Consider the following 72,089-nt stretch of genomic DNA (forward strand, 5'->3'; position numbering starts at 1 on the left):
TTTCTTTACAATTTGATCCTTCCACAAAATATCCATCATTTTCACCTAGAATTTCAAGGAATTTTCATAACCACCAAAAGAGAAAAGTGATAAGGAGATTATGGGGGACAAGAATATCACCCTGGATTCAAGAAAATAGAAGTTGGAGGAGACAGAAAATTAAGTTAAAGTTTGAAATCAATAGGACAATGTAAGAATATCAAGATTTCAATATATTTTTAAGTTTGAAATTATTGAAAAGCACGAAAATGATGTTAAAGTAGAGTTTTCTTACATAAATTTTTATTTTCTTAATATGTTAGTAAAAAAAAAGAGGAAGTGATGAGAAATATTGTAGAGAAAGGAAAGAAGGGTGTTACAAACTTGGTTATCAATATTTTGCACTAAAACAATTTTTCTTACAGTTGTAGTAGTCTGAGTTTGAAAATTCACCAAATATTGTAGAAAAATAATTAGAGGATAATTAAAGTATGAAATTAAAGCCTATTTAGTCTAGTTTTACATAAAAGAAATGGTGTAAGCAAAAAAAAAGTTATACTATGAGATCTATGAATTTTTGTGAGACAAGGTCAGATTGATTTCAGGTTCACCTGTTCTGACTTTTGAAAATCATTATAAATTGTACAAAAATGTTTAGGTGACGAAGTTTATATGCCTAAAATATTAACGGTAACATAATACGAGAATTTTACTAAAAGAAATTTAATTTTTAGTGAAGAAGGGTCAAAGTTGCCTAGCAGCAGAATAGGGAAGAATTTAAAGAATTTACTATATTAATTGGACTAAGTACAAATTTCGAAATTATTATGGTAAAAATTTCATCAAGTCTAGTTTCAAGAATAAAAAGCGGATCCAAATTTTGAATCCTTTAGGCTGAGATATAAATAATATAGTGACTATCACTCAAATGGACAGCCTTGATAAGAGTAATGCGTAATTAGAAAAACCTTAATTAATGTCACACATAGGCATGATATGCTAATAGAAAAAGATTTATGTACATATAAAAATATTAAGGATGTGGAATGGAGAGGAGGAGGAGACAAAATAATAGAAGAGTGTTGATACTAAGGAATTGTTGCAAATAATGGACTTGAAAATACATAAAATAAATTCAAATGCTTTGTTGAGGTATTAAGTAAGTGATTCTCATAAAATGAAGTGATGAAGTCCTAATTGATAATTTAATAGGTATATTTATTGTCAATAGTCATGGTATGTAGAAAAAGTAAATTATATTTGTAAGTGTGAGTCCTCTAATAGTCTTATTTGAAAAACTTTGATAATTACGTCAATTTTATAAGCCTTGTATTTGTTATTGAATATCATGTTATATTATGTGGACTTGAAACTATAAATACTTAAATGAGAATGATTTGCTATGTGAAATGAGTTGAATTGATTGAATTTTGAGCTATTGAAAAGGGACTTGGATGTTAAAAACTTGAAATAAGGTAAAACATGGGAAATAGAATTCCCGACGTCGCAACGTCACCTCTAAAATTTGAAAACCTTTCACTCTAGTCCTTATTCCTCTTTAGACTATTTTAAAGGTTACAATAAACCCGTATAAGACTCAAAAATGATACTAAGACATATCAAAAGCTTAAATTGATCAAAGTGATAAAACAAGTGCACAAAATGAAACGAACTTGATTGTCGTTGTTTCCGCAAAAAATGTAACATCCTGATATCTTAACCTGACGATCAGATTGGGTATATAGATGTTACATATAGACTCGATGGAGCAATCCCAAAAGCCCATAAGAATTATCATTGGTGACTCCATGCTTCAAAAGTTCCAAGACCTTCATCGAGAACAAATAAAAGACTGGAACCAACAGAGGAAATAGACATGTCCAAAAATAAAAAAAAAAGTGTTCAATAGTTTACATGCCATATGAAAAATAAATAAAATGCAAAGACATGTAACTGATCCTAATCATCCTCGGGAACCTCAGTTGGTCGTGCGACTCATTTTCCCTTGCCTTGCAGGACTGACTTCTTATAAGGCAGTTTGGATTGTTTGACCGATTCTCTGATGATAAGGCCTCCTATAGATGGTTGCACAGATGTAAATAAATCTTCGCAGTCATTACAGTATGGTGTCGCATCATCATCTTTCGTAGCTTTGTCATCATCATCTTTTTCCTCCTCGTTCACCTTCTCATTAGCTTCCTCCTCCATGTCCTCATCACCAGACCTCATCGGCCATTGAATATTATATTTCCTTTGGCTCTCCATGAATGCATCTGCAAAAATTTTCATTGCATCCAATATGCAATTAGTGTATCGAATCTCCTTAACAACTTTTCAAGTTGTTTTTCGAGACCCCTAGATACGGATTTAGTGGATGTTTTCTTCAAATGAGTAGGTGGTATGTGTAACAGCCCAATTTTGAGGCTAGTCAGAATAGTGGTCTCGAGACCACAAATCTAAAGTTAGAGAAATTATTTTATTATTACTTTGGATTCATAGCATGTTTATAATATTACATGAAAAATTTGGTGAGATTTGTGTGCCCAATTTCGAAAAAGGACTAAATCGCATAAAATGTAAAAGTTATAAATTGATAGCCAAAGGTGTCAATTAGCTAGAGAATATAAAATGGGGGATTTTAAAGGGCAATTAGACCCCTAAATCTTGGCTTGGTCGGCCATAGGAGACAAGGGTGTTGAAAAGTCAATGTTAGGTAATATGATGACCTAAGTGAATAAAATAAAGAAAGAAAAAGATATCATCTTTTTTATAGTTTCTTCTCCACCAATTTTTTCAGCCATTCTTAGGGGTTTTAAGCTTCAAAAATTTCAACAACTTGAAGCACTCACAATTAAGTGATTTCCATGTCCTTTGTTGATGATTTTTGTATTTTTAAGACCCTTGAAGCTTGAGCTTTCAAATGAAGGGTCTATTTTGAAAAATGGTTGAAAGTATAGGGTTTTCCATGAGAGAATTTAGGGTTTTTTCAAAAATTTTATGGAAGAATATGAGTCTTAGTTGTGTAATAGACAACATTTGAGAAAGGTGCCAGCATGAAAACACCTAAAGGGACTATTTTGCATAAGTTGCAAAATAAGTGATAAATGTGTGAAATAGAGAGAATTTACAGTTTCTATAAGATTAAAAAGAGTTCAGCTAGGCCTAAGATGCAAAGAAATTCGATAAAAATCTATTTTCAAGCATAGGGGTAAAATGGTCATTTTGCCAAAGTTTAGGGGCAAAATGGTTATTTTACTGAAGATGTGAATTTTTAATTGCTTAATTTTATTTAGTGATTAAATAAGTGCATTTTTTTATTTTAGATCAAGAATTTCCAAACCCGAACCTAGACCGGGAAAAAGCCAGGCAAATTAACTAAACCGACTAGTCATATACGTTTTGTAATCCGAGGTAAGTTGTATGTAAATAATACAACTACATTACTAATGTATGTGTTGAATTGTATTTGAATTAATATAGCATGAATTGCTTGATTGTGGAATTGAGATGGTATGATGATAATAGAGATAGTAGAGTTCCTGTTTGAACCTAGGAAATAAATCGGATATTCATGCCGTGACATATGGGTTATTGTTGACTAGTGTAAGATATGTCTGGGACATGCATCGGCCTCGAGACGTAAGCCAGTGTAAGACATGTCTGGGACATGCATCGGCTATGAGATGATAGTCAGTGTAAGACCATGTCTGGGACATGGCATCGACTTGAGATGAGAGTCAGTGTAACACCATGTGTAGGACATGGTGTCGGCACTTGACCCACATTTGAGGCTTAATGAATATCCGGTAGTATTCCAAATGGTTCAACGGTGAATGTTATGTTCTTAATCTAATAAGGAAAGTATAACCATGTTGTGAGTGTTATAGGTACCTAATTGGTACTTATGAAATATGAGCTCATTGAACAATATGTGACTAGTATGGATGGTAATGAGTAAGTTATGCCTATGCCTACCTTGGTATCATGAGCATGTGGATCATTGATAAAATTGTTTTGGTGTGTACTTACTTATATGCAACTTACTAAGCTTTTATGCTCACTCCCTTTCCTTTCCATTTCCTTACAGTGATTCCATGCTAATTTCGGGGTTAGAACTTGAAAAACGTAAAGAACTTGAAAAACGGGGTTAGAATGGACTTACTATTGAGCTTGGAAAGCTTGAAAACCCTAGCCATGGCTTCCCCCATGCTAATTTCGGCCTCCATGAGAAAGATGAGTCAATTTTGGCTTTATTTTCCCTTTTTATTTCTTTTAATTACCAAATGACCAAAATGCCCTTCCTTACTAAACTTTCAAAAATTCCATTCATGTCCAATTTTTGTCCATCACTTAGAAATTGGTCAAATATCTATTTAAGACCTCCTAATTAATATTTCAAAGCAATTTCATACTAGAAACTTCTAGAATGCAAGTTTTGCAACTTATTCAATTTAGTCCCTAACTTCAAATTGAGCACTTTATGCATAGAATTTCTTCACGAAATTTTCACACAATCATGAAATCATATCATAGACCTCAAAATAATCATAAAATATTTATTTCTATCTCAGATTTTATGGTCCCGAAACCTCTGTTCCAACTAGACCCAATTTTGGGCTATTACAGTTTCGGACAAGATACGGGCATTATGAGTTCCTCGTCATGCCCTTTGGTTTGACTAATGCCCTGGAGATTTTTATGGATTTGATGAACCACATTTTTCGGTCATATTTGGACAAGTTCGTAGTGGTTTTTATTGATGATATATTGATTTACTCGCAAGATGAGAATGAACACGCAGAGCATTTGAGAACTGTGTCACAGACTTTGAGAGATAAGCAGCTTTACGCCAAGTTCAGTAATAGTGAATTTTGGCTTAAAGAGGTCAGATTTTTAGGGCACATTGTGTCGGGTGATGGGATCAGAGTTGACCCAAGCAAGATCTCGGCTATTGTTGAGTGGAAACCGCCGAGGAATGTAATTGAAGTTAGAAGCTTTTTGGGTTTAGCCAGATATTATAGACAGTTTGTAAACGGATTTTCTATGATAGCTACACCGATGACAAGGCTGCTACAAAAGGATGTCAAGTTTGAATGGACAGAAAAGCGCCAACAGAGTTTTAAGAAATTAAAGGCTTTGTTGACCGAAGCCCTATTGTTAATGCAACTGGAGTCGGGCAAGAAGTTTGTGGTATATAGTGACGCCTCCTTAAATGGTTTGGGGTACGTACTTATGCAAGAAGGTAAGGTCATAGCTTACGCTTCAAGGCAACTGAAGCCACATGAGAGGAATTACCCGACGCATGATTTAGAGTTGGCTGCCATCGTATTCGCGTTGAAAACTTGGAGACACTATCTATATGGTGAGAAGTGTCAAGTGTTCATAGATCACAAGAGCCTTAAGTACTTGATGACTCAAAAAGATTTGAACCTAAGGCAATGACAATGGTTAGAGCTAATAAAGGATTATGAGTTGATTATCAACTACCACTCGGGAAAAGCAAACGTGGTTGTCGATGCATTGAGTAGAAAATTATTATTTGCACTAAAAGTAATGAATGTCAGTATGGCTTTGTCTTATGATGGTTCAGTTCTAGCAGAGTTGGGAGCTAGATCGACGTTTCTTCAAAAGATCCGTGAAGCTCAGAAAGGTGATGAGAAATTGCAGGCCAAGAGAATTTAGTGTGAGTCGGGAATTAAATTAGATTTTTGTATTGGTACCAATGGATGTATAATGTTTAAAGACAGAGTTTGTGTGCCCAAGGACAATGAGCTTATTCAGAAGATTCTTCGAGAGGCACATAGTGGTTATTTGTCCATCTACCCGGGTAGTGTGAAAATGTACCACGACCTTAAGAAAATGTATTGGTGGTCGGGAATGAAAAGAGACATTTTAGAGTTTGTGTCTAAATACTCAATGTCTCAGCATGCAAAGGCTGAACACCAAGTACCTTCGGGTCTATTTCAGCCTATCATGGTCCCCGAGTGGAAGTGGGATCGATCACTATGGATTTTGTGACAGGTTTGCCATTAACCCAAAAAAAAAGGATGCTATTTGGGTTGTTATGGATAGGCTAACAAAGTCAGCACACTTCATACCAGTGCGTACCGACTACTCCCTTAAGAGATTAGTCGACTTGTATATTTCTGAGATTGTGAAACTTCACGAGTGCCCTTATTGATTATTTTAGATAGGGACCCAAGATTTACCTCGAGGTTTTGGAAGAAGTTACAAGAGGCGTTGGGAACAAAGTTGAGTTTTAGCACAGTTTTCCATCCGCAAACTGACGGTCGGTAAGAGAGAGTAATTCAGACTTTAGAGGACATGTTGTGGTGTTGCGTCTTTGAGTTCCAAGGCTGTTGGAAAAAGTATCTACCGTTGGTTGAATTTGCCTATAGTAATAGTTATCAGATAAGTCTAAAGATGGTGCCTTATTAGGCTTTATAAGGGAGTAAGTGTAGAACGCCCTTATACTGGACTGAGTTGAGAGAAAACCAGATTCACAGGGTCGATTTAGTCAAGGATACTGAAGAGAAAGTTAAAGTGATTCATGACTGCTTGAAGGTAGCCTCGGATAGACAGAAACCCTACGCGGACTTGAAACGAAAGGAAATTGAGTTTCAGTTCGGTGATAAGGTATTTTTTAAAGTATCTCCGTGGAGGAAAGTCCTCAAATTTGGTAAAAAAAGGCAAGTTGAGTCCTCGTTTCATAGGAACCCAGTGAGGTTACCGAAAGGGTAGGACCGGTCGCCTATCGATTAGCTTTACCACCAGAGTTGGAAAAGCTTCACGAAGTGTTTCAAGTGTCCATGCTACATCGTTATAGATTAGACCCTTCACATGTGATTGAGCTGCCAAAAGTTCAAATTCATCCGGACATGACTTATGGCGAAGAACCGGTCAAGATTTTGGCTCGGGAAGTCAAACAGTTAAGGAATAAAAGTATAGAACTTGTGAAAGTTTTATGGCATAGACATGGGGTCAAGGAAGCCACATGGGAACCTGAGAAGACTATGAGAGATTAGAACCCGAACTTATTCACCAGTAAGATTTTCGAAGACGAAAATCCCTAAGAGGGGAGAAATGTAACAGCCCGATTTTGGGGCTAGTAAGAATAGTAGTCTCAGGACCACAAATCTGAAGTCAGAGAAATTATTTTATTATTAATTTGGAGTCATAGCATGTTTATAATAGTACATGAAAATTTTGGTGAGCTAATTTTGACGTTTGTGAGCCCAATTTTGAAAAAGGACTAAATCGCATAAAATGTAAAAGTCATAAATTGATAGCCAAAGGTGTCAATTTGCTAGAAAATCTAAATTTGGGGATCTTAAATGGAAATTAGACCCCCTAAATCTTGGCTTGGCCGGCCATAGGAGACAAGGGTGTTAAAAAGTCAATGTTAGGTAATATGATGACCTAAGTGAATAAAATAAAGAAAGAAAAAGATATCATCTTTTTTATAGTTTCTTCTCCACCAATTTTTCAGCCATTTTTAGGGGTTTTAAGCTTCAAAAATTTCAGCAACTTGAAGCACTCACAAGTAAGTGATTTCCATGTCCTTTGTTGATGATTTTTGTATTTTTGAGACCCTTGAAGCTTGAGCTTTCAAATGAGGAATCTATTTTGCAAAATGGTTGAAAGTCTAGGGTTTTTTCATGAGAGAATTTAGGGTTTTTTCAAAAATTTTATGGAAGAATATGAGTCTTAGTTGTGTAATAGACAACATTTGAGAAAGGTGCTAGCATGAAAACACCTAAACGGACTATTTTGCATAAGTTGCAAATAAGTGATAAATATGTGAAATAGAGAGAATTTAGGGTTTCTATAAGAGTAAAAAGAGTTCATCTAGGCCTAAGATGCGAAGAAATTCGATAAAAATCTATTTTTGAGTATAGGGGTAAAATGGTCATTTTGTCAAAGTTTAGGGGCAAAATGGTCATTTTACTAAAGATGTGAATTTTTAATTGCTTAATTTTATTTAGTGATTAAATGAGTGCATTTTTCTATTTTAGATCAAGAATTTCCACATCCGGACCTAGACCGGGGAAAAGCCAAGCAAATCAACTAAACTGACTAGTCGTATACGTTTTGTAATCCGAGGTAAGTTGTATGTAAATAATACAACTACATTACTAATGTATGTGTTGAATTGTATTTGAATTAATATAGCATGAAGTGCTTGATTGTGGAATTGGGATGGTATGATGATAATAGAGATAGTAGAGTTCCTGTTTGAACCTAGGAAATAAATCAAATATTCATGCCGTGATATATGGGTTATTGTCGGCTAGTGTAAGACATGTCTAGGACATGCATCGGCCTCGAGACGTAAGCCAGTGTAAGACATGTCTAGGACATGCATCGGCTACGAGTTGATAGTCAGTGTAAGACCATGTCTAGGACATGGCATCGACTTAAGATGTGAGCCAGTGTAAGACCATGTCTAGGACATGGCATCGGTACTTTACCCACGTTTGAGGCTTAATGAATATCTGGTAGTGTTCCAAATGGTTCAAAGGTGAACGTTATGTTCTTAAGCTAATGAGGAAAGTATAATCGTGTTGCGAGTGGTACAGGTACCTAATTGGTACGTATGAAATATGAGCTCATTGAACAATATGTGACTAGTATGGATGGTAATGAGTAAGTTATGCCTATGCCTACCTTGGTATCATGAGCATGTGGATCATTGATAAAATTTTGTTGGTGTGTACTTACTTATATGCAACTTACTAAGCTTTTATGCTTACTCCCTTTCCTTTCCATTTCCTTACAGTGCCGTCTAACTAGCTAAAGGATTCCAAAAGTCAGAGATATCGATCACACTATCGACCAAAGCTTTCGGTATAGTTGGATTTATATTTTTAAACATGGCATGTATAGGACTTAGACTTTATTATTTTGTGTCTTTGAGTGTTAGCCAAATATGTTGGCTTGGGATTGGAAATCCTTCAATTTGTATTAAGCTTTGAATGATGGCTAACATTCATTTTGAAGTTACAAATGATGCATTATTATGGTTGAATGAATGTCTAATGTGGTTGTTTGGATTATAGAAATTGTACTCGTTTCGGTATTGGTGGTTGTTTGTATGAATATAGGTAGATAAGGGTGACATTGTGGCTTGGTAAATAGCTTTATATTGTCCACACAAGTAGGCACACGGGCGTGTGTCTAGGCCGTGTGTGACATATGATCTTCCCCATGGACGTGTGGTCCAGCCGTGTGTCCCCTGCACGTAAAAATTTCAAGTCAGTATGCATGGTAATAAACACATTGGCAGAGACACGGCCGTGTGTCTCAGCTGTGTGGAGGAATGATAAACCATAATTTATACATATTTTTACCCCATGCCTAACGCATTTATGGATGGTTTCTCCTTAGATTTGGTGAATTCGATGCTCCTAATCCTTTAATTTCATGTTTTATACTTAGAGGAGCATAGGAGAGTAAAAAGAGTGAGAAACGGGCCGAAAACAGATAAAATAGACCCACATGGGAAAACAACACGGCCTAGACATCCTCACACGGGCGTGTCACACGGCCGTGTCAATTTGGCAAGATCAAAGCACGACTTACACGGGTGGATCACACGTCCGTGCCCATTTAACAACCTTGACCACGGCCTTCAGTAATTGCACACGGGCGTGTCCCTGTCGAACCCAAGTTTAGTCCAATTCGGAAAAGGCCAAATTTGAGGGCTCTTAGGCATTCCAAAGCCTATTTAAACACTTGAGGAAGCACTTAGGAAAGGGGATGCATAGGAGGAAGTAAGGAATTACTCAAGGAAAGCCGATTGATCCATCTCAAGAGCCGGATTCATCATCAAGACTAGAGATCTCCCTTCAAGTTCCTTCAGGAGTTTTGGGTTTTCTTATGTTTTGTTATCTTTATGCTTCTGAGATTTTTCCTTTCATAAGTATGAACAAAACTCCTAAATACCTAAGGGGAATGAAACCTAAGATAGATCTTGTTATTATTATCTAAATTGTATGATAAATATTTGACTTTTTCTTAATTATGCGTTCTTAATTCTTGTTTTGATATTCCAGGATATTGATTCAAGTTAAGCTCTTATTCAGAGGAGGAATAGACCTTGTCTAAGAGTAAATTTGTCACAATTAAGTGGAGTTGATTGCGCGCCTAGAGATAGGGTGACAAGATTTTGCCGGATTAGGGTGAAACCTAATAAGGGAATCCATAGATCGAGTTAATGCAATTCTAGGGTGTTAATTAGAAAGAGATTTCAGTTATTCAACCTAAGGTTAGACGTTATTAGTCTCGAGAGAGATAATAATATAACTTAGGGATTTTTACGGATTAAGTCAAATGAATAAATCGTCTGATTCAGAGTCAAATAACAAGTGATGTCTAGGTGGATTTGTCCTTAGGTATTGTCTCAATCAATCAAATTTTCCCAAAAGTATTTTCCCAAGTTCTTCTTTCTGTGCATTCTTAGTAAGTAATTAGTTTAGACAACCAAACCTCTTAAATTTAGGCTAGAAAATAAAGAGGAATTAAATACTAGTACTCGTAGTTCCTTTGGGTTCGACAATCCAGCCTTGTTGAACTATACTACTATTCGATAGGTACACTTGCCTTAATCGTGATAATAAGTTAGTCTCAAGAACGTTTCATTTATAAATCTTTAAAACCTATTACGAATATAACGCATCAAGTTTTTGGCGCCGTTGCCGGGGAACTAGTATATTAGGAAAACTTAATTTTTATTACTTTAGCCACTTTACTTTTATTACAATTTAAATTTTTATTTTCTTTTCTAATTTTTCTCTTATTTCCTTCTGACAGGTTTTTCTAGTTTATGACCAAAAGAAACCCGTCAGGACCACTACTTTTTGACGATGAGATTGACCGCACAGTTCGCAGAAACCAAAAAGAAATAAGGCGAAGCTTAAGATACAAAGAGGACGAGCAAGAGGACGATTCTTCAACCACAACTGAAGAGATGGCTGAAAACCAAGAAAATCTGCTACCTCCTGCGATTGTTGTTAATCAGAATCCTACTCCGTGCACTATGTATGATTATGCTAAACCTTCTTTTACAGGAACTGAATTGAGCATAGTTAGATCGGCTATAGCCGTAAATACTTTTGAACTAAAACCTAACACAATTCAAATGATACAATAGTTTGTTCAGTTTGATGGTTTGCAGGATGAGGATCCCAACACTCGCTTGGCAAACTTTTTGGAATTATGTGATACATTTAAAATTAATGGCGTTTCTGATGATACCATTCATCTTCGGTTATTCATTTTTTCATTGAGAAACAAAGCTAAACAGTGGTTGAACTCGTTGCCACGGGGGTTAATCACTACTTGGGAACAAATGACCAAAAACTTTTTATTAAAATATTTTTCGCCGGCTAAAACGGCTAAATTACGTAATGATATTTCTTCCTTTGTGTAGATGGATTTAGAAACACTCTACGATGCATGGGATAGATGCAAGGACCTCTTGAGAAGATGCCCTCACCATGGGTTACCGCTTTGGCTACAAGTTCAAACCTTTCATAATAGCCTGAATCTTTTGACTCGACAAATGGTTGATGTAATATCCTGAATTAGGGCTTAATCGAAATAGTGGTTTCGTGACCACAAATCCGAGATAGAAATAATTATTTTATAATTATTTTGATGATTATGATATGATTGCATGATTTGAAGTTCTTAATTTGATAAATTATGTTCGGTAACCCCTCAATCTCGACTCCGGCGACGGTTTCTGGCGTGGGGCCGTTACATTTTGTGGTATCAGAGCAGGTTTAGTCGGTTCTCGGACTACGTGTTGTATGTACGGATTTTGCTATACATGCCATATGTATGAATTGTGATAGTGTGACGACTTCTGACCTTTTTAAATGAATTTTTATATAGTAAATGGATCCCGATCCAGCTGTGGCAGATGAAGTAGAGAGTAATGCGCCAGCTCCGGTTGAAGGGGCAGCGCCGACTGAAAACCCACCTCCTACTGTTGGTCAGGGAGGAGGAGAAAGGGATCGGGAAGCCTTTCTCCAAATGATGAGTGCCTGGTACACTGAGTTCGTTCGTACGAACCCAAATGTACGACCTCCCCCACCTCCCCCAATTCCTCAACCTGTACCCCCGATGCCTCAAGGTATGGATATGATAAAATTTCACAGAACCCCCGTTGACAGAATTCGTAAACAAGGGGCTGAAGAATTTAGAGCAAATATTGATGATGATGCAAAGAAAGCAGAGTTCTGGCTTGAAAATTCTATCCGGGTATTTGATGAATTATCTTGTACACCTAAAGAATGTTTGAAATGTGCTACATCTTTGTTGAGAGATTCAGCCTATAATTGGTGGAAGACTTTGATTTCGGTGGTACCGAAAGAGAGGGTAACCTGGGAATTCTTTCAAGAAGAATTTCGGAAGAAATATATTAGTGAAAGGTTTATTGATCAGAAATGTAAAGAGTTTCTTGAGCTGAAGCAAGGTAATATGACAGTCTTAGAATATGAAAGAGAGTTTGTTCGATTGAGTAAGTATGCCAGGGAATATGTTCCTACAGAAGCCAAGATGTGCCGACGATTTGAAGACGGGCTCAACGAAGACATTAAAGTATTTGTCGGGATCCTTGAACTAAAAGAAATGGTAGTACTGGTTGATCGAGCTTGCAAGGCTGAAGAACTACTTCAAGAAAAGAAAAAGGTAGAGGCTGAGACTAGAAATTGGAAGAAAAGACCGATGAGTAGTTCATTTTCACAGCAACCTAGAAAGTCAAGGAATATGAATCCTCGTTCCCAAGCTTCAGCTGGACAATCATATGGGAATTATAAGAAGCAAAATGTGGGTCCTAAATCTCAGAATACTTCTGCAGCCAGTGTAGGGAACTCGAGATTTGTTAAACCTGAGTGCCAGCGGTGTGGTAGAAATCATTTTGGTCCGTGCAGAGCAAATGAATGTTTTCAATGTGGTTCTCCGAATCATTTTATTAGAGACTGCCCAAAGAGAGCTGAAAAAGAAAAATTTCAGAGTGTAAAAGCTAGTGGTGCAAACTCGAGGGGAAGGTATCCGAGAAAAGCTGGAAGTGAAACAAGCAGTAAGAATGTAGCCAGGGATGCACCGGTTAGACCTGAAGGAAGGGCTCCGGCTAGAACTTATGCTATTAAAGCGCGTGAAGATGCTTCCTCACCTGATGTGAATACCGGTACATTTTCTCTCTATAATGTTAATGTTATTGCTTTGATTGATCCCGGTTCTACTCATTCATATGTGTGCATGAAATTGGTGTCTAGTATGAATATACCTGTTGAGAACACAGAATTTATGATTAGAGTGTCGAATCCGTTAGGCAAATGTGTGACTGTTGATAAAGTATGTAAGAAATGTCCTTTAATGATTCGGGATCATTACTTTTCGGCCGACTTGATGTTGTTGCCGTTTGATGAGTTTGATGTTATTTTGGGTATGGATTGGTTGACATTGCATGATGCTAAAATAAATTGCAAAGAAAAGGTTATAGAATTAAAGTGTGAAAATGGTGAAACTCTGCGGGTTGAATCAGATAAATCAGAGGCATTGCCTAGTGTGATTTCTTCAATGTCGGCTCAAAGATATCTGAGAAAGGGTTATGAAGCTTATTTGGCGTATGTAATTAATACAAAAGAAGTTGAAAAGAAAGTTGAATCAGTGCCGGTTGTGTGTGAATTTGCGGACGTATTTCCAGAAGAATTGCCGGGTTTGCCTCCAGTCAGGGAAGTAGAATTTGGTATTGATTTGATACCGGGAACAGCTCCGATTTCGATTGCTCCGTATAGAATGGCACCAGCAGAGTTGAAGGAATTAAAGTCGCAGTTGCAAGAGTTGACTGATAAAGGTTTTGTGAGACTGAGTTTTTCACCTTGGGGTGCTCCCGTGTTATTTGTGAAAAAGAAGGATGGTTCTATGAGGTTGTGTGTTGATTATCGGCAGTTAAAAAAGGTGACAATCAAAAACAAGTATCCGTTGCCAAGAATTGATTATTTGTTTGATCAGCTAAAAGGAGCGACATGGTTTTCAAAGATTGACTTGAGATCTGGGTATTACCAACTGTGGGTAAAGGAGTCGGATGTGCCTAAAACTGCTTTTAGAACAAGGTACGGTCATTATGAATTTTTAGTTATGCCATTCGGGTTGACAAATGCTCCTGCTGTGTTTATGGATTTAATGAATCGTATATTTCGGCCATACTTGGACAGATTTGTTGTGGTGTTTATAGATGATATTTTAATTTATTCAAAAGATGAGACAGAGCATGCTGAGCATTTGAGGATAGTTTTGCAAACTTTGAGAGATAAGCAGCTGTATGCTAAGTTTAGTAAAAGTGAATTTTGGCTCCGGGAAGTTGGATTTTGGGTCATATTGTTTCAGGTGATGGTATACGGGTTGATCCTAGTAAAATTTCAGCCATTGTTGATTGGAAACCACCGAAAAATGTAACTGAAGTTAGGAGTTTCTTGGGGCTAGCTGGGTATTATCGGCGGTTCGTAAATGAATTTTCTATAATTGTTGCTCCTATGACTAGACTACTCCGAAAGGACGTTAAATTTGAATGGACGGAAGAATGTCAACAGAGTCGAAGAATTGAAAAAGTTATTAACTGAAGCACCAGTGTTGATACAACCCGAATCAGGTAAGGAATTTGTGGTGTATAGTGATGCTTCTCTAAATGGTTTGGGGTGTGTCCTCATGCAAGAAGAAAAAGTGGTGGCTTATGCTTCGAGGCAGTTAAAACCTCATGAGAGGAATTATCCTACTCACGATTTGGAATTGGCTGCAGTGGTGTTTGCTTTGAGGATTTGGCGACATTATTTGTATGGTGAAAAGTGCCGAGGATATACCGATCACAAAAGTCTTAAATACTTGATGTCACAAAAAGACTTGAATTTGAGACAGCGAAGATGGTTGGAGTTATTGAAAGATTATGAGCTTGTTATTGATTATCATCCGGGAAAAGCGAATGTGGTTGCCGATGCTTTAAGTAGAAAGTTGTTGTTTGCTTTGAGAGTTATGAACACTCAATTGAAAATGTCAGATGACGGTTCGATTCTAGCAGAGTTAAGAGCAAGACCGATGTTTTTACAAGAGATTTCTGAAACTCAGAAAAATGATCAAGATTTGCTAGCCAAAAGAAAACAGTGTGAAGCTGATACGGGATCAGATTTCAGAATTGGTTCTGATGGGTGCTTAATGTTTAAAGATCAGATTTTTATACCGAAGAATGAGGAATTGATTCAAAAGATCCTACAGGAAGCACATAGTGGTTATTTCTCGATTCATCCGGGTAGTACGAAAATGTATAATGACTTGAAGAAAATGTATTGGTGGAATGGAATGAAAAGAGATATATCAGAGTTTGTGTCCAAATGCTTAATTTGTCAACAGGTGAAAGCTAAACACCAAGTACCTTCAGGATTACTCCAGCCTATTATGGTTCCTGAATGGAAATGGGATCGGTTTACTATGGATTTTGTTTCAGGATTGCCATTGACTCTGGGAAAGAAAGATGCCATCTGGGTAATAGTTGACAGATTAACTAAGTCGGCTCATTTTATCCCGGTACATACGGATTATTCTCTTAACAAGTTGGCTGAACTGTATATTAGAGAAATTGTTAGATTACACGGAATACCATTATCGATTATTTCAGATAGAGATCCAAGGTTTACCTCGCGGTTTTGGCAAAAGTTGCAAGACGCGTTAGGTACGAAGTTAAATTTCAGTACTGCTTTTCATCCACAAACTGATGGACAATCAGAAAGAATAATTCAGATTCTTGAAGATATGCTTAGATGTTGTGTATTGGAATTTCAAGATAGTTGGGAAAGGTACTTACCATTGGTAGAATTTGCTTATAATAATAGTTATCAGACAAGTTTGAAGATGGCACCTTATGAAGCATTATATGGTCGTAAATGTCGGACGCCATTGTATTGGACTAAACTCAAGGAAAATCAGATTTATGGAGTTGATTTAATAAAAGAAACCGAAGAAAAGGTGAAAGTGATTCGAGATTGTTTGAAAGCTGCTTCAGATAGACAGAAATCTTATGCGGATTTGAAACGAAAAGAAATGGAGTTTCAAGTTGGTGATAAGGTATTTTTGAAAGTGTCTCCATGGAAGAAAGTCCTTAGATTTGGACGAAAGGGAAAGTTAAGTCCGTGTTTTATTGGACCGTATGAAATAATTGAAAAAGTTGGACCGGTAGCATATCGGCTAGCGTTACCACCCGAATTAGAGAAGATTCATGATGTGTTTCACGTATCTATGTTACATCGGTATTGTTCGGATCCTTCACATATAATTTCACCGACAGAAGTTAAACTACGACCGGATATGACTTATGAAGAAGAACCGATTAAGATTTTAGCTCGAGAAGTCAAACAACTAAGAAATAAAAGTGTTGCACTTGTGAAAGTGTTGTGGCAAAAGCATGGGGTAGAAGAGACTACATGGGAACCTGAAGAAACTATGAGAAACCAATAACCACACCTGTTTACCGGTAAGATTTTCGAGGACGAAAATCCTTAAAAGGGGGGAGAGTTGTAATATCCTGAATTAGGGCTTAATCGGAGTAGTGGTTTCGTGACCACAAATCCGAGATAGAAATAATTATTTTATAATTATTTTGATGATTATGATATGATTGCATGATTGTGTGAAAATTTCGTGATGAAATTCTATGCCTAAAGTGCTTAAATTGAAAGTAGGGACTAAATCGAATAAGTTGCAAAATTTGCATTCTAGAAGTTTTTAGTATGAAATTGTTTTGGAATATTAATGAGGAGGTCTTAAATAGCAATTTGACCAATTTTAAGTTCATGGACAAAATTAGGACATGGAAGGAATTTTTGGAAAGTTTAGTAGTAAGGGTATTTTGGTCATTTAGTTATTAAAATGAATTAAAAACAAAATTAAAAGCCAATTTTTGTCCATCTTCTTCATTAGGCCGAAATTTCAAGGGTTCTCCATAGCTAGGGTTTGTTTCAAGCTTCCAAGCTCCATAATCAAGAAAGACGTGGAATCGACCTCAATCGAGGAAAAGAAAAGATTGTGGACTAAATTGCAAAATCTTTGTATTTTGGTACCAAGGTAAGTTCATGTGTAAATAATGTAGCATAATGGTTATTTTTAAGTTATTGATCTTAATTATATGTTATGCTGAATTTTATTATGAAATGTATGCTTTGTGGTTAATTTCAAATAATATGTAAATTATGTGAACTACTTGTTAAATATAATTGTTACCGAGTATTGATTTCGGCATTCTACAGAAGACGGCAAGGATAAGTGTTCGAGGAAAAAGCCCGTTTGAACCTTAGGAATAGATTAGGATACAAGTGACATGTCACTAGGATGGTTGAGCATCCGAACTCGTTGAGTTGAGTCCAAGTTCACTTATGGATGCGAATGTCCGAACTCGTTGAGTTGAGTCCGAGTTCGTGAGATCTAACTAGGCATCCGAACTCGTTGAGTTGAGTCCGAGTTCACTTATGGATGCGAATGCCCGAGCTCGTTGATTTGAGTCCGAGTTCGCTTATGGGCGGGTTACATGATTGCTTGATTGCATATATGGCACTTACGTGCAAGTTATCCATGTATCCGAATTATATTCCGATGTGTTCAACAGGTAAAGTTCTACTCAAATGGAGGAATATTTGAGATGTAAAGAGACGTATTGGTAAGTGATGTGAAATGGATATTTTGGACAGGTATGTATTTAACCCTCGGGTTGAGTATTGATACAACCACGATAAGGTAATAAGATGATGAAAAATGATTAAAAATGTGATATGTGTTTTAGTAATACATGCTAATGTTGATTGGTATGACTGTTTGTTATGTTACTTGTTATTTACATATGAACTTACTAAGCATTTATGCTTACTCCCTCCTCTTTATTTACTGTAGTTTTGAATAAGCCAGCTCGGGAATCAGGACGGGTCGAAGGTTCGATCACACTATCCAAAGGACTTTCATCTGGGTAAATGGCTTGTAAAACTTAAGTATGGCATGTATAGCAATATACTTGTTTTGTGTAAATAATTTTATGATATGGCCATGTTTGGTTGAGAAAATGTTTGATATTGATAAGTCATGGTGATGGCTAATTCAGATCATGTTTGATATTATGGAAGTTTAATAGATTATCTAGTTCATAAAAATTCATGGAAAGATGAAACTTGCCTTAAAACAGAATATTGCTGCAGCAATGACGTGAATTTTAAAAATCACTAAAAATAGTATAAATGGAACTAAATAATGAGTAAGTTATGAAATTGAAGCTTAATGAGTCTATTTTCATGTGGATTGAACAAAACAGGCATATAAATTATATTTTATGAGATATTTAAACTTTTGTGAAACAGGGCTAGAGTGATTTCTGGATCCCCTGTTCTGACTTTAAAAATTCATAATAAATTTTAAAAAAATAATTAGAAGTTTTTATTTATATTTACAGATTCCTTATTGAGTCTAGTTTTAAGAAAAACAAACCTCGTAGTCATTTAAATTCTGTATAGAAAGATATCTAATTCGTAATACACAGATGTTAGAGCAGTCAAACCCTGAAACAGGGGAGACTTTAACTAATAAACTGTACTAATTGGCCCAACCAAAAATTCTAGAAAAAAATTAGTAAATAGATATATGAGTCTAGATTTAGGAAAAATTTACAGATTTGATTTTGAGTTTTTTAACTTGATATATGATTTTTCTTGTAACTATGATGCGGGTAGTTAGAAAGCTGTGAATGTAGAAACAAATGATTTGAAGTTCTTAATTTGATAAATTATGTTCGGTAACCCCTCAAGCTCGACTCCGGCGACGGTTTCGGGCGTGGGGGCATTACAGTTGACGTAGCTACTGGCGGAACCATCAATAATAGGACACCTGAAGATGCCTATGGATTTATAGAGGAAATGTCACTGAATAATTATCAGTGGCAAGTCATGAGGATAAAGCCAACGAAAACAGCCGACGTTTATAACGTCGATACGATCACCATGCTCTCTAATCAGGTAGAACTCTTAAATAAAAAAATTGATGGTTTCCTTAGCTCTTCACAGGTTTACCCAGTAATGCAATGTGAAGCAAGTGAAGGCGGATCAAGAAGTTTAGAATACCCACCTTACGGCCACAACATGGAAAACGAACGGTTAAATTACATGGGTAACAATCCTCGATCTCAAAAAAATCCCTATAGCAATACTTAGAATGAAGGTTGGAGGAACCACCCTAATTTTTCATGGGGAGGCCAAGGGAATTAGAGACCACCACCTCCAGGCTTCCAACAACCACCTTACGAACAAGAGAAAAAATCGAACCTTGAGGAGATGCTAACAAAATTCATCTCAGTGTCAGAAAGTCGTTTTCAGAATACTGAGACAGCACTCAAAAATCAACAAGCATCAATCCAGGGGCTCAAAACTCAAATTGCACAGCTCGCCAAGTTGATTTCCGAACGACCACAAGGTAGCCTGCCAAGCAACACCAAATCTAACCCAATGGAGCAACTCAACGCGATTGTCATTCAAGATGAGGAAGGGCTAATTGCAGAACCAAGGCCAGAAACGGAGGTAAGCATAGGTAAGGATGAGGTCGGCCACAATGAGCCAAAGTCGGTGATTACAGAATATAAACCTCGTGTGCCATACCCCAATACGATAAGGAAAAACCACTTAGACAAACAATTTGGTAAATTCCTTAAACTTCTAAAGAAACTGTATATTAACTTACCGTTTATTGAAGCCCTTTCGCAGATGCCAAACGCAGTCAAGTTTTTAAAGGAGCTTCTGGAAAATAATCGAAAGTTAGATGAAGCATCGCATGTGGAGCCGAATGCGATCTGCTCAACCATTCTACAGAATAAGCTGCCTAACAAACTAAAAGATCCAAGGAGTTTTACAATTCCTTGTTTAGTTGGTACTTTAGATTTTAATAATGCGTTGGCTGATTTAGAGGCTAGTATCAATGTTATGCCTTATAAATTATTTAAGCAACTAGGTCTAGGGAAACCCAAACAAACTAGGATGAGCATTCAATTAGTAGATAAAACTATCAGATTTCCTAGGGGTATTATTGAAGATGTACTCGTTAAAATCGAAAAATTTTTATTCCCAGTTGATTTGGTTATTCTAGACATAAAGGAAGATAGCAATATCCCCTTAATTTTAGGAAGGCCTTTTTTAGCAACCGCTAGAACAATTATTGACGTTGGCACAGGTGGACTCACAATTCGTGTGGGAGACGAAACAATCACCCTTCAAGCCCGTAATTCGAATAACACATCAAAAATTGAAGGTGACTGTACAAATCATTTGGCTAAAACTAACCATATAGTGCAACCTTCTTTGTAGAAAACAGGTTCGAAGAACATACATAAGCCAAGCAACAACAAAGAACCTATCTATGAAGAACGAAGGTTACAAATCGATGAGCTAGATGAATGGAGGACACATAAATCGAGAAAACACGATAAGCCAAAACCATGCCATGAAGAGCTTAATTCCTGTAAAAATCAACTTAAAGTTGGAGACAAAGTACTACTCGATGCAATAGATCCTCGAATTGCCACTTCTGAACCAAATGAAGAAACCCCTCTTACGGTAATTAGTATTTTTCCATACGGTATGATCGAGGTAAACCACTTCAAATTTGGCATGTTCAAGGTAAATGGTACTCGCCTTAAACCTTATGTTGATAAAATTAATAGCAGGGATGAAGAGTGGAAACTCCTCGATTCACCATGATCACGCACCAGAAAAGTAAGTTGAGCTTAGACTATAAATAAGCGCTTCTCGGGAGGCAACCCAAGAACTAACAGTAGTAATTTCTTCAAATTTAAGTTTTTAACATCTAACATACTAACTGAATCATTGTACACAAACTCTTTAAATACCACACAGCCAAAAACACGGGCGTTCCTTAGGCCGTACAAAAATAGGGCAAAATTTTTTCCAACACGGGAAGCGATAAAGTTGCCACGGTTGTGTGACATGGTCGAACTGCCAAAACAACACGGGCGTTCGACACGCTCGTGCCTCGAAACTGTGGGTGAACCTGTCAAACTAGCACGGGCATGCGACACGCTCGTGCCCATCATCTGTGGGTGAATCTGTCAAGTTAACACGGCCGTGGACCTATGTACATGGGCGTGGGAGAAGCGAACGAAGTGAGACACGGTCGTGAGACACGACCATGTGCACTCACACGTTCGAGCAACACGAGAGTGGGCCGAATGTCAGACACGCCCAAATTCAAAATTCGCGAACCACACGGGCAAAAATTAGGGCACACGGGCGTGTCCCAAGGCCGTGTGCCCGTGTGACCCAAAAATCTATAAAAACCCCTCACTATTCATCATCTCCCTCCCCAAAAATCCCTAACCCTAGCTGCTGCAACTCCACACGTCCTACCCCCATGTCCGTGCGCCGCCTACAACACCGATTTCGATACCCCAAGTTCCTTCTTTTTGCATTTGTTTACTCTTTTCTCTCTATCTCCTTTGCATATTTTGTTTATTTCATGATTTCTCTGCTCTATTTGCCTATTTTAAATGAATTCTCATAGTTAGAACAATAGAATACTTTTGCTTGTTTATAAGAATTTTGTCATTTTAGTTACTCCATTATGCTTTACTTTTTCATTTTTCCTAGTTTCATGAAATTTATGCTTCCCATATACATTCATTCATATTCCTGTTACATTATTCCAATAATACTATAACTTGATACATTTAGTAGTTTTGTTTACTTCATCCACTACGTAAGTCTCATGAAATCTTCATATTTAGTTTTGTGCTTCTATGCTATTTTTGGGATGTATTGGTTGAGTTTCGATTTTTCAATGCAAGTACAATGTCATCATCACGTGGTAAGAAGATTATTGTTCCCACCTCAAAGCAGCAGAAAGGAGCAGCGTCATCCTCGGGTCCCATCTCGGAAAACCGACACCCCTTCCTCTAGTTTCCACCAAGAAATCAGGAGGAACCTTTTTAGATACTTCGGGTCCAACCTTTAGGTATGGGCTACTGCATTGACTGGACCGCGCTTGAACAAGTTCAGTTGGCTGACGATGTCCGAGCCCTCCTGACAACCGATCCATGGGAAATCTTCTTTGCGATCATCGAGCCAATGTACCTTAAGCTTACACTTGAAGTTTGCTCGACCTTCCATGTTCAAGATGTCATGACCAACTTCGATGACCCTAGAATGGTCCAGTTCCGTCTCAGCGGTTTAGTCCGCCAGTTAAGTGTGCCTGAGTTCGGTATCGCTTTGGGCCTTTATACGGAGGAGTTCATGGAAGACAACGAGCTCAACACCCTCCATCGCCACATCCACTACTCCCCTTCGAAGTGTTGGGATGCTTTGGTCCCCAGCTCGGCTTCTTACCATCCAAGCCGCTCTAAGGCATCGCCTCTTTCTCCCTCCTCGAGGTACCTACACGCCATCTTGGCACACACTCTGACAGGCCAGCGAGAGAGCACCGACGTCATCAACACTCACGACGCCTACTTTCTATGGAGTATGGTGAATGGGCACATCTTCGACCTCGCCTGCTTCATTTCCCGTGCCATTCGCCACTAGACGGAGCAGCATCGGAGAGGGGTCATCTCTATTGGCCTTTACGTAACTCGGTTGGCTCAAAACTTCAGGCTCCTCAACACAGCGGCCCAATCATCCTCCCTCACTCTCATCGACCAAATGTCTCTACAGGACATCTCGAGCATGTTACATATAAGGATGATCGAGAAACACCAAGGAACCCACCCTCCTCAGTACCGCCTCGCCTAGTCCACCGAGAAGGAAAACCCCAAAGACATTACTTATGATGTCCTTCCACGTCACGAGGACCCACCGTCTCAGCCACCACCTCCTCATTGTCCAGTTCATGCGGCAGCTTTATACACTGACATCTCTGAGTGCCTTACTCGATTCGAGCAGCAGTGTTTTCGGCGCTTCGATAACATTGATTGTAGCACCCCGTACCCGAGACCGTTGCCGGAGTCGAACACGAGGTGCTAACAGACATAATACATTTATTTTCACAGTCCATTTAAAAAATTTCCAGACAAGCTGGTTAACTGCGTCACTGTCGCCTTAAAAATCATATCTTGAGTTTCAAAACTCGAAAACCAGTTTCATAAATTTTTCCTGAAACTAGACTCATATATCCATCTAAAAAAATTTTTCTAGAATTTTTGGTCGAGCCAATTAGTACAGTTTATTAGTTAAAGTCTCCCCTGATTCAGGGTTCGACTCCTCTGACCTTCATGCATTACGACTTAGATATCTCCTTGTACAGGGATTCAATACTTATGCCGTTTGTTTCTAAAGAAACTAGACTCAAAAAGGAATCTGTACATATAAGGCATGACTTCTAATTATCTCTTTTTGATTTATAGTGAATTTCCAAAGTCGGAACAGAGGATCCAGAAACCGTTCTGGCCCTATATCACGAAAACTTTAACATCTCATAATATACTATTCATATGATCGTTCCGTTACTTTCCTATGAAAATAGATTCATCAAGGTTCGATTTCATAATTCATTCACTATTTAATTCCATTACTAATAATTTTAGTGATTTTTCACATCCACATCACTGCTGCTATTAGCATCTATTTTTAAGGTAAACTTTACCCATTTCATGATCCTCCATGGATCAACTAGAGTTTGTCATACATAGCACCAAAATGATCATGAATAACCATTCCAATGGCTAATCGTTACCAACATTTCCATACCTCTCAACGAACAACATACAAAACGATTATAATGCTATGATCAAAGTATATTTAAGCCATTTTCGCATGGCTGTCCAAATTTACACAAAACCAAGGGTACATGACCAACAACAAAAAGGGTAGTCCTATACATGCCATTTTCAGAGTTCAACCAAAAGTGTACCAAAAGGGCTTTGATAGTGTGGGCGACTTCGACTTCAATAATCCCGAGTCCGATAGCTGACGAACCAAAATCTATAAAACAGAGATTCAAAGAACGGAGTAAGCATTTAATGCTTAGTAAGTTTTAAGCAAAACAAAGTGTTCTCAATCACTATCATTGGTCATTCATTTCAACTGTTCGATGAAGTTAATCTAGAGCTTCATCTCGAACTATAATATCATTAAATGCAACACTTGGCTGTCACATATATACTTTCGAATAATAATGACCTAGATGGTCAAATATTTCCAAAGCACATTCTTCATCAATTTTCAGCTTTCAATAATCCTTTCCACTTGTTCATAATCACATCCATATTTTTAAATATTTCAACTTGACAAGTACTAAATTACCATAGGCACATAAAGAACCAAACATATTCCTTATCACATATACGTAAGCTTACAAATCATAATCCTTACCTTGTACTGGCACATCTAGCTCAACCCAACCCATACTCAAATCATAAGGCTTTTGGGCAGAATATGCACTGATACATAAGAATATTTCATCACGTACTTTATTATACAAACATACCATTACCAATTAGATCATTCTCATATTTGGAGTTATAATATTAGTCACATTTACCTACCTCTTTGATACTGATAATTCACCTCGAAATCACTCCACCGATGAGTAAGTAATACGTACCTGAACATCTTAAATACATAATACTTATTTGATGGTAACTTAATGCAGATACTCAATATCAAAGTCTTACTTGAATCCTAGCATTTAGCCGTCGGGTCTTTAAAGCTCGGATATAGTACGAGCACGAAGCCTACGGACATTAATCAGGATAATATTCTCGCATAAAGCCTGCGGGGTTTTAACCCGGATATAGTACTGACACAAATGTCCTTCGGGACTTATCACATTTATACACTTTCACATCCATCACATTGGTCATTCGGCCTTATCACATATATACACTTTCACATTCATCACATTGGCCATTCGGCCTTATCACACATATATACACTTTCACATTCATCACATTGGCCACTCGGCCTTATCACATATATGTACTTTCACATTCATCACATTGGCCACTCGGCCTTATCACATATATACACTTTCACATTCATCACATTGGCCATTCGGTCTTATCTCATATATACACTTTCACATTCATCACATTGGCCATTCGGCCTTATCACATATACATATCTTGTACATCAATTTCATCATAACAAAATTGACTAGGTATACTAGTCATTTGTGGCTTATAGCTTCACTTTAATACGGATTTGGTACTTTGATTACTAATGTTTAATCGATAGCTTATAAGCAACTCAAATAGTTTTATTAAGGTTTACAACAAAATCCCAAATTCAGCACAAGCTATTTTTTCCTGAGCAACAGTCATTAAATTTTTCGTAAATGGAGCTACGAAACTCCAAATGAAGTGCCGTTAATTTTCCCTGAAAATAGACTCATACATATTTTATCCAAAAAAGTTTCAGAATTTTTGGTTTGGCCAATCACTACCAGATTTTTCTTAAAGTTTCCCCTGTTTCACTGTTTGACTAATCTAACCACTCTTCACTACGAATCAAATTTCTCATTGTACAGAATTCAAAATGTGTTCTATTTGATTTCATTTGAAACTAGACTCATTAAGGAGTCTAATCATATAAATTTTATCTTATAACCATTTTTTTACAAATTATAATGATTTTCTAAATACAGAACAGGGGATTTCGGAGTCATTCTGACACAGTCCCGCACAACTTTAAATATCTCTTTATAGGAAATTTCTTTGCTTACACGGTCTCTTTTATAAGAAACTAGACTAACTAAGCTTTGATTACATATTTTATTCAGCCTATAATTCCACACCAACAATTTATAGTGATTTTCTAAAATCACGTTACTGCTGCTGTCCAAAGCAAATTATTACAATTTGCTCTTAAATTTCCAAGTCCAAACACTTATAAACTTACCATTTGAGTTTAAGACATATCATGGCCACATCATATCTTATTAAATCAACTCATTATGTCCTATTATGATTGAATTTACTCAACGTTTAATCACTTAAAACTTACCTCGGAAGTGGTCGACGATTAGATATCCACGGCTATTCGTTTACTTTCTCTTTTCTCCTATCCGACTTTGATCCTCTAAGCTCTTGAGCTAAATCAAACAAATTTAGCTTATTAGAGTCTCATTATGCTAGCTTATGGCTGAATATGACAAGGAGTTTGATAGGTCATGTGGCCACCTTTAGCTCGAATACAAAATGGTCATACGCATTTTAATCACATTGAGCAATTTAATACACTTACTCTAACATTTCCATGTGCACTTTTATGACCGAATACACACATCACTGACTTAATATCAATTAACTAAGCACTTAACAAATTCTCCTTGAGCCGATTATCTAAGTCAAGATGAAAGCATCAATATGCTTGCCTCTAACCGATTACATGCAACACCAATCTATCTCATGTGGCCGAATATGCATGTCTATGTTGAGGCCAATATATGCTTAATACTTCCTACAAATATGGTTACTTGTATTGACTACATACCATTTCGTTTCAAATTCAAAATTTGGCTAAAACACATATATGCATTAGAAATCAAATACTAACATTTGCACTTCATCTTACTACCATTTCTCATCCAAATAACATGAGCAACAACCATTTTTCTCTTCTACTTCCTACCATGGCCGAATGCATCAAGACACCATACCATTTCAATTTTGGTCATGGTTCAAACAAAGAACTTAATGTCTCACTCAAAAAAATGCTAAAAGAATATCCAAGAGTCATCAATCCACCATCACATGTATCATTACAAAGCTTCACATTTAGCATGCAAATGACATCAACACAAATCCACCTTAGCCGAAACTTAGCTCGTCTTTATTACATAGCAAAGATTTAAACCATGGGCTAGGTAGAACTCAAGCCAACAACTAAAAACATGCATCAATCTCATGGAACAACATCAAACATACCTCCTCCTAAACACCAACCAACCGAACTTGAAGCATGAAAACTCCTTCCTTCCTCCTTTGATTTTTTTTCGGTTAAGAAGAACAAAGAGGATGAAGCCTTCTTCTTTTTTTCTTCTAGGTACGGTACAATGGGGGGGAACAACCACACACATTTTTTTTTCTCTTCCTACTAACACTAATACTTTATTGCCCATGTTCTTTATTTTATTATTCCTAGCATAAAGCATTAACCCAACATGTTTATGACATATTGTTTTAGCCATAACATTTTGTCCACTCTCATGCTCATGGCCGGCCACTACTAATTAGGGGGGGAAATTGACATGCAAGTCCACCCTTTTGATTACATGCACTAATAGATCCTTATAGATTAACCTATCACATTTCAAAAGTGTCATACATAAGTCCTATTAGCTGAATTCACATGCAATCGACTAAATCGAAGCTTAAAACTTTCACACATTCATATTCACATATTCTAGACAATAAATATCACATTCAAATACTTCGGTGACTCGGTTTAGCGGTCCCGAAACCACTCCCGACTAGGGTCAATTTAGGGCTGTCACATTGATGCTACTCTACAACAGATTTGTCAACACTTCCACATCTCATCGCCACCCCCACCTCGCGAGCCATCTGGCAATGAAGATGTTTAAAAACTTTTATTTATTAGTTTATATTGTTCCTTTTATTTTCATTTAAGACTACTTTTTATTTTTCTTTCACCTTGTTTTTATTAGGTTTTATAATTATTATTTTACAATTTTTAATTTCGGCTAATTCATTACGAGTACTTATTCGTCCTTATATATTTCCTAAAAGAGTTCCAGATTCTATCACAGTTATAAAGAGCTCCGGAGCTCACTATTACTCGGGAATTTGAAACTCCACTAAGAAAGGTTCTCCACGACTGCCATGCCTTGCTCGACCACGACCATAGCCAACTTGAGATATAATATTATTTTGGCATAGCATTTGTGGAACCCAACCTCTACCACCACTGGAGTATCCTCCTTCACCCTCATCATTGTTTTGACCGGTTATTCTCCATAACCCCAATTCAAGGAGTTCATTCATCATTCAGGAAGTTTCACTTCTCTCCCTATCTTATGATTATCAATCTATCTTTTTCAATATATCTATCTTTGTACATTGAGGGCAATGTACATCTTAAGTGTGGGGGGGTCTTTCATATCATCATTAGAAATCCTTGAATTGTGTCTTATTCTCATGTGATCTCCTCATGCCATGATTAGAATGAATTTTGATTAATTTATGATTTTTATTGATATGTCTTGAATTAAAACTTAGGCATTCATGCATTGATTGTTTAAACTTTAAGATATTAAAGAATCAAGCATGATAAGTTGACTTTTGAATTTAAAATTTTATAGGTTGTTTCTCCCAAGTTTAGGTATTATCTTGAGTTGAAATTCACAGGTTTAAACATCAAAAAGCCATAATTTTTGTGAGATTTTGAGCCTTTAGAGCACCTACTATTTCTTTCATGCTCACCTTTATTGTTACTTTGAGTGCGTCAGTATTGAATTGTTATTCTAGAACTTGCTTGACTATGCATGTCAAAACCACACCATTTGATTTGATATGTCAAAATGATAAAGGCACTTAGGTTTAACCCACTAACTCTACAAAAGCCTACCTTCATAATTAACCCTTAGTAAACCCCTTTGAGCCTAACAAGCCATTAATTGATTTACTCTCAATATTAACCCATAAACCATTATTGCTGAAATCCCCTAATTTGATCCCTATTTTTGTTGAGATTTGATTTGAACTAATTGCTTAGCTATGCTTTTCTCTTCTATGTATTTGACTTGCTCTTAAAAAAATTCATACTTACATATTAGTAGTAATTCGGTAGTGTTGAGCCGCAGTATCTAAATTCTATCTTCTGAGAAGAAGCTCACTTGTCCTCAATTGATGTTTAATTACTTTTTCTAGTTGGGAAATTTTTCAATTCAATCTTGATTCTAACCTTTTCTTTCAGCTTGTGACCACACCCCCTAACCAAAGCCACGTTACAACCCTTTAAAATCCTTTTGATTGATGTTCATTTCAATATATAGTGGTGGAGATTTGATTTTCATACAAGCCTATGGTAATGACTTTTCATTATTGACTATTGAATGCTTTATGTATTGTCCTTAAACACCTTGAGTGATTTGAGTGAATCTTTAGTGAGGATGTGAAACTCTGTGATATTTTGAGTTGAAGGTAATTACTTAGATGAGGGGAGACACCTATGCTTTCATGATAAAATACTCAACTTGGAATGTTTTGGAACTTTGATGTTCTTTCAGTCAAATTCTCAATGTATGATTACTTATGGATTATTTTGAGATATTATTAATAGAAATTATAAGTTAAGAAGAATTTATTTTGATTGTGAGTTGAGGGTTTTGCTTGAGGATAAGCAAATGCTTAAGTGTGGGGGTATTTGATAAACCGTAATTTTTACATATTTTTACCTCATGCCTAACGCATTTATGGATGGTTTCTCCTTGGATTTGGTGAATTTGATGCTCCTAATCCTTTAATTTCATGTTTTATACTTAAGAGAGCATAGGAGAGTAAAAAGAGCGAGAAACGGGCCAAAAACGGAGAAAATGAACCCACATCAAAAAACAACACGACCTAGACTTCCTCACACGGCCGTGTGACACGGCCGTGTCAATTTGGCAGGATCGAAGCATGACTTACAAGGGTATATCACACGCCCATGCCCATTTAACAGCCTTGACCACGGCCTTCAGTAATCGCACACGGGCGTGTCCCTGCCGAACCCAAGTTTAGTCCAATTCAAAAAAGGTCAATTTTGAGGGCTCTTAGGCATTCCAAGGCCTATTTAAACACTTGATGAGGCACTTAGGAAAAGGGATGCAGAGGAGGAAGCAAGGAATTACTCAAGAAAAGCCAATTGATCCATCTCAAGAGCCGGATTCATCATCAAGACTGGAGATCTCCCTTCAAGTTCCTTCAGGAGTTTTGGGTTTTCTTATGTTTTGTTATCTTTATGCTTTTGAGATGTTTCCTTTCATAAGTATGAACTAAACTCCTAAATACCTAAGGGGAATAAAACCTAAGACAGATCTTGTTATTATTATCTGAATTGTATGATAAATATTTGACTTGTTTTTAATTATGTGTTCTTAATTCTTGTTTTGATATTCCAGGATATTGATTCTAGTTAAGCTCTTATTCAGAGGAAGAATAGACTCTGTCTAAAAGTAAATTTGTCATAATTAAGTGGAGTTGATTGCGCGCCTAGAGGTAGGGTGACAAGATTTTGCCGGATTAGGGTGAAACCTAATAGGGGAATCCATAGATCGAGTTAATGCAATTCTAGGGTGTTAATTAGAAAGAGATTTCAATTATTCTGTAATGGCCTAAATTCAAGGTTATCGGAACAATGGTTTCGTAACCATAGATCCGATTTAAAGAGAAATTTATTTCAATATTTTTGCTTGAAAATTGATATCATAGGCAAATCGTATGAAAATATTGATAGAAAAATTTTACCAATTTAGTGATTAGATAGAAAAAGAAATTATTGAAGAAATTGGGTAAAAACAAGGTATCGAGTCCTCTATCTCGTAAAACCGAGTCAAAAATAATTTTATAAATATTTATGAAATGTTATTAATGTGGTATTAAAATTTCGTTAAGAAATTTTAATGTTTGGGTAGTCAATTAAATGAAAAGGACTAAATTGTAATAGGTGTAAAAGTTGCTAGAGTGATTAAATAGCTTAAGAGTCTAATGAGAAAGGATTTAAAAGGAAATTAGACCCAAAAGTTATTTGGGCTGGACGGCAAGGGTATGAAATCAGCAGAAAAATTGATAAATTAAGGGTAAAATTGGAATATTGCAAAATTAACTAAATAAAGCTAGGACTAAATAGGAAATATCTAGATTTCTCTTCATTTCTCTTCAATTCCAACAGCTAAAAATGCCATAGGAGGGTTCTCTAAGCTGGTATTTCATAATTTTTGCACCAAGTGAATTAATCCTTGCCTTTTTCTTGTAATTTTTGTGTTTCTAAGACTTTGACAACTAGGTCCTACTATTAAATTCATTAGTTTTTGATTTCATGGATGAAATTGAAAGTCACCATGGCTGAGTGCTGTAAGTTTATGATGAAATATAATGAAATTAAAGCTTTAATTTGTTTATGAGATGACTTTATTAGGTAATTTCAATAGAAATTGATTTTTAGGACCTAATTGTGAAAATGCTTGGAATTAAAGTCTATTGCTGAAATTTTGATCCCTAAAGGTTGTAAACTAGTTTAAGGTGATAGAATAAAATGTTAATTGAGAAAAATCAGCTCAATTGAGAGGCTAATTAAGTAGGGACGAAATTATCATTTATTAAAAGCTTAGGGGAAAAATGGTAATAAACAGCTTGCACAAAAACAGTTTGGACAGCAGCAGTAGATTAACTTTGAAAAATCACCATAAATTTTAGAAATATAATTAGAATATGAAAAAAATATGAAATTAAATCTTATTGAGTCTAGTTTCTCATAGAAGAAATAGTGTAAGAAATGGATTTGTAAATTTTGAGATATAATGAATTTTGTGAGACAATGTCAGAATGAATTCGGGTTCCCCTGTTATGACTTTGAAAAATCATAAAAAATTTAATAAAAACAATTATAGGCTTAAATTTATATTTCTAGAATACTTAATGAGTCTATTTTTAAGAGAAACAAACGAGAACATTATTTGAATTCTGTACGAAGAGATAATTAATTTTTAGTGAAGAAGGGTCAGAACTGTCGACAGCAGAACAGGGGTGACTTTAAAGAATAAACTGTACTTATTGGCTAAACCAAAAATTCTTAAAATTTTATGGTAAAAATATATATGAGTCTAGTTTCAGGGAAAATTAACGGATCTTAATTTGGAGTTCCTTAGATCAAGTTATAAATAATTTAGTGACTATGACTCAAGTAGATAGCTTTGAATGAACTATAAATAATAGTTGAATTATAGAGAATGTTGCATATGAACATGAAATGTATTAAATTGATAATTAAATTTATTTATTTAGATCCAGAAGATTCAAATACGAAGCTTGATCGAGGAAAGGAAAAAGTTCGGGATTAGTAGATTTTTATTGTTTACAAACAAGTATCAAGGTAAGTTCGTGTAACTTGAATTATATTCTTAAATGCTTGAAATGCATGTTTTTGATATGAATATGATTTGAATGTTCATTATATGGAAATTTATGAAACATTGATATATTTGATAAAATGGGAAGAAATCCCGTTTGAATGAAAGGAAAATTCGATGGATCTCTGAAAAGGAATTGACGGTAAAAAGGATCTAGCCCGGACGGGTGATCCTATCCTGATATAGCCCTCCCGAAGAATATGTGTAAAATGGATTTAGCCCGGACGGGTAATTCGAATTAGGGTCTGAATTTAGCTTGGACTGGTAATTCAGATCCAAGCTCATTAGAGTAATTGTCGTTGCAGGGGATTTAGCCTGGACTGGTAATCCTGACAATACTCTATGAGTTTATACTGCAGGGGATTTAGCCTGGACTGGTAATCCCGCTGCAAGGTTGAGGTTCGCGGGAGTGTGCTCTCTGAAATGGATATGTGCGCACATGAATATGAATTGACGGACCCGGAATTATACAATAAATGTGTACCTCTGAAAATCCATCGAAATTCCGATAAATTCAACGGGATAAATATGGAAAAATAACAAGGAAATGGAAATCATGGTATTAACGAGCTCATCAATCATGGTATATATATTATTGATACATGGAAATTATTGTACTAACTTGAATGTTGAGTTTGTGCAATAATGCATTGAATGGATATATGAATGTTTATTATATTGTATTGAAAATATTAGGTAAGTATAATTCTTGTTACATGAGCTTACTAAGCACAAAGTGCTTACCCCGTTTCCTTTTTCCCTGTTTTGTAGTGTTAAGAGCTCGGAGGTCGGATTTGGTCGGAGACACATCACACTGTCAACCTCAGGATTTCGGTATATAAAGAAACTTTATTTGGAAATCAATGGCATGTATAAGCTAACAAAGTAAATGTTAACGTGAAATGAATGTAAAGTTAGCCATTAGTATGGTTAACAAACCTGGTTTTAGATATGTGATGACGTTATCTTATAAATATGCATGAATTTATCTTGAAAATATGTTGAATTGATTTGGTTGATGTGGATTGGTCTCGATTTAATATTGTAGGGAAGGTTAGATATTTATAAAGGGGCTATATTGAATATAAAAAAAAATTAATTCGTAAACTCCGGTAATGCCTCGTACCCTATTCCGGCAATGAATACGGGTAGGGGTATTACATATTCAACCTAGGGTTAGATGTTATTAGTCTCGAGAGAGATAATAATATAACTTAGGGATTTCTACGGATCAAGTCAAATGAATAAATCGTCTGATTCAGAGTCAAATAACAAGTGAAGTTTAGGTGGATTTGTCCTTAGGTATTGTCTCAGTCCACCGAATTTTCCCAAAAATATTTTCCCAAGTTTTTCTTTCTGTGCATTCTTAGTTAGTAATTAGTTTAGACAACCAAACCTCTTAAATTTATGCTAGATAATAAAAAGGAAGTAAATTCTAGTACTCGTATTTCTTTTGGGTTCGACAATCCGGTCTTGCTAAACTATACTATTGTTCGATAGGTACACTTGCCTTAATCATGATAATAAGTTAGTCTCAAGAACATTTCATTTATAAATCTTTAAAACCTGTTACGAATATCATGCATCAAGGACACGACCCAGCACATGGGCATATGCCTTAGCGGTGTGACATTATGAGCATGCTGACGTCAGAAACAGAATGTCCATGTTTTTGTACACGGGCTAGAACACGAGCGTATCGTGGTCGTGTGAGGGACACGGGCCATTGACACGACATGTGTCCAGCCGTGTGAAAACCCCTGTAGCTGTGAATTAGAAATTAATTCCACACGGATAAGGGACACGGGTGTGTCCCTAAGTGCCTAGGCCATACGAGACACACGGGCCATCAGCATGACCATGTCGAAATGGTTACACAGGTGTGTTACTCTTCCACACGGGTGTATGCCTGTTTTAATGGGAAATTTCTTAAGGTTGATTAAGGATCCGGAATGGTTCCAAATAGTTACCAATGGTCGATTTGGGGCTCGTAGGCCCATAATAAGAAGTTTAAAGTAGATATTGAAAAAGTTTTAAGTTGGATCAAGTCTTAGTGACTTGAGATTGGTTGTATGCATGAGATCAAGTTAGGTAATGCCTTGTATTCCTCCCAGCGTGTGTTACGGGTATAGGGTGTTACAATATGTCCATCTTATGCTTTCGTCATTGATTCTAATATTTGATTTGTTCTCAGTGAAGAGCTTGGAACTGATGAAACATCGAGTCGCCAAGTATGTTACGGACCGATTTGTGTGATTGCTCTATTAGATCTATAATCACCTTCGTCTTATGGCATAAATCTGTAATCAAGTGAGGAAAATAGATCCCAACTTTACCTCCTGCCACCCACTTTTTCATTTCTCGATTAATCTAGTAGCCTAAGTAGATATGCTTACTCTGTAAAATGGAGAAAAGAAGCACAGCTCGAAAGACATTAACAATGTAAATGTTGAGTAAAGGGCTAACACGTGTGCAAATGAATTGCATCCACAACTTAGCTATGGGAACATAATTGCTTATTTAAAAGAAAGCGAAAATTCAGTGCCCCCATCATGTTTCCACACACCTAGGTCCCCTATTAAAAATTTTAAAATGATATCCATATTTATGTTTGTAAATTTATCGAGGTCTATGTTTGGAATATATTCGCTGTGATAAAAAGGGATGTTGTAATGTTCGTAAAAACGTTCAGGGGCAATGTCTATCCACTTACGCCTTATGTATACCCGATTATCTCTTGCAATTTCTAAATTAGCGTAAAACTCTAAACTACATGTATTACTACAAGTGTGGTCGGTAAAATCACGAATTGTTTCCACCGATGGTGGCGAACCAAGTTCCAAATTTCACGACAATCCGAGGTGGTCGCACGATTATTCCACCTATTCAAATAATGTGTTATTTCAAAATTACAATAATGAAATAAATATTAGGATAATGATATTATCAAATGAATTTTACCATATTACAAATGGGAATTCATAAGGGGGTCCGCTTGGGGCCATAAAAATGGTAGTCGGTACCATGCCCACGATTGAAGAATGAGCATGCAATCGCTGTAACTTTTTTCTCGTTTCATATCCTAACATATCTCTCAGTACAATGTCGCCAACACCGTTGATCCCCAATTGAGTCATCCTGCTTCTTTCAAGTTGACTACTAGTAGTAGCCACCTTAAATGTACCACATTTCGAGATTTATCTGGCATAAACAGACCTTCGATCAACCTCAAGATGAATGTGTGTGCGAAGTGTTCTTTGTCAACGTCACTCATGGAGACGTTGATACTTTTGAAGTTGTCTTCCAACCATCTCATCTCGATTCAACTACCCCCAAACTTGTTCAACACCTTCCCTAATAGTAGCTTGCATGTTGCACTTCAATCGGCACTTATTACTACCCCCGTAACGACTTCACCATCGACTGGTAGACCGAGTTGTAAACTAACATCCTCGAGTGTAATTATACACTCATCGTAGGGAAGATAGAATGTGTGTATCTTGGGTCTACATCTTTCTACCAAAGAAGCACTGATAAGTGAGGGACCCAATTTAGTCCCCTGAGAATACAAACCATGTACAAGAATCTCGCGTCTCGCAAATGTCCATGAATGGCAACCAGTGCACTCACACTTAAATTGTGTATGTATGTCTCCAAAATTTTATCTTTGGCTTGAATATATGAACAAAAAATTATAAATTTAATAATGTCAACAATATAATAATTAACTAATTATAATTTAATAATTTAATACTATTTTCTTATCTTTTGTAATTGGACACTAGAGAAGTGTTTGTCATCCAAATGAATAAGATGATTTGTCATTTTACAAATTATAAAGAATAAAATAAAACCAAAAAGAATAAACAAAATTATTGAGAGAATTAAGAATTGAATGAATAAGTTTGAATGAAAAAGAATGGAGTTTAGAATGGTTTATATAAGAAAAAATATGACTATTGGAGATGTAGCCGTTGGAATTATGATCATTGAGGTTGCCATTGCCTGAAAATACACCCTATAAAACATATTTATTTTCTCTCTAAAAATTATCTATTTTCATAAATATATAAAAAAAACCTAATTTCTTAAAGTTTATAAAAAAAAGCGCATATATGCATAATTTAATCAAGGGGTGTTGCACAGAACCGTTTAGAAAAAAAAAAGTTGAACCGTGAGGGTGTCAATGTCTTAGACACATGTTTTATAAAGTCATAGCAAGTCATAGTGTAATCAAAATTAATAATTAATATATATATTGTAGCTGTGCTGGCCATCCAGCCAAGTCCAACCATGTAAAAGGTTCTTTCTTTGTAGGAAAAACTGCAACCCCGAGTCCCATGAAAACAAAACAGTAGCCATTTATGTCCTGCCTTCCCATTATCCAAACATCCTTCCTTTCTCTGTCTAAAATGGTCCAGCCAGCTTTTACCATTGTACTAAACAAACCCCTAAATATTCAAAAAAAAAAAGAAATATGAAAAGCTAAGACAGATAAAGAAGGAGATATGTCTTCAATTGTCCTCCAACCACAGAGCTCTCTCTCTCTATTCCCCAAAAATTAAAAATATGAACTTTCTTAATTCCCGCATTTACCCTTCTCTGTACCGCTATCTTCCCATCACTCCTTCAACTCAAAGTCTTTCCATGTTCTTCTTCATGGGCTTTTTCGGGTTCTCACATTCTCCATCCAGTTTCAGAGAAAGTTGTCTTTTCTCTCCCCATCTTCCTTATTATTTCCTTTTTCTTTATCTTTCAATAAAAATTCCGCCTTGAACGGCGTCTTGCTTTTTCTTCAAGTTTTGATTTTTCAATTTGAACAAGTTAATAAAAACAAGTGCTTTTTTGGGTTCTTTGGATTTTCTTTTTTATTTCTCCTAATTGGAATGGGATACGGTTTTCTGGGCTATAAATTTTAGGGCAAAAGATCATCTCTTTTTGCCTATATATATTCTTGAGAAAGGTTTATTTAAAAAAAAGATAATTGGGTTTCAATTTTAATAATTAAAGATGAAAAGGGTTTCTGTGAACTCGGTTGATGAAGGAACTAGGGCTAGATTGAAGCATCAAACCCTACTACAGGAATTCTTGCAATTGCAAAAGGTTAGTCCTTTGCCTCAATTACTTATTTTGTAGTCCTTCTATATGACAAAAACTAGGCCGCATTCTTTTTTATCATCAAACAGTTCTTTTATTACATCAATTCATTAGTTTTAGATTCTTGTTTTGATTCTGCAGCATATAGGATGTTGATTTGAGTTTGTTTCTTCCTAAAATTTTAGTTTCTGCCTAAAATTTTAGTTTTTTCTTTGATTATTACACCTGTTTTATGCACTTTAGTTGGCATAGGTTAGGCGTTGTTGTTGATGGTATAGAATATAAGGATCTAAACTTTCATATGTTTATGTGTCCAGTTATAATCTACCTGTTTTATGTACTTGAGTTGGCATAGTTTAAGTGTTGTTGATGATATAGAATATAAAGATCCAATTTTTTTTATGTGTTTATATCTCCAGTCTTAATGAATCTACCTGTTTTTGTGCACTAGGAATTTGTTTCAAAGAAGAAAAAATTGCAGACAGTGAACCAGAGGCGAGAAACCCTTTTGGCCGAAGTTCGGTACTGTATCTATTTCACGAATTTGTATGGATTTTTGCATGATTTAGATAGTGATCAAGACGGATACTTGATAACCTATTAAGATTATGTTGTTTTTCGTCTCACTTCTAGATTCTTACGACAGAGGTACAGCTATTTATCAACGATCAAGTCTCGACAACCTGAACTAGAGCAAGATTCTGTTCAATCACAAAATCCCTACCTGCAAAGCAAAACGGTTAAGCCTAAGAATTTCAGTATCAATGAAGCCGGTGAAAGAAGACCATCTTCTCTTCCTGGTATCGATCCTTATGTGGTAATCAACTCGAAGCATTAAGCATTCGTTGTGCTATTATCTGATGTCATATTGGAATTCATTCAACTATCTTTCCAATTAGGCTCACGAGGAAAAGGGCGGGAGAAATCGAGTTGATGTTCAGGCCCTGTTGAGAAACGAGAAGTCGAAAAATTGCTCCATTAATGGCAAAAGAGTTGGGAAGAAAAAAATATCATGGCAAGATCCAGTGGCTTTGAAGGTCTGAAATCTAATTGATAATAATCTTTTCACACACAGTTTAGCAGTAAAAAAAAAAATTGATTGGCATTGCTACAGATTATTACCATCAACCGTCTTAATATTTCTTTTAGAATTAATTGTAAATCAGTGGAAATTTGCTCAGTTTATAGCATATATGAATATAGTGATTGTTTCTCATTTTGACAACCTTTCTATGTGGTCTGTTAACTGTCAAAACCTTGAATGTCACAGAATCTCATTGTCAAAACTCTAGTTTATGGTGAGGAATATGTTTTGTATTAAAACTCTGTATTCTACAATGTACATCAAAGGATTTTGAGATGCTCCAACTTCCTTGATTGCCTGTGTTGCTTTTGGCATGAATTTTATGACATTAATATAATTTGTAGTCTCTCTCAACTTGTACAATTCGGTGCACTTTAGTTTCCATTGTGGTTCCTGAACTTGATAATTTTTCATTTTGCCATTATCACATGAAATTTTTTAAAAAATATCATAATATCACATCATCAAATTTTTAATTGAATTCAAGTTTTAATTAAAATGGACCTATTTACTAAGTGTAAGTTTAAGTGCTAAAGTAGGGACAAAATTTCAGTGAACCTAAATGTTAGGGACCTAACATGAACTGGTAGTGGCACTAACTTTAAGATGGAACCAATAACCCAAAGCATTGGATAGTTACAAACTGTACATGTTATTACTGAAATTGTCATGTGTTATTTTCATAAAAAAAAACATCACAATTTAATGATTCAAATACAAGAAACAAAAAAGGACATATATTCTTTCTTAATGTGTCATCAATTGCATTCCTTCTAAAAGCCATCTACATATGCATATCGGAATATTCAAGGAAAACAAGCAGGTCATCTGATCCTTCCGACAACGGTTGCAGCTACTAGTCTTGAGTTCCCTCTATCTCCAATTCATTGTCGGCTGATTTGGATTGGGAGGATTGCTCCTCCGAAGATGAGGCACACTTGATTGGTTTCTTGAACTGTACCAGGACCATGGTCATATTGTCGCAACCCTCACCGGTGGCTGTCGATGGTGCTAAGCACCTGTCGAGTACTCTCTCACAGACAACAGAAAGCTTGCTTTCCTGCATTTCGTTTGATAGTTCATACAAGCGTATGATAATTAGGAAAAAAAGGGTTAGAATGACCTTTTTACTCAAATTGACCTATCAAATTTGCATAAACAAGTAAGGGCTTATGTACATATTGTAGTTGTTCATGGATGAAATCTACTAGCGTCTGACTTGACATGCAATCCCTGAAATATAAAATCAAAATCGAGATGGGATTAAAGGCTAAATTCAATATCAATATCGAGTCTGAGTGAACCAATAAGGCATTGGAAACATATACCAGATTCCATCACATGCCAGCACAAGGAAGTCATCATCATCACAGAGCTCAATCTAATTGAAAATTTTAAGATTTTTAAGTTAGATGCCACAAGCTCCAAAGGTTTTTAGGATCGATAGTCACATATCAAAGCCAAGATGGTATAGTTAATAGTATAGCAATTCAGCGACCTTGCTGACACAACTTACGGTGTTTATATCAGGATTAGCGGTTACAATTTGCTTTTCAGCGGGTAAAAACTTGTTCTGCTTGAATTCAACATCACCTGTGGGAAAAAAGGAATCAATAATAGATGTGCATGGATACATACACTTGATTGGAGATTATGGATGTATAAAAATGTTATTCGATTTAGGCAAAGCGATAGCACTTTGTGCCAAGTGGCATACTGCATATGTCTCTATCTTTAGAAAATTGCAATGACTGAAATGGTGAGTTCAATTAGTACCCTTTTTGTTTTTGGATATCAAAGAGGGAGGTAAATTACCTATAGCTCTTGCAAGATTCAAACAGCCATTGACACGTCCTGCATGTATAAAACCACCGGCTTTTAAAATCCTTTCTTTCTCCACCTCAAGATCTGGTTTGTGATCTCTAGAGAGATTGTATGCCTACAAAAGAAACAAGCCACATAATAAGAAAAAAAAAATAAAGATAATTTATTCAGAAAGAGAGAAAATTCCCCGTGGCTCAAAGTACAATAGCCCGTCCATCCACATATATATTGAAATTGATTAACACAAATAATCTCCATTTTAGTACCATTCAGAAGAAACTAGCTAACGACATCTGATTAATAGAACATTACCTGACCCTTTCTAGATATTACGCAACGAGAATCACCGGCATTTGCAACAAAAAGTTGATTGTTTCTTAGAACTGCAACACAGGCTGTGCTCCCAGATGTTGGTCCAGAAAAGTCAGAGTGAGGGCCCTGTTTACAATTTTAAGGAACACTTGCAAATTATACATACAAATTGTTGCAAAATAAAATTGTCTTAAGTTGCTCATTTAAATCACTGCCCCGACCAAAAAGTAAGTGAAGAGTACAACGTTAAATTTCAAGACAGAAGTATACTGTCCACCATCTGGGCTTGCATAGACACATTACACAAGCTAAGAGTCAGCATACGTTAATGCAAGTTCTATTCTTCTTCCTCGATCTTGGTTTCCATCATAGCTTCCGGCTAACACCAAATTTCTGTTAGTTAGGGACAATAACATGGGTATATTTTCGTAAGTACCTCCTCGAAGGCCCAGTTATCAACTTGGTCATTACTGTTACCACTCCTAGGAGACCATATCAAACCTTCTATCATGCCAGAAAACTTGTTGAATTTATCACCCAAAATGGCTAATTCTCTCCATCCTCTTTGTCCACGCATCATCTCATCCATTCTGCAGTAAAACGTAATTCAAGTTGGAAACACACAAAATAAACAATGGGAGGAGTCATTTGAACTACAAAAAGGAAAGGGGGGCAAGATGGGAATAGATGCCCCATCGTATCTATTAAGTTTCCCCTTTCAAAATTTTCTGAAAGATTGAAAAAAGCATTTCGACTGCGCTGGAACAGTACGAGATCTATAATCTAGATGAGATATAAATTTTGAAATAAAAAGTTTTAAAAAACATATTAAGATTATATAAGAAAAGAAAAGCACACTTAAATCACTGACACCATTTGTGTCAATTTACTTTTCAAGTTACTAAAACTGTAATAACAGCATAGAGATAGCATTTCGACATGTATGGAGAACATGTGAATACAATGTTTCTAGGAGAATTGAACATTGTGAAATTCATGGCAAATATTAGCAGACCTAAACAAATGGAAGGAAAAAGAAAAGTTACTCTCGCACTTCAAGTATCAAAAAATTAATAAAGATACAATATCACAAGCAGGAACTGAACACCAACTCTCCAAGTCATTCATGCATCAGATTGTTGATTCCTATAATAAGGCAAATATGGTGAACAACAATGATAAACTCAAGTTATCAACCTGAAAAATGCTCTCTGAACTGATGTTCCTATGTCCCCAGCAGCATATGCTTCATTCTTGAGAACCTGCTGGTGAAGGTATTTGGCACAGAACTTGGCAACCACCTTACCTACAAGTTATGAACTTGGATAAGTTGAAGAAAAATGAACAGAAGCCATCAGTAAGACACTTAATTCATATTATGATCAAAATTGAGCAAACTAGGAGGAGCAATTATGAGGACCTTTAAAGAGAAAAAGTTATGCATTCACTGACACCAAATCTAAACATGATTCAGAATCATTTCAGAAGGTAAAAGATTTCAACATCCTTCAGTCAGTTCAAGTTCTAAAAGGGAAAATAGACAAAGTACACGAATGAGAAGCAACAAAAACCTCAAGTTCAGATGGTGTACAACAAATGAAACCTATAAATGGAACTGAAATAATCATATGAAGTACCCGAACCATCAAATTCTTACCTCCATGACCGTCATAGACACCAAAGAATGAAGTAGATGCATCGAGATCAGGATATGCAGCGTGCTAACAAAAAAAAATATAAGACATGAAATGGGAATTTGCAAGAGATAAAAAGATGATATAAGCTACAATTATAACATAAGGAAGAGACAAGACAGACAATAGAATGACCCACATTATAGATCAACAAGAACGTAAACTTTAAACTCTCTTAAAAACTCATTGATAGAAACTTAAAATACCACCCCACATCACCCCAATCTAGTTTCAATTTAGCAGGGTCCAAATGCTTAGGAAATTTGAAAATTAAAGGTGTCATTTGTACTTACAGCATCTTCCATAGTTGAACGCCATCCTTGCATTGATGCTAGACCATATCTAACTCTATCATTCTCACCATCTTCTGAGAATTTTTCAGTTTTGGGAGTGCTGAGATATACACCCATCTATCTCTGCAATTGCATGAATAATGTTAACTCAGCTTCTAAAACTCAAATGGCACTCAAAACAAAGCATGATTTATTTGACCTCCCCAAGTTTTGCAGCTAAAAATTTTTAGAATCAACAGTTTTATTGCTGAAATATACGTGGAAAATTGATCTATTAATCCAGACATTGTCAAACCAAGAAACAGCAATCAGATAAGATAGTCTCTAATCACAGAAATACAGAACCTCCCATGCTAATTCAAAATTGAATCTTGAAAGCAATAAAAAAGTAGGTTGAAAGAAGACAAATAAGTTAAAATAAATAAATCCCAGGCCAAGATCCTAGATTGAATGCTAAAATTTAAAATATATATATAAATATATAACTCGCAAGTAAAATCCCAGCAACAAACAAAAATATCACTGCTTGCAAAGATCCAATTAAGGTAAAGCAACTAAAATACTCTTAAGATGTGTTTGGTTGGGTGGAAAAGTGGAGGGAGGGGAGGAAGGAAAGGAAAAGTGTAAAGAAAATAAATTTTGTGTGTGCTTGGTTGGGAAGAAAAGTGAGAGGAAAGAAAATAGGAGGGGAGATCATTTTGCATCCTAAGGCATAAAAAGCAATCCTTCCAAATTGGAATGATTGAAGGAGAGAAAATGAGAGAGATATGCATGTTACTTCAAAATTATGCACTTTTTTTTCAAATGTTTTATTTTCTTTCCTTCCATTTTTCACCTCTACCAAGCAATGGATGAAAATAAAATGCAATTTTCTTTCCAATTTTCCATCTCTTACCAAGCACAATTATGGAAAGAAAAATTATGTTTTCCATCTTCTAGTTTTCTATTCCTTCAATTTTCCATCCTTCCAATTTTCTTTTCACTCTACCAAGTAAAGCCTATGCTAATTCAAAAGTGAATCTTGAACAGCTAGAAAAAGAAAAGTAGGTTGGAAGAAGACAAATAAGTAGAAAAAACTCAAAGCCCAGATCCTAGATTGAATGCTAGTATTTAAAGAACATAAGCATAATTCACAACTAACAAGATCCTAAACTAAATTTTGGTGCATGCAAAGATCAAATTAAGGTAAAGCAACTAAAATACTCTTAAACAACAACTAAAATATTCTTAATATAGTCTTTAATCAAAGTCACACAGAAACTCCTATGCTAATTCAAAAGTGAATCTTAAACAGCTAGAAAAAAATAGGTTGAAAGAAGACAAATAAGTAGAGAAAACCCCAGACCCAGATCCTAGATTGAATGCTAGGATTTAAAAAAACACACATGTATATAACTCACAAGTAAGATCCTAAACTAAATATCAGTGCTTAAAAAGATCAAATTGAGGTAAAGCAACTAAAATACTCTAAAAACTACTGAAAAGGATGCTAATTTGATACATCAAGATTAAAGAACACAAGTTCCAAAAACAAAAGGGGACTGATGGTGTTATTGTAGAGTTGTAAGTGAGTCTCCTTACATGTCCAGCTAAGAAATCAATTTAGGAAGAAAAGGGAGGAAAACTAACAGAAACCCAAGCGAATATCTTGGGAAGTCAAGCAGGAAAACAAGGAATTATTGGGTGATAGAAGCGGAAACATTCAAAGATAAAAAGGATAGGCACATAGAAAGAAAGAGAGAGACTTTTTTGAATAAAGTTAAATCTTTTGAATAAAAAGGGCGTTTGCTGTGACTAACAGTGGACTTTGGTGGGCAGTTTCAAGTTTTCCACCATTTCTTTCTCTCTATCTATCTATCTGCTAGATTTATTTCAAGGTAGTTTGAGACGGTCATCTAAGTTCAAAGCATTAGCAACAACGTCAGTTGCTTAAAAAATAAAGGTAGAAATATCATTTTATTTATATATATATATGTTTAATTTTGTTTTCAGCTCTTGTACTTTTTTGAAATTTAAAATTAGTGTCTTTACTTTTAATTTCGAAAATTTAGTCCTGTTTGTTTTCAACAAAAATTAAATAACAATGTATCAAGCAAGTAAAGATATAATTTTTTTGAAATCAAAAGGATTTGATATGAGAAAAATACTCACTTTTCTCCATTTTTGAAAATTGAAATGTGATTTCAACATTCCTCTTCTTTTATTCGCGGTCTAAGGTATTCATTTGTTCGTGGTATTTAAGGAATATTTCTTCTCTCACGTTTATTACTGTTTAAAAATAATAAAAGTATGATAAAAAATTTATTAATGTGTTTATAATTAATTTTAAATAAAATACTTTTTTATTCTGGAAAAACAAACATAGTTTCTATGCTATTAATATCAATTTTTTTATAGGTGAAATGGAAAAGTCCTAAGATGATATAAAATTGATTTATCCATTTAAAAATTAAAAAATAGTAAATTATTAAAATGATGAAATTGTACTTTTATTATTATACAAATATATAATTTAATTTCGATTTTTTAAAAAAATTTCTAATTTCACCTCTGCCATAATTTTAATTCTGTCACTATTAATAATAATATCTATATCAATTTAATTAAAACTCAATTCACTAATTGTTATATTTTTCTTCAAACATGTTCTGCACTTATCTGAGGGGGATATCATTAAAATATTTTTTATGTTCTGATAATTCTTCAAAATATTTATTTTAATTTTGTATTGTATGTAGATCATGGAGAGACATAACTCCGAGGTTCTATTGTGCCATTGGTCCAAACAAATGCAACTACTAAACCCACGATTAGAGAAAATTAATATTAATATCGAGATTTTAGTTTAAAAGTAAAGTACACATATGGAAAATTAAAAGATGTATGGTTTCAGTTTTATGTATGTTTAGTTTTTTTTATATATATAAAAGATATAAAATGATAAAAATATTTTTTAAATAATATAATTTATTTTACAAAATAAGGGTAGTTTATTTTTTTTAAATTGAATTGGTACTTGATTAACTTGTAATACCAATTTAGCCATGAGTTTTATAATAAGTATAGATTACAGATATGAAGTTGACAGTTTTTTTTTATTTTGACCCCTGAATTTTTTATCCATATTAGTTAAAGAATTTTGTAGTTTTTTATTTTAATTTGGTCTTTATACTTGAATACTATCAAATACAATGATGTGGCATTTTAAGATTGTATCATGTTATCAGTTATAGATTTTAATTCTTTAAATAATTTATTTATTTTTTATTTTTTAAAATTTTATATAATATTTTTTAAAAATTTTAAGTGATGACACCATCCCACCTTAAGGAGTCAAAGTTTAAATATCAAATAACAATAAATTGCCAACCTTAAAAACTGAAGTGGAAAAAAAACTTAACAACTAAATTTAAAAAAATTATCCAATTCAAGTAGTTAACGATGTTTTCATCCTTATCTATTATTATTCATCATTTGTAGCTGCTAAAGATTCCCCAAAGTTGTACAGGCTCTGGGAAACCTTAGAGTTGACAAACAAAATTTTTGTCCAAATATGACAAAACACATAGTGGAATTAATTAGCATAAATACCACAAATATTCAAAGAAAATCAATAATGCTTTATAATCAAGGACTAAATTGCCATAAAAAACCATTTTTTTCAAAAATACAAGAATATGCCACTTTTTTTAACATTGATGTAAATGGGCTGTTTTTACTATAATACGCTTAGTTGGTGTTGTTTTTAGGAGAAACTCAAAAAAGTACATCTAGGTCAATGCGTTTTCTCCTGTATTTTTTAGGATTTTTATGACTTTTAGGGTTTTGAGTGTTTAATTAAGATTTAAGGTTTATTAAATTAGGGTTTTAAATATTATTATTTTCAAGTATTTATTAATTAGGGTTTTAGGATTTGTTAAATTAGGGTTAAGGAACTTATTATTATGGCCATTAGTGTTTGTTAATTAGGGTTTATGGGTTGTTAAATTAGGGTTAAAGATTTTATTATTAGGGTTTTAAGGGTTATTAATTTAAGACTATGGATTTTTATTATTAGGGTTTTAATTGATTAAAATTTTAACGTAATAATTGTAATAATAGAATTTGATATTTAAAACATTTGTATTTATACTAATCAAATATTATTTTTGATTAAAAATCGAAACTCAGATAATTGAAAAAATAATTTTAACGAGATGGGTTCTAAAAAAATATCTTGGAATTCCCAGGATATCTAAAACGTTTCTGAAAAATGCCCCGAATAATGGGGGTTGAAATTTGTAGAGGAAAAAAATGCTCTAAGCAAGATGTACTGTAAGCAAAAGTATTGAAAACACTTCTAGTTGGACGCCCTTTCTGGTACTGCTGCTGATAGTAAGTCCCGCCTGGAACGTTTTTTCTCTACAAAGTTCAACCCCCACTATCTAGGACATTTTTTTAGAAACAAGTAGGATGTTATCCATTGGGTTATAAATTACTCATATTTCAACCTCTGGTGGCATAAACCATGGAAATAAAATTTGAAGAAGTTAAGAAGAATAGAAGTTCATAGACAAGGCATAACTTGGAGCAACGATACTATTTCTATAAAAAGTAAGCATAAACATTGATTTTTCGTGTTAATATTTTTTTGAAGCATTATATTTTTTGCATAATGTTTTTGTTTCGAACTTTTCTTGACAAATAATTTGGCTAAAAATGAGTGGACGGATTACTGTTATTATTTATTACGATGGTGAGGTCCGTGACACCCAGAACAGGATGGTTTTTTTATTGGAGAACATAATGCAACTGGCTTTTAACCAGAACATAGAGTTGTCAGAACTTTGAAAAAAAATTCGGCAAAAAATAGATGGATCTACAACAATGAGAGTATCGTCTATTAAGTTGTGCTTCGATTAATCCCGTGAGATATGATGCATTCGATATTAAAAGTGCTTGAGGCTTGGAGGCGATGGTGCAGATGCACATCGACAGTAGATCACCATTTCTTGAGTTATATGTGGAATTTTCAATGCCATATGAAGGCATTCGGTTGTCAATATCTCTTCCTATTTGAGAGGCGAGAATGGTTGAAAATGTCGATAGTCCAACCATTTTGTTAGAAAGTTCCCATTATGATATCCTGGAATCATCAATAAAAAGACACTCATCTGTCTCGGCCTTAGATTTCAATCATGGGAGGAAAAACACCGAACTATCGGGTTTTGGTGGTAGAACAAAATACACGACCCTTGCACGACACTTAGTTAGTGGATGGGCCATGAACCTCAGTGGGTCGATGTTCAGTGTTGGGAATACTTACTTGGGAATGGCAAAAACTTCTATCAGTTGGCAATTGACATGTGATTTTGGACATTCCAACACATATACAAGAAGGGATGATGTACTCCTTACAACGTCCTCCGATGAGGGACCTCCAACAGGCAGATGTTGATAGGTCTGAAAATGAAGATGGCAATGAGTCCGATGTTGATCCAATCCAGGAGCTCGGTGCCGATGGTCCAGAAGTTGCATTATTTTTTGAACCATAACCTGTTTCAACTGGACCGAAAGATAGTGAATGGGGTGAAGATGAAGAAGAAGAAGATCCACAATTCAAGGTGTACTCGCCTCCAACCGACATGCATAATGTTGATCTATCGATAGAAAATGCGTTGGAGTTTGCAGAACTACCACACAAGAGGCTTGGTCACTCAAGTTCTTCGTTGAATTCAAGTAAATTAGAAGTGGGCAGGGATTTTTCTAATAAAGATGGTTTTCTCACTATAGTGAAGTGATATAGCATCAAGAACGGGGTTAATTTCCACGTGGTTAAATCCAAATTTGAGAAGTTCGAGGCTAAGTGTGCAATGCGAGACAGTAGATTCGTATAGAAAATCATGGCTTCTATTGAAAAGAAGATAGGGTTTTGAGCGATAAAAAAGTTCACTCGTGTAACACCCCTTACTCGTATTCCGAGCCTAGAATAGGGTACGAGGAATTACCGAACTTAATATGATCAATTATGTAAAAATCAGCCATAAAACTTCTTCTAAATTAAAAACTTTCATACATATGTTTAACGTCCCTTATATGGGTCTACGGGGCCCAAAACATACATTCAGGGTGGTTCGGGACCAAACCGTAAACATATGAAACTTTTGCAACACTTAGAAAATTTTCACACTTTGGAGAGTCACACGCTCGTGTTTTCAATCCGTGTAACTCTCTGTTTATAACTTCATCATCCTTGTCAGTCGTATACCTCATATAAATAACAAGAAACGTGTATGGGCTCAATTCTCATTAAATTTCTCATATATATACACAATTTCACGTTATGTAATCATACAACATATATCAGCCATATCTCCGTAATCTAAATATATTTTCATAACAACTTATCTTGACTTCATACTATTTCATATTTAAGCTTAAATAACCAAAGTATTTGAAATATCATCTTTATGCAAATAGTACACATGAGGTATATAATTCCATAATTATGAATTAACACATTTATCAAACATTTTCCATATTCATATATCAATGTCTCATGTCTCCATATATCAATAACCATCATTTTCATGAATTCCGAATTCAATTTCATAATTATTTTCCTCGTGTTCAATTTATTCCATGTCGGAACTTTATTCATTAAAACATTTGACTTATCAATACATATGGACATTACATTCAATATGAACAATTATATAATCACAAATGAATTCATTTATCAACCAAGTTCTATGCCCATATCTTATCAACTCGTACTTCATTGTATCATATAATTCCATGTAACACTTACCAAACTTTGTCAAATTAGTGAACGTCTTACGGAATCGAGCACTTCGTTTTCTCGATGCCATAGTTCAATAGTCTTATACATCTTCACATAATGATGCCATAGCCCAGCTATGGTCTTACACATATTCATATATCGATGCCATAGCCCAACTATGGTCTTACACGTAATCACATATCACATATCGATGCCATAGCCCAGCTATGGTCTTACACGTAATCACATATCACATATTGATGCCATAGCCCAGCTATGGTCTTACACGAATCACATATCTCACTGATGCCATATCCCAAATATGGTCTTATACAATAGCATATATCACACCGATGCCATATCCCAGATTTGGTCTTATACGGAAATCACTTGTCACTTGTAGCCGTAGCTACCACTATTCACTGATCAGGTAGCCGGATCTACCACTTTTCACTGATTAGGTAGCCGGAGCTACCACTTTTCACTGATCAGGTAGCAGAAGCTACCACTTTTCACTTGTCATTTGTCCTTGATCAGATAAGTGTAGCCGAAGCTATCACTTATCACTTGTTGCCATGGTCCAACCATGGTATTTTCCTTCAATTCATATTGTCACTGAACTGAAATGCTCAACTTGATCATTTATTCAATTTTCATGCTTTTACATTATTCACGATTTTATCATCAATACATATGAAATAACACATCATGAAATTCATAAAATTAACAAATAATCACTAAAATTTAGCCATACAAACTCACAAGTTCAATTTTTGTATTATACCGATAATCACAATTTTATAATAAATATTCCAAAAAAAACATTATATCATTTCTAATCCAACACTTATCGATTATAATCGGGCATATGACCAATTTATACACGAGTCATTCATATATTTTTCCTCCTCCTACTCCTCCTCTCCATCCACATCCTTAGTATAAATAACACACTTGTAAGTAACCTTATCCATAATTTTCACTAATTACTTATGAGAATATTCAGACTATCCACCCGTGTCGTAGTCACTAAATCATTTATATCTGGAGCTACGGAACTCAAAATTAATATCTGCTAATTTTCCTTAAAACTATACTCACATATCTTCTTACCATAAAAATTTCTAAATTTTTGGTTAGGCCAATTAATACAGTTTATTCATTGAAGTCTCCCCTATTCTGCTGTCTAACAGTTCCGACCCTTCTTCACTAAAAAGTAATTATCTCCTCGTACAAGATTCGAATGATGTTCCTGTTTGTTTATCTTGAAAAGAGACTCATTAAGAATTCTAAACATATAAATTTAAGCCCCTAATTATTTTATCCAATTTTTTATGATTTTACAAATTTAGAATAGGGGAACCCAAAATCATTCTGACCTTGTCTCACAAAATTTATCATATCTCATGATTTACAATTCCATTGCTTACATCATTTCTTCTATAAGAAACTAGACTAAATAATATTTAATTTCATATTTTATTCATCCTCTAATTCAATTTCTACAATTTTTGGTGATTTTTCAAAGTTAGACTACTGCTGCTGTCTAAAACAGTTTTAGTGCAAAATGTTGATTTCCATTTTGCCCCAAATTTCACAATTCATACAATTCAGTCCTTGCTCAATTAACCCCTCAATTAAGATAATTTTCTCAATTAATACTTTTCATAACTATTGAAATTCATAATTTCTACATAAAACTCTAAATCCAAACTCTTTTACAATTACGTCCCAAACATTCACTTCCTATTCAATTCTTTCAATAAAATCAGCATATAAACAATTTAAATCTCTAATTCCATTCCAAATCATCATATACTTCTAGAAAATATTCATATCAACTTTCAATTTCTTTCATAGAATCAAAAACTAATGAATTTAACAAGTGGACCTAGTTGTAAAAGTCACAAAAATAGAAAAAATTCAAGAAATAATCAAGAATTGAACTTACTTGAAGTAAAAATATGAAAAACCAGCTTAAGGGAACTCTTCGATGGTGTTTTTGCTGATGAGAATGTAGAAAAATAAAGAGAAATCTAGATAATTCCACTTTAGTCCTAGCTTTATTAAGTAAATTTTGCAATTTTCCAATTTTGCCCTTAATTCTACTTATTTTCTTGCTGATTTCATGCCATTGCCGTCCAGCCGAAAGAGACCTTGGGTCTATTTTAAGATAGTCCACTATTTTACAACACTTGGCTGGTCACCCTAGGAGCATCATCATCTTAGCCACCCACTTCTAGCGGGAAGGTACTCACTTCTAAGAAGGGACCACTGAAGGACCACTAGAACGTAATAACCTTGTACTATTTTAGCCAAGGGAATGTCATAGCGGAACCATACATAAAGATAATCGGCCTACCACTTAGCTGCCCACATAAGTGGGCCACCACTCATACTGTCAATGACGTGACACTACCAACCAAGGGGTTCTTCCCTTTATAAATACCTTCCAAGATGATGAAGAAGGGATTTTTAACTTTTCAGCAACCCAAAGTCTTCACCTGCATGCAGTCTCCTTTGCTCGCGTAATCCTCTCTGACTTATCTCATTTTCTTGCTCTTTGCCTACTCAGGTGAACCAACCCTCCTTAGCACAATTACTTTCTCTTCCTTATCTCCTCTTTTGTACAATTATATCAATAATAACTTTTTTTTATAATTACATTAAAAACATAAAAATGTCTATTTTTGAATTTTATCCATTTATTTTACGAAAAATGAGAAGCCAACCATTCTTCTTTAATTTGTCAAAATTTAGTACTTCTACTTTACTAAAACTAAGAATTTGATCTAATTTGTTGGTAAACACATGGATATGAACTATCATTTTTTACTAATATCTTATATATAAATTGTTAAACTTTTAGTTTTTTTGCTAATTTCTTACATATAAATTGCTAAATTGTTAATTTTCATGATAATGTTTGAAAACAAGGTTTACAATATTACTGTAACATCCTGATTTTTGGGCCTAGTCGGAACAGTGGTTTTGGGACCATAAATCCGATGAGAAAAAATTTATTTTTATTATATTTTTATGTTCTACGATTTCACGGAATGATTTTGTGAAAATTTCGTTCAAAAATTTTGACGTTTGGGCACTCAATTTGGTTAAAAGGACTAAATTGTAAAAAGTGTAAAAGTTGAGTTCTACATGTTAAAAGTGTCTAATTAATATGATTTTTTAAATTAAAGGTCCTTAAATGGTAATTAGACCATTTTGAAGTTTGTGGACAAAAATGGACATGGTATGATAGGTTTTTCAAAAGTTTTTCATTAAGGGCATTTTAGTAAATTGGTAATTAAAATGAATTAAAAATGCCAAAATAAGCCAAATTTGCTCATCTTCTTCCTCATGGCTGAATTTTTCATGAAAAACACCATGGATAGGGTTTTCAAGCTTTCCAAGCTCATTTGTAAGTGATCCCGAGCCCCGTTTTTAATGTTCTTTACATTTTTGAAGTCCCGGTAACATGTTCTAGCTATTTCTACCATTATTTTGAGCTAGGGTTTGTGTTTAAAAATTTACCCATGAATGATATGCATGTATTTTGATGTTTAATGGTAGAATATAAAGCTTGAAATTCTGTTAAACAACTTTTGTTAAGTGATTTTACGTGAAAACGAGTAAAACGACATAATCGGTAAAAATACCTAATGTTCATAAGTACATGTTAGAGTGAGAATTTGATGTTTCCATAGAAGGTAAAATGGTCAGCATGTCATAAACATAAGAAAATAGGATGAAGTTTAATTTCCGAACTTTGGGGCAAAAGTGCAAATATGCAAAAGTTTAGGGGTCAAAATGAAAATTTGTAAAAATATGATTTTTGGACCCGTATGAATAATGTGACTAGTTATTAGGCTAAATGTGATATTATAGATGAAGGAAATCGAGATTCGGGCTTAAATCGGGAAAATAAAAGGTTATGGACTAAAATGGTATATTGCCGTTTCTGGATCGAGGTAAGTTCGTGTGTAAATAATAATGCAATACCATGCATGAATTTTAGTTCTCTATTGATATGGCATAAATTGTATGAGTTAATATGTTTAAGAGAAGTTGATGGATGGTATGTATGATATGGAAAAATGTAATGCTTGTTGTGACATGTGAAATTGAATGGCAAATTATTGTTGCATGAATTGAGTGTTAAATTACTATTACCTGGGTTGTATGAATTGCAACACGGTTGTACCTGATGAGATTTCAACAAGTTTGTACGTAAATAATTTATCGATTCTTTTTATTTTATTATATTTTGTTATCATATGAAATGTGGCTGCCTATAGAATGACTATTTGTTGTAAATTGCAAATTGAAAAATGACTATGAATAAATTTGTAACATGTTGGAAAGTGAGGAATTTCCTGGTTGAGCCTTCGGAATAGAAACGATACGAATGATCTATTGTGAGGTCGCATGTGTAGTACTAAGTGCAGGCTACTATGCGTACCCGATAACTTCGATCACGTGTGTAGTACTAAGTGCAGGCTACTACGTATACTGGATAATTGGTCGCATGTGTAGTACTAAGTGCAGGCTACTATGCGTACCAGATAGCTTTGGCTATAAGTGTGAAAATATGTGTAGGCATCTGAGTATCAGTTATTATTCCGAAGAGTTCAACGGGAAAATCGATTAAGTAAAAAATACATGTGAACATGATTATATGATGAATAAGTGCAGGTATATGTTTAAGAAAATTTTGAGCAATATGATCAATATTTGAGTGAACTTCGATAAGACAAAATGGATAAAGTGAAATTATGTAAGAGTGAATTTTAGTAGTAAAACAGTGTTGGACATCAGCAGTTGTGTAAATTTGAAAATTTACCAAAAATTATATAAGTTGAATTAAGTTTCAAACAAATTATGGAATTAAATCTTAATGAGTCTATTTTCATAAATAGAAACAGGGGGAGCAAAAGAGTTGTATATTATGTGATATTCTAATTTTTGTGAGACAGTGTTAGAATGAATTCAAGATCCCCTATTCTGACTTGGAAAAATTGTTAAAAATTGTAGAAAGCTAATTATTGGTTATAATCTATATTCTTATAATCTTTGGTGAGTCTACTTTTAATAAAAACAAACAGGAACATTATCCGAGTCTCGTACTATGAGATAAATGAATTTTAGTGAAGAAAGGTCGAAGCTGTTAAACAGCAAAACAGGGGAGACTTTGAATAATAAACTATACTTATTGGCTAGACCAAAAATTCTGAAAAATTTATGGTGGAAAGATACATGAGTCTAGTTTCTGAAAAAATTTACGAATCTTAATTTTGAGTTCCGTAACTCTAGATATAAATGATTTAGTGACTGTTACTCAAGAAAGCAGCTTAACCAGAACATGTGTAAATGTACAATTGGGTTAGTTTTACTGAGGAAAGCATGTTACGAAATTGCTTATTATTATTTCATGTGAGCTTACTAAGCATAAAGCTTACCCCCTCCTTTCCATTTCTTTTAGTGTTGTCAGGTTAGCTCAGGGTTGGAGATCGTCGGAGGCAGCATCACACTATCAAGCCAACACCTTGACAGTATAAACACATATGTTAGAATTGTCAAGTGAGTGGCATGTATAGGGACCTAGTTTTATAACATGTATTATTATAATTTGGCCAAATATATTGGTCTTTAGTGAGCTAATGATTTTGACTTATAAATCTAGCTATTTATGTTATGTTTGATATTGGTGATGTGCATATGCATGGTTGGTAATAAGTTGTTTAAGTTGTTTAATTAATGAATTAAGTCCGTTAACACCTCGTGTTCGACTCCGGCGACGGTCTTGGGTACGGGGTGTTACATTTAGTGGTATCAGAGCTATGGTTTAGTTGGTTCTCGGGCTAACCTAGCATCTGTAGAAGTCCAACTATACATGTCACTGATCCGTGATAGTGTGATGTCTCCCGACGTGTATGAGAGCCATTTTGTTTAGACAAAGGTACTCTCCAACCGAACTACACCGACCATGTTGAATGTGATGCTAAAATATTCGAGTAAAGTATAGTCATGACGAATTGAAACTTGGAAAGGTATGAAAGAGGATTCATGAAATGTGTACATGGTGAAATGAGTTTATCTATGGTTAATAGATAATTCCATGATGTATATGATCGATTTATTTGAACAAATGCATGTGTTTGAGTAACTTACCAAAAATATTGATAAGATGAATATTCATGCATATTGGTTGGGGTGATTATGATTGGTAAGCTCGTATAACTTGAGTAAATGTATTAAATTGCTTGGACTGATATATATGACTGTAATAATATGTATATGATGATGTAAGATGAAAGTTTAGACTGTGATATACTTATCCATGTTTGTTTGGCCCTTATATGATATTATGTGCTTGACTTGTCTGATTTAATGAATACATAAGTAATATTATCTAGGAAACATTGAAATACATGTATAAGTACACTTGTTTAAATGAGATAACTAAAAAAGTGAGTGTAAAATCCATATGAATGTTAGTTACTCGAAATGAATGACACGATTGAAATATGATTGCTATGATGAAAACTGTGTTACATTTGTATATGAGAGTTGAGTCAGAGGCCCTACGACCCCTCCCCCTTACCAAAGTGGTGATTTATAAAGGAAATTCTCGAGATTTATGTTGAATGAGTTTTCAGGTGAGAAACCAAAGAGTTCAATGATGGAATGGTTATAAGCATGATTAGAGATTGAGAATGGGATGATAAGTACAGACATGAGCTAGAAAGATATCGGATTGACCGAAAGATTGTTTAACTTTCGCAACATCGTAGTTAGCGAAAAAGTTAATTTTGGTAAAACGATCTATCTTGGTATGATGTCGAGAAATGTATTGATTGTAATTCCCCCATGAAATAGTTAAAGGAATAATGTTTGAAATAAGGAAATGTTCCCTGATCTTAACGTTAGACGAATGTGTTGTTAGTCTAATTGGATTATAATCTGCATGGTTCTGTTTTTCTCTGGTATTTTGTTATATTTCGCCTGTTGGGAATCAATGAGAAATTGTGTATGGTGTCAAGATTCTATTTCTACCGATCATTGCTCTGATTGATTTTATATATATATGAGAAGCATATAGTTCCGGTCGTATTTGTTGTCAGTGGTTTGGAATGATGTTATTCTGGATTTTTTTTTCATTGAAAAACCATTGGGGTCTTTCATAATTTTATAAGCCTGGTTCTCGGTCTTCTGATGTAGTGCTGTAAATTAGATTCTCGTATCTTGGATTTCTTTATTCTTGGCTTCTCTGTTTCAGATTTCTCTATCTTGGTTTTTCTGGATATTTTATCTTGTAACTTGTTGGTCATGGCTTGCATTTAGAGCATGACCTTCAGCTTGTGATTGATGTATATAAAGAACAAATATAACTATACCTCTGAATTGATTCTGATAATGTGGTGAAATTTCAAGTCCCAATGTGTATGGTGGATTTCTTTTCTCAAGTAAGTTAATCAGAGTTAATGTATTCAGTTGAGGTATCAGTATTACTTATGCTAATGCATTTGTTATGGTCTTCGATTGGCATGATGAGTGAATTTGGAATTATGCATGTTGAATCATTCTGTTGACTAGAAGAGAGAATTTCTTGAAATATCAATTACAGATGAATAAGGTCGACTTGATTGTTCAACCTGTATGGAGTATATGTCTAGAATTTAATGAGATGTGCATACTTGAGAATAAGATTTTATTTCTTCACGAGTAGAAAGACGAATAGTGTAATTAAGAAGTGTATGTTTCCTAGAAGAATCGTATACAATAAGAAGATCTGATATTGATAATGTGAAGATAATCTGGGTATTAAAAAAAATGTTGAAACGATCATTGTTTATCTTTGAGTACAAATTCTTGAAATGTTGTAAGTTTAAAGATGTATAGCAAGAATCATCAGAATTATTTTTGCCGTTTTAGAATTAGAATGGAAATAGAAAAGATTAATATGGATTTTCTTGTCTGGATCATTCCTGTCCTTGAAAGAGGAAAATGATATGTAGCATTGTTAAACGTATTAAGATGTGTAAATTATGCTGGTATACCCGAATGTCTGCTCACCATATTTATAGAATTTCATGTCTTTATGAATGTTGGATGTCATGGAATTTTAATATCCACAAATCGGATTGAGATCTGGGATTCATATCATGATTTTTTTGTGAAAGCTAGATGAGGCTTTGAAATGAAAGGTAACTAAGAGTTGAATTGGACTGTGTGGAATTATAAAGAGTATGAGGCCGAGATGAACTGACTAGTTTCACTATTTGAATCCGAAAAGATTCTGGTGCGAATGTATATGTAACATGATGGTTTGGATCAGAATTTTGAGTACATGAGCTTTCTAGTATAGATTAAGTTTTGGTGAAAGTATTGTAAAGTGAATACCACTTACGATTTTTGTATGTGAAATTTAAAGAGATAGGCAGTAAAAGCACAGCTTGAGTGAAAGTTCTTTGATATCGATTATAGGATTGAAGAATCCAAGTGAAAAACCAAAACCACTTTCCTGGTAAGATTTTCGAGGACGAAAATCCCTAAGGAGGGGAGAAATGTAACATCCTGATTTTTGGGCCAATTGGAACAGTGGTTTTGGGACCACAAATACGATGAGGAAAAATTTATTTTTATTATATTTTTATGGTCTACAATTTCACGGAATGATTTCGTGAAAATTTCGTTAAAAAATTTCGACGTTTGGGCACTCAATTTGGTCAAAAGGACTAAATTGTAAAAAGTGCAAAAGTTGAGTTCTACATGTTAGAAGTGTCTAATTGTTATGAGTTTTTAAATTAAAGGTCCTTAAATGGTAATTAGACCATTTTGAAGTTTGTGGACAAAAATGGACATGGTATGATAAGTTTTTTAAAAGTTTTTCATTAAGGGTATTTTAGTAAATTGGTAATTAAAATGAATTAAAAATGCCAAAATAAGCCAAATTTGCTCGTCTTCTTCATCATGGCCGAATTTTTCATGAAAAACATCATGGCTAGGGTTTTCAAGCTTTCCAAGTAAGTGATCCCGAGCCCCGTTTTTAATGTTCTTTACATTTTTGAAGTCCGGGTAACATGTTCTAGCTATTTCTACCATTATTTTCAGCTAGGGTTTGTGTTTAAAAATTTACCCATGAATGATATTCATGTATTTTGATGTTTAATGGTAGAATATGAAGCTTGAAATTATGTTAAACAACTTTTGCTAAGTGATTTTACGTGAAAACGAGTAAAACGGCATAATCGGTAAAAATACCTAATGTTCATAACTACATGTTAGAGTGAGAATTTGATGTTGCCATAGAAGGGGAAAATGGTCAGCATGTCATAAAACATAAGAAAATAGGATGAAGTTTAATTTCCGAACCTTGGGGCAAAAGTGCAAATATGCAAAAGTTTAGGGGTCAAAATGCAAATTTGTAAAAATATGATTTTTGGACCCATATGAATAATGTGACTAATTATTAGGCTAAATGTGATATTATAGATGAAGGAAATCGAGATTCAGGCTTAAATCGGGAAAATACAAGGTTATAGACTAAAATGGTATATTGCCGTTTCTGTATCGAGGTAAGTTCGTGTGTCAATAATAATGCAATACCATGCATGAATTTTAATTCTCTATTTATATGGCATAAATTGTACGAGTTAATATGTTTAAGAGAAGTTGATGGATGGTATGTATGATATGGAAAAATGTAATGCTTGTTGTGACATGTGAAATTGAATGGCAAATTATTGTTGCATGAATTGAGTGTTAAATTACTATTACCTGGGTTGTATGAATTGCTACACGGTTGTACCTGATGAGATTTCAACAAGTTTGTACGTAAATAATTTATCGGTTCTTTTTATTTTATTATATTTTGTTATCATATGAAATGTGGCTGCCTATAGAATGACTATTTATTGTAAATTGAAAATTGAAAAATGACTATGAATAAATTTGTAACATGTTGGAAAGTGAGGAATTTCCCGGTTGAGCCTTCGGAATAGAAACGATACGAATGATCTATTGTGAGGTCGCATGTGTAGTACTAAGTGTAGGCTACTATGCGTACCCGATAACTTCGATCACGTGTGTAGTACTAAGTGCAGGCTACTACGTGTATCAGATGGTTAAGTCACGTGTGTAGTACTAAGTGCAGGCTACTACGTGTACTGGATAATTGGTCGCATGTGTAGTACTAAGTGCAGGCTACTATGCGTACCAGATAGCTTTAGCTATAAGTGTGAAAATATGTGCAGGCATCTGAGTATCAGTTATTATTCCGAAGAGTTCAACGGGAAAATCGGTTAAGTAAAAAATACATGTGAACATGATTATATGATGAACAAGTGCAGGTATATGTTTAAGAAAATTTTGAAAATTTTGAGCAATATGATCGATATTTGAGTGAACTTCGATAAGACAAAATGGATAAAGTGAAATTATGTAAGAGTGAATTTTAGTAGTAAAACAGTGTTAGACAGCAGCAGTTGTGTGAATTTGAAAATTTACCAAAAATTGTGTAAGTGGAATTAAATTTCAAATAAATTATGGAATTAAGCTTAATGAGTCTATTTTCATATATAGAAACAGGGGGAGCAAAAGAGTTGTTTATTATGTGATATTCTAAGTTTTGTGAGACAGTGTCAGAATGAATTCGAGATCCCCTGTTCTGATTTGGAAAATTTTTTAAAAATTGTAGAAAACTAATTATTGGTTATAATCTATATTCTTATAATCTTTGATGAGTCTGATTTTAATAGAAACAAACGAGAACATTATCCGAGTCTCGTACTACGAGATAAATGAATTTTAGTGAAGAAAGGTCGAAGCTGTTAAACAGCAAAATAGGGGAGACTTTGAATAATAAACTGTACTTATTGGCTGGACCAAAAATTCTGAAAATTTTATGGTGGAAATATATATGAGTCTAGTTTCTGGTAAAATTTACGAATCTTAATTTGGAGTTCCGTAACTCTAGATATAAATAATTTAGTGACTGTTACTTAAGAAAGCAGATTAACCAGAACATGTGTAAATGTACAATTCGGTTAGTTTTACTGAGGAAAGCATGTTACGAAATTGCTTATTATTATTTCATGTGAGCTTACTAAGCATAAAGCTTACCCTCTCCTTTCCATTTCTTTTAGTGTTGTCAGGTTAGCTCAGGGTTGGAGATTGTCGGAGGCAGCATCACACTATCAAGCCAACACCTTGACAATATAAACACATATGCTAGAATTATCAAGTGAGTGGCATGTATAGGGACCTAGTTTTATAACATGTATTATTATAAATTGGCCAAATATATTGGTCTTTAGTGAGCTAATGATTTTGACTTATAAATCTAGTTATTTATGTTATGTTTGATATTGGTGATGTGCATATGCATGGTTGGTAATAAGTTGTTTAAGTTGTTTAATTAATGAATTAAGTCCGTTAACACCTCGTGTTCGACTCCGGCAACGGTATCGGGTATGGGGTGTTACAATTACTTAGTCGGACTAATTTTTAAGTTTTAGTAAATTATGATGTATGATGAATTAAAATAATGGAGTAAATTCTCAATTTTTTTAAACTAAAAAGGTGAATTTCGTAATTAAACCAAAACCAAAATATTATTAAATTAAATTATTGAATGTAATTAATACTTCTAAAACTTATTTATAAGGGATGAATTCCAAAAATATATATGAACTATGGTATAATATGCAATTGTATATATTAAAGTTTGATTTGATCCAATTCTTGTAAATCATTGACACAATTATTGATATAACATCATTTTATGTTTTTATATTGCATATATAAATAATTATATTTATCCAATATAAAATTGATGTATTTATGTCTTTAAATGTGTATGATTAAATCAAAATTAAAGTTTCAAATATACATTTGAATCCCAATTAAAGTTTCACTTGTACCAAATTAAAATACATGTACACAATTATACATCAAATTAAAGTTGATATATAATTTTAAAATTTATCCCATATATGAAAAAAAATTAAGCAATATCAATAAACTCAATATCATAACAAAAACGGTATTCCTTGATTAAATTTAGTTAACAAAAGCGGTAAGTAAACAACCAGTTTTCTGAATTTAAATAACCTCAATCTCAAATAATTTACTCTTAAAATACATAAACCAGTCTCACCAAATCAATTGATTTAAAGAATATTATAAAATATTTAAAAAATAAAAATATATTTCACCAATTTATAGACTATAAAATATAAATATATTTAAAATTTCAATATTAAATTGACTAATTTACCTATAAAGGCTCGTTTCTAAGTATATTTACAGAAATGGGCCAATTTCTGCATTATATACCGGAGAGGGTCGATTTTGGCGAACCGTGTCCATGTAAGAGCATTTTAGGGTGAAATTTCATCAAAACGCTCCTTTGGGGGAGCGATTTTGCCATGTTAGCCCAAAATGTGCTGACGTGGCAAAATCGTTCCTCTAAGGGCACGTTTTGCTCCGTGTTTTTTTCCCCAACGGCTATTTTACTTTTTGACCGTTGGGGGGTCCAACAGTAAAAAAAGTATAAACTCCCTCCTATTATTTCACACAATATTTCTTCAAATTTTGACAAAAAAACTCTCAAATTTCTCCCTAAATTTCTCAAAGCTCTCTTTAGTTAATTTCTTCATTTAAAATTTTTTTCTAAATTAATATTATTTTTTTATAATTTTAAAAATATTTGATCATGTTAGCTTATTATAAACATATCTCCGTTGAACAAATGAAAATGGTAAGAGTTAATTTTAATTTTTGAATACTATTTTTTTTCATTTATGTAATTTTAATTAATTTATATTTTATAATTTTTATAATAGTCTGTAGATTGGGTGTTACAATGTTATATTTGTGATATGTCTGGTCCTCCATCACCATTGATAGAAAATTACTTGAGGGAAGCGGGTTTTTGGCATATGGCCACTATAGGTCGGGGGTGCAAGTTGGACCCGAAACTCATCAGCGCGTTAATAGTTATACGGCTCTTAAAGATATACGGCTTCTATTAAACCAAAGGTTGGAAGCGCAAGTAAGTATTAAAGAAAATATATATACATAAAATAGTCGTTTCATATTTAGTATTTAGTATTATGTATATAACTAATATTTTTATCACTTTCATATAGTTTTAATGAACACCATACGAGGATCCGATAATTCGGGCAGTAATTTCGGATGAATTTTTTCAAATCCTAGCATTTGGCATGTTAAAGTCCCATTGGTCACCTATGTTACTTCGAGATGCACCATACAGATAGAGTGTTACGGCAATTTGAATTCTGACAACTGATTCTCGAGGCACCTGAGGTGCTCGCTAAAGAGCGCAAAATCGACTTACAACAAATGAATACGAATTGACTAGTATTCTTCTCGAAAAATATCAAAATTTGGAAAAATTGGTATGATTATATACCTACTCACAAATCGATCATCGTTCTAGAGTTAGCGTGCGCACCGGATTACATGCCATAGTTTAGGATCCATGGCAAGCCATATTTGCTGTTGGAAGGGAACGACAGGGCCCTTTAAATTTGTGTTGAAAGGGAACGATAAGGCCCTTTAAATTTAAAGAGAAGGAATGACGGCAAGGACCCATCAACAGCGCCCACACAATCATCGGGCCCAACGCCTCAACCGACGACACCCACATCACAGCCCCTTTAGATTATTCCTGGTGCGTATCGTAGCCCTTATATGTATCCTAACCCTTATATGTTTTCATTTCCCGATCCTCTGCCAAGTTGGAATGCATGACCTATTGCATCTCCTTTCTCGATGACTCCGACTCAACAGACTATATATAGGCCCTCGATATCGGAGGGATTGAACGAGGCACTGTCAGGGAGCTCATCTCATTACCAATCCCAATCACCTTATGGGATGCAAACACCTCCGCCGTGGGTGATGCAAACACCTCCACATTCTTTATTCTATCAAGGTGGGTCATCCTCTCAACACTCACAATCGGAGCAACCACAACCCCCGCTGAAAGTTGAACCAAGTAGGAATCCAGCGCGTAATCGTCGACCACCCCTATGTGGCACTGATTCTGACCGACACATATATTGATTTTTTAATATATTTGTACAAAATGTTTTTATATTGTATCATTTAATAAAATAAAAGTTTTTTTAATATTTAATAGTAAATTATTTTTATATTTTCAATAAAATAGAAGTTCTTTTAAATAAGGCAATAGAAATAATGCAATATAGCTTCATTACAACAATTATCAACTATTTTAGTTTGGACATGATCGAATTGTATGACTTGGGTTCTTACACCATCCGCATAACTTCCGTTAGTTCGTTCTTTCCCGAATATCCATATTATTACTTATTCTACTATATTCTACTTGAGTAAGGTTGATTTTTTTGTTTGTGATACAATTCTTGTAACGACCCGAATTTTTACAGTTATCAGAAAAGTGTATTATAAGGTCTCCGTTTTAGAAAAATGGATTCGTAAATATTTATTAAAAATATTTACAAAGTTAATTGTGTGGTAAATTAAAGTTTAATGAAGTGAATTAGCTTAAATTAAGGATAATTGGATAAAAGGATTAAATTAAATATAGTGTGAAAGTTTAATTATAGAATAAAGAAAATTAAAGGGACTAAATAAGTAAATAAGCTGAAATGAATGCCAAGTGTGTGGTAAAAATAAAATACATGTGTAATAAATATTATACATGCATTTGTAATACATCTATGTATTTACTTATTATTTAAGTAAATATTATTATTTTATATTAATTAAATAAAGTAAATAAATAAAAGACAAATGTATGGTGATATATGGATAAATATGTACTAATAATATACACATATATAAATAATAAATAAGTATTACTTAGTAAAAATAATATAATATTATAATAGTTAAATAAAGAAACAAAAGAAAGAAAGAAAAATAGAAAGAACAGAAGGTGGAACGAAAAACAGAGAAGGAAAGAAAGAAAGAAAGAAAAGGGAAAATTGGAATTTCAAGGTTTGGAAGTTTAATTGGTAAGTCAATCAAGCTTTTTTTTACTTAATTTTGATGTTTTAGAAGCTTTGGAATAAGGTTTTGGTGAAATTAAGTTGATATTTTGAAAGTTATTAGATTTCTAGATATTGTTCATGTTGAATAAATTGAAGAATTAGGGGTTAAATTGATAGAATTTCAAGTTAGAAGTGAAATAAGGATTGAATTGTAAAGTAATCATAAGTTTTGAATAGTAGGGACCAAATTGAAAGAATTTCAAAATTATGGTTTTATGGTAAAATTAGTTTAAAGTGGAAATTGAATGAAAATATTGAGTTAAATGTGAAGAATAAAAGTTAGTCTCGATTTAGGGACTAAATTGGAATTTAGACAAAAGTTGAATAAAAATTGAAATATTCAATATGAAAATTGAATGGTAATGTATTGATAATATTTAATTGATTTCCATAGCTAGCATTGTGCCGGAAAATCTCGGCTAAGCAAGGAAAAGACAAAGTCAACGAGGGATAGCTCGAAAATTACGGTTTGTATTTCTATAATCCAAACTTAAATGTTGAATTTATTACTTGATAAGTATAGTAAGTATTTAAAGGTAAATATTTGAATAGGAATAAATATTGATTGGAATTAAAGAGTAAATTTTATTATTAACTGTTATATTTTGAATGAATGTTATGGTAAATAATTAAAGTGTGAATTATTGGTATTGTGTTTATTATTGAAATGAATTGACTTGAAAATGTGGTGAAATAATTATGAATATGTGTTTATTGTGAATTTGATTATATGTTAATAAAAAGTGAATTGAATTATATTGAATTGTATTGATTTATTAAATTATGTGATTAATTGAAATATATATACATATTGATTGAAAACCGAAAATTGGTTAAATACCCTATTAACAGTATCGGGCTAAGTCGGATATAATTGGCATGCTATAGGATTCGAAGTGTTCAGGGACATTCCGACTTTGTGTCGATGAGACATTATAAGTGTCGACTACTATTACTGTTCCGGATTCGTTCCGATGAGGTACCCTGTGTACTGCTACTGTTACTGCTACTGTTACTGCTATTGTTACTATTACTGTTACTGTTGCCGTTACGGTGTATTCCGGCTCCGGCCGATGAAACGTTGTATGCTATCCCGGTGTGTGGGTTGGACCCGTGTATCCGTCTAGGTCCGAGTATGTTAATAGGGGGTAAATTACTGTACTGAACAATTGAATGATACTGACAGTTACTAAATAATTGACTGATACTGAATAACTAATTGTCACTGAACAATTGATCGTTACTGAATAATATTGATAAAGTGATTAATATTGAGAATACTAACTGTTACTAGAATGGATAAACATAAAATATTGATTGATCATTGAATCATTGAATAATATTTATTGATCTTGAATAGTGAACTGAAGTACGAAAAAGACACATGAGTTAAGTATCTCTGAATTAAATAAGAATGAAGAGTATTATTGTTCAATAGTTTGTGAATTTATTGTGAAAAGCTATTTCAGATTAATAGATAATACGAATTGAATTAGTTACAAGGAATTTATCTATGTATTGAATAATTATATAAATGTGAAGGATATATGATTTTTATGTAAATGTTGTATTTTCATATTATTAAATGCTAAGATTATAGAGATACCATTGAGTTCATACTCAGCGTAAGGTTTGTTTCTGTGCGCAGGTTAGGTTAATGTCAGACCGTTGAATCAGCATCTTAGGCCGATCCCGAACTCAATAAGGTAAAGCATGTTAATTATTGATAATGGCATGTACCTTGGATGTCTTCAAGTGTGTTATTTTGTATTGTGATTGTAATAGTGAAATAAGTAAATTGATAATTCATAATGATACATGATAAGTGTTTTAAGTCAAGTATTGGATAATATATAAAATGTGTTTGTATTGGTTGTAGTTTGAAATTTGCAGGGTTGGCTAGTAAAGTGTGAAAGGCTCATTATTGAGTCCACAAGGCCTGGCACACGGGCGTGTGAACAGACCATGTGAGACACACGGCTTGTACACGGGCATGTTGTTAGGCCGTGTGTCCCCTGCACCTAAAATGTTACAATTCAGTATGTCCAGGTTTTACCACACGGGCAGAGACACGGGCGTATGTCTCAACCTTGTGGATGACACAGTCTTAAACACAGGCGTGCGATACGGCCATGTGAAAACTGCACAAGATTCGAATTAGAAAATAAATCCACACAGGCTAAGTACACGGGCGTGTGACTTGGCCGTGTGAAATCAATTTATTCATGGGTAACAAGTCAGAGAGCTCCACGGGTAGAGGACACAGGCGTGTCCAGGCCGTGTGAGCCACACGGTGTGCCCACACGGGTGTGTTATGGAACACATGGGCGTGTCATCTAGACCACACGGGCATGTGAAACGGTTCATTAAAGGAAATTTTAAAATTTTACGAAAAATCGCTCCCGATTGAGTCCCAATTTATTTTTATCTTTTAATTCAGGTCTCGAGGGCCCATTACAGAGACAGTAAGGCAAATTCTTGAATTGCTTAATAATTATTTCTGTATTATTCATGTTTGAATTGTACTGACCGGTAATACTCTGTAATCTTGTATCGGCGACGGTATAGGGTTAGGGGGTGTTACAATTCTCTATCCGATAACAACTTAAACGGAGCAAGCGATGCAGAAGGTCAATTACGTTTATCTGAGACTGGTGGGAATACGTGTCTCCACACATTGTACAAGTATTCTATTTTGTACACTTCGTCGACATATCTTATGAGATCCAAATAGAGATTTTGACAAGCTGCAATTGTATGAGCACATGGATAACGAAGTGCGTCAAACGTCCCACAGTCGCAAGTCCTATTTCTTAGGTGTACATGATATTGCCCACCAGATACATTGGTTCGGTCTGTCAAACTCCGTCACACGAAACCATAGGTTGTCGCTATCGTGACACACTGTGTGCATGGTGTTAGCCCGCGCCTTTACCTTGTTAATTTCTTGCAATACCTTCCGGAACCATACAAGGCTTCCCTGCATTTGGCCTTTATAACTCGCTGCTTGCTTTGGAAATAGTGCCACCAAATGAAAATATTGTAACACCCCTAACCCGTATCCATCGCCGAGATAGGGTTACGAGGTATTACCGGATATTACACGTCATTCACATATATTTATGTATTCATTGTCGTAAACTATTCATAAACATTCACATTGCCCCTTACAAGGTTCTACGAAACCTCAAACATGCTTTAGAAAGGGGTCGGGACTAAACCAAACTCATACAAAATTTTTCGAAACTTAAACATTTTTTAAAGTTATAAAGGTCACATGCCCGTTTGAATAGGCCGTGTGCCTCACACGGTATTAGACACACCCATATGTCTAGGCCATGGCAAAACAGGGCATACATATTGACTTCACCACGCGGCCGCAAAACACGCCCGTGTGCCTTGGCCGTGGTCAAAACTAACTTGGGTCACACGACCGACCACACGCCCATGTATCTAGCCCGTGTTCCCTTTAAAATGGCCACACACGCCCATGTACCAAGGCTGTGTGCCTCACATAGCTACTAGACACGCCAGTGTGTCTAGGCCGTGCTCGAAACTGACTTGAATAGCTAAATTAGAACAGACACGGTCGAGACACACGCCCATGTGCTCAACCGTATGGGGTGAAATTAGGCTTGGTTTAAGCCACATTTCCCACCTATCTCAAGCATTCCAAAATCACAACATTTTAGCATTATTTGTATACATTCATAGGTAACCAAATCAACCAATTTATATACATTTCATGCCATTCAATTGCCATCCAATTCACTACTCAATTTACAACCAACTTACCAAATCAACATTCCATAACTAATCCATCACATAAGCAATATATACATCATATAACTTACTTATCAAACACACCATTTAGGCCAAATTAAGAGGCCATACAAAACAACATTTACAAACCAAGTCTCATGGCTATAATCCCAAAACAAAATATACCAAAATCAAACCATAGATTCTACCATATTCTAGCCATATCACATGGCATGATATACACTTTATAAAACATATTCTCATACTTTTAGCCTATACATGCCATATACCATATATACAATTCTCAAAATGGTACCAAAATAGATGTCCGATAGTGTGATTGAGTTGCTGACGATTCCCGGATCCGAGCTAGCTTTATAACACTATAAAACAGAGAACATTTCACACAGTAAGCTTTAAAGCTTAATAAGTTCGTGCTGAATATAATCAACTATTTAATATGCAAATCATCAATTAATAAACACTTAGTAACTTTCATTTCATTATTCAAATCTACTCTATGACCAATTAGTATGTATATACAAATTCATCAACTTCATACACATAGTATCAACTACCACAAAGGTATCATACGTACCTTTACTTTCCCATATTTATCTATTTCATTCATACCTCTTCGTTCATCACATTAATCCATTCAGAAAGCTTTCAAAGCTCTAAGCATTCACACACTTAGTGCATCAGTGATTAGCCGAAGCTGTAACAATATTGCACACTTAGTGCCATTTCAATAAGCCAAAGCTATCTCAGTATCACACACTTAGTGCCTCACATAACCGAAGCTATTCCAACTCGCACACTTAGTGTCATTTGTAACCGAAGCTATTTCGAACTTCACACTTAGTACCGAACATAGTCGATTATCATCATGCTCAAACCGTAATCAAATATCTATACAATTTAAGCATTATCAAAGCATTAAAACATAACTATAACATCATTTATCACGTACGAACTTACTTCGTACTCGAATTTGATGATTCGGATCGTTTACTCGATAATCTTCGATTTCCCTCGATCTAAATCCGAATTCCTCTTTTCTTGATCTATATGTATTCAAAATTAACCCTTTTATTCAACAAATCATTCAATTCAATCTATATATACATATTTATGGCATTTTACAAATTAGCCCTCAGATTTTCACATTTTGACAATTTAGTCCCTAATTCATAAAATCACAAAATAAAAAAAATTTCCCTTTACACATGCTTTACACATGTTAGGCCGAATGTTCATAGAGTTCATATAAGCTCACATATTTCATTTATTTCACATTTTAGTCCCTCAATTTACAAATTTCACAATTTAGCCCATTTTACTCAAATTCATCAAAAATTCAAAGACAAAACATGTTAACCCAATACATATCTTTCATTACTAACATCAAACTTCATAAAACTCATAATTTCATCAATGGCTCAACTCAAAATCATCAGCAATTTTAGAAATTGAGACATGGGTTTGATAGATTATAAAGCAGCGATTACAAAAATGTACAAAATTATCAAAAACGGAATAAAACACATACCTTAATCACCAAAATCAATAACTGAACCCTAAAAGCACAACCTTGGCTTTCTTTCTTTTGATTTTCGGCAATAGCATGAACAAAATGGATAATTTCATGCTTTTAGTTTTATTTTAATTATCATTAATATTTATTTTACCATTTTACCCTTGAATTAAAACATTAATAAACCATTATAATAAGGCCATGAATGTCCACTCATATGTTCAATGGTCAAATAACAACATAAGGACCTCTCAATTATAAAGACATAACAAATAGGCACTTTAACAAATAGAAGTTCACTTTTACATTTTATGCATTAGGTCCTTTTATCAAATTAAGTAGACAAACGATTAAATTTTCATACAAAACTTTTACACATGCTTAACCACATACTGTAAACACGAAAAATAATATTAAAATAATTTTTCTAACTCAGATTTGTGGTCCCGAAACCACTATTCCTACTAGGGTCTAAACCGGGTTATTACAACTCTCCTCCCTTAGGGATTTTCGTTCCCGAAAATCTTACCATTGAATAGGTTTGGATATTGTTTTCTCATAGCATCCTTGGATTCCCACGTAGCTTCTTCAATCCCGTGCCAATGCCACAATACTTTCACTAATGCTATTTTCTTATTTCCTAACTCTTTGATCTCACAAGCTAAAATATGTATCGGTTCTTCATCATAAGACATACCAGGCTAAATTTTAACTTCAATCGAGGAAATAACATGCGAAGGATCTTATCTGTATCTTCGTAGCATTGATACGTGAAATACGTTGTGAATCTTTTCTAGCTCAGGTGGCAATAAAAATCTATAAGTAACCTACCCGATACGCTCGGTAATCTCATACGGTTCGATGAACCTCAAACTCAGCTTGTCTTTTTTGCCAAATCGAAGTACTTTTTTCCATGGTGAGACTTTCAAAAACACTTTGTCACCGATATGAAACTCAATATCTTTTCTTTTTAAATCTGCATATAATTTCTAACGATCCGCAGTTGTTTTCAAACTATCTCGAATTACTTTCACTTTTTCTTCTGTTTCTCTTATCAAATCAACCCCATGAATCTTATTCTTACTAAGCTCTATCCAGTACAACGGTGTTCTACATTTCTGACCGTATAAAGCCTCGTAAGGAGCCATTTTGATACTCGTTGGAAGCTATTATTATATGCAAATTCAATCAATTGCAAGTATCGTTCCTACATACCTTCAAACTCAAGAATACAACATCTCAACATATCCTCGAGTATCTGAATAATCCATTCAGATTGACCATCTGGTTGTGGGTGAAAAGCAGTGCTAAAGTATAGTATCGTACCTAATGCCTCTTGTAATATTTTCTTAAAGCGTGATGTGAACCTTGGATCTCTATCCAAAACAATAGAAATATGTACTCCGTACAATTTCACAATCTGGGAAATGTACAATTCAGCAAGCTTATTAAGTGAATAATCTGTGCGAACTGGAATGAAATGAGCCGACTTAGTCAATCTATCAATAACAACCTAGATTACGTCTTTCTTACTTGGTGACAGAGGTAAACCTAATACAAAATCCATTGTTACTTTATCCCATTTCCACTCAGGAATCATAATCGGTTGTAACAAACCAGATGGCACCTGATGTTCAGCTTTAACTTGCTAACAGATTAAACATTTCGAAACAAAGTCAGAGATATCTCTTTTCATTCTAGACCACTAGTAATGTTGTTTCAAATCATTATACATTTTTGTACTACCCGGATGCACAGATAAACGCCTGTTGTGGGCTTCATTCAAAATCATCTGAATCAACTATGGATTTCTTGGCACACAAATCTAATCTCAGAATCTCAAACAATTGTCATTATCAACTCGAAATTTAGAATCAGAATTCAAATCACACTGAGCTCGTTTTGCTATTATCTCATTATCAATTTTTTGAGCATCAATAACTTACTCTAAGAACAAAGGTCTCAATTTCAATTCAGCTAAAACCAAACCATCATCAGATAGAACTAAATGAGCATTCATGGCACGTAATGCAAACAATGATTTTCGACTCAAAGCATCAGAAACAACATTCGCTTTTCCCGGATGATAATCAATAACAAGCTCATAATCTTTTAGTAGTTCTAACCATCTTCTCTGATGTAGGTTTAAATCTTTTTGAGTCATCAAATATTTTCAGCTTTTATGATCTGAAAACATGTAACATTTCTCACCAAACAGATAGTGACGCCAAATTTTCAAATCGAACACCATCGCAGCTAATTTAAGGCCGTGTGTCACATAATTCTTTTCATGAGGCTTTAACTGTATTGAGGCATAAGCTATGACTTTGCCTTTCTACATCAAAACACAACCTAGACCGTTCAACAAAGCATCACTGTAGATCACAAATTCTTTATCCGATTCTAGTTGTACTAATGTTGGAGCTTTTGTCAATAGGGCTTTCAACTGATCGAAGCTTTTCTGGTACTTTTTAGACCATTCAAACTTTACATCTTTCTGAAGTAGTTTCGTTAATGAA

At 34.5% G+C, this 72,089-nt stretch overlaps 2 protein-coding genes and 1 non-coding gene across 8 annotated transcripts; 1 reads left to right on the forward strand and 2 right to left on the reverse strand.

Moving 5' to 3' along the window:
- Nucleotides 1-11,377: 11,377 nt before the first annotated feature.
- LOC121231052 (small nucleolar RNA R71) lies at nucleotides 11,378-11,484 on the reverse strand. Its single transcript, XR_005929121.1, has one exon. It is a non-coding gene; the product is annotated as a small nucleolar RNA R71 (small nucleolar RNA).
- Nucleotides 11,485-36,262: 24,778 nt separating this feature from the next.
- On the forward strand, nucleotides 36,263-38,601 carry LOC107961744 (uncharacterized). 2 transcript variants are annotated; one of them, XM_016897843.2, is made up of 4 exons: nucleotides 36,263-37,239; nucleotides 37,685-37,755; nucleotides 37,867-38,050; nucleotides 38,133-38,601. In XM_016897843.2, the coding sequence occupies exons 1-4, from the start codon at nucleotides 37,147-37,149 to the stop codon at nucleotides 38,274-38,276; spliced, it is 492 nt and encodes a 163-aa protein (XP_016753332.1). In that variant the 5' UTR covers nucleotides 36,263-37,146; the 3' UTR covers nucleotides 38,277-38,601. The 2 variants fall into 2 exon arrangements, with proteins under 2 accessions (XP_016753332.1, XP_016753333.1); XM_016897844.2 differs by having other exon boundaries at nucleotides 36,421-37,239; nucleotides 37,867-38,033.
- Nucleotides 38,602-38,950: 349 nt separating this feature from the next.
- Nucleotides 38,951-44,375, reverse strand: LOC107961743 (probable protein phosphatase 2C 60). 5 transcript variants are annotated; one of them, XM_016897840.2, is made up of 11 exons: nucleotides 44,240-44,375; nucleotides 42,441-42,563; nucleotides 42,111-42,174; nucleotides 41,651-41,759; nucleotides 40,890-41,043; nucleotides 40,454-40,579; nucleotides 40,133-40,256; nucleotides 39,834-39,910; nucleotides 39,646-39,698; nucleotides 39,496-39,550; nucleotides 38,951-39,377 (listed from the first exon to the last, which is right to left on the reverse strand). In XM_016897840.2, exons 2-11 carry the CDS (start codon nucleotides 42,555-42,557, stop codon nucleotides 39,174-39,176), a joined length of 1,083 nt encoding a protein of 360 aa, XP_016753329.1. In that variant the 5' UTR covers nucleotides 42,558-42,563; nucleotides 44,240-44,375; the 3' UTR covers nucleotides 38,951-39,173. The 5 variants fall into 5 exon arrangements, with proteins under 5 accessions (XP_016753329.1, XP_016753328.1, XP_040971826.1 ...); XM_016897839.2 differs by having other exon boundaries at nucleotides 44,022-44,373; XM_041115892.1 differs by lacking the exon at nucleotides 44,240-44,375 and adding an exon at nucleotides 43,336-43,936.
- Nucleotides 44,376-72,089: the final 27,714 nt, after the last annotated feature.

Source organism: Gossypium hirsutum, chromosome A06 (genome assembly GCF_007990345.1).
Source record: "Gossypium hirsutum isolate 1008001.06 chromosome A06, Gossypium_hirsutum_v2.1, whole genome shotgun sequence".
NCBI lineage: Eukaryota > Viridiplantae > Streptophyta > Magnoliopsida > Malvales > Malvaceae > Gossypium > Gossypium hirsutum.

Coding starts and splice junctions, on each gene's coding strand:
- LOC107961744 (XM_016897843.2), top strand. CDS start 37,147: ATGAAAAGGGTTTCTGTGAACTCGGTTGATGAAGGAACTAGGGCTAGA. Junction 37,240..37,684: donor AATTCTTGCAATTGCAAAAG/GTTAGTCCTTTG, acceptor TTTGTGCACTAG/GAATTTGTTTCAAAGAAGAA. Junction 38,051..38,132: donor CTGGTATCGATCCTTATGTG/GTAATCAACTCG, acceptor CTTTCCAATTAG/GCTCACGAGGAAAAGGGCGG.
- LOC107961743 (XM_016897840.2), bottom strand. CDS start 42,557: ATGGGTGTATATCTCAGCACTCCCAAAACTGAAAAATTCTCAGAAGAT. Junction 40,580..40,889: donor ATAACTGGGCCTTCGAGGAG/GTACTTACGAAA, acceptor AATTGTAAACAG/GGCCCTCACTCTGACTTTTC. Junction 39,551..39,645: donor CTGGCATGTGATGGAATCTG/GTATATGTTTCC, acceptor TTTATATTTCAG/GGATTGCATGTCAAGTCAGA.